The following is a 72,089-nucleotide window of genomic DNA, read 5'->3' on the forward strand; positions in this document are numbered from 1 at the left end:
CAACCAAACTATTCGTGGTGAGAGCAAAATAAAGATTTTTAAGACAAAGGCAAAACTAACATTTTTTAAGCAAAATTATTATTTTTTTTAAGGTGTATCTTTGAGGGAGAGAGAGCATGGGCATACTCATGAGCGGGGGGAGGGGCAGAGAGAGGGAGACGGAGGATCCTAAGTGGCTCCACACTGACAACAGAGAGACCAACGCCAGGCTCGAACTCACAATCCGTGAGATCATGACCTGAGCTGAAGTCAGAGGCTTAACCGACTGAGCCACCCAAAATTATTTTTTAAACAAGTATTTTTTTAAAAAGACTTTTAAACATGGAAAACACTCAGTTTTTGCCTAGTTAACAAATACGTACTGTGTACCTATTTTGGCATTCTCTTAGGCAGTAGGGATACAACAATAAACACGACAGATGCCTTGACCTCAAGACACTTATATTCTAAAGGAGGTAAGTTGCAAGCATCTTTTTGGAGAAAGTTATTTGGAGATGTACTCCAGTAATAGGCTAATAAAAAACAAGAAGTTAAAGAAGTGATGGCACTAAACTAAGCAGGCAAAGAAAAATCTAAGATGAGAGGGACGCCATAGTCCTAAAAAACACTGATCCGAATTAGAACAAGAAGTCATTGTGCTCCATGAGGAATCTCTTAAAAAAAAAAAAAAGAAAGAAAAAAGATTTCATGTAATAAATAAAATGAGAATCCACTGGAAGATAGAAGTGATAAGGTATGGTACTCTGATTGATAGTGTTCAGCAATATCCAGTTCAATCCTTCTTGGGTAGATTTTTCAGTGTTCCCTATAGTTAGGTAGGATTGTATAACTGAATTCTGGCCAATGTAATGTGAATTTGATTTTCAGGCCAGGGCAGTTGAGAAAGAGTGGATTTTCTGTTTGATCTTTCCCCCCACCCGTGTTAATTGGTGGATAGACTGGATCCAATGGAGAGCTCCAAAGATCTCAGGATTGTTAGAGCCACAGCATGGAAGAAAAATTTCTCTTGAGCCACAGTGGACTGTGATCTGATTAAGAAATAAACTTTTATAATGTCAAGCCACTGACCAACTGAGATTTCAGGGTTTTATTTGTTACTGCAGCATTTCTTAATCTACCCTAACTACAAATACAGTAAAAGAGAAAGAGAGGGAGTAAGAGAGAGAGAGAGAGAGAGAGAGAGAGAGCAAGAGAGTGAGAGAGGCACCCTCTTCTCTCAATAAGAAATAAATATACTTAGGACTCAACAAAATAAAATGAAGAACAACAAAGTCATGATCCAATATAAAGGCAAGCTAAATGTGGCCATCTGTCAGGGCAGAAGAAGCTGGGTTTGCAGGAGCAAATAAATCTGTGAAGAATTAAGAAGAAGGAATTGGCAGTGACGGGAAGGGGGCAGGCAGCAGCTTGAGGAGAAGGCAGAGTGCAAGAACAACTGTGCTAGGTTCATTTATTCTTAGAGCCACTGGCATCATACCAACTACCACCAGAGTCATCTGCTGGTGTTAGAGTGGAATTAACCTACTTTGGATCTGGAGCAAAGCTACATAATATATGAAAGTTTGAAAGTCAAGAAGCATCTGTATATGTATACGTATAGAGGATAAAGACTCTCAAGGGAACAGGTGGGGAAGTACAAGTAGTGATAGTAAATGAACCATGGCTCAGAAAGATTAGCTTGGTCAGCCACATTTCTGTACATCGGGTCGTCCCCAAGTTCTGATAATTCTCTACAAACTGCACACAAGTTTAGAGCATTTGAGACATCCAAGTCATCTGCCTTAGGAAACACTTACGGAGCAGCAGAGCTTATCCAGCTAAGAAGAGTGCAGTATGGGACCGGGGCTATTTGTTCCTTCCCTGAAGGAGTTTACAGTCTCACCAGGCCCACGTAAGATAGAGCAATAAGAAACCCAAGGCAGCACCTAAAAAGGGCCAAGTGACTGGTGCAGAAAACCCAATACCCTAATGGGATTTAGAGGAGGGAGATTTTTTTTTTTTTTTTTTTTTTTTAAGAGAAGGAAGAAAATCTAAGGGTTTAGAGAGCCAGGGCCAGTGGTGGCCTTGAGCTGCTGAGTCTCGAGGGTTAGACAGAGCTTAAAAGGAAGGAGGGCCTTCCAAGTGGAGAAATGGTGCCGGCAAAGGCAAGAAGGTAGGAATTGGGGACCAATGGAGGAAGAGTCCAGCTACGAGATGGCAAATGTAAGTTGGGTCCAAATTGTATAGGGCCTTGAACAGCAGGTGGGATTTGAGATTTCTTTTGTAGAAAATAAGTAGCATCAAAAATTTTCAAGGTAAATGTGCTGGTACAAAACCTTAGACCGTATTTATTTTCCTTGTATTGGTTTCTGAGCCTTCATTGGTGTGAGAATATTCTCCCAAGTTAGTTTGGTTCTGGCGTAGCTGTAAAGGTCAATTAGCCTTGGCTTATTGAAAGTTAAGAATGAAAAGTTCTGCTCCAGAAGATGATACACCCACATCTGTTGTTGCCAAGATTTTTCTTTCCTTGTTACTTAATGTTAAAAACAAGGAAACCTCCCACGAGTTCTCAGAATTAAGTAGCATCTCCCCAGGGATTTTCTTATGTCTGTTGTTATTTATGCAGTTTATTAAAGGAAAGATGTCTTTTTTACAAACATTACCTTGTTAATCTTGGTTGAATTCACCTCACACACGCAGGAAAGATGGCGGGGGCCATGAGAAGGGGGTGCGGAGACCCAAGTGTAGCAGGAAGTCTGCCTATAGGTGTTAAGTAGGATTCTGGGACTGTGAGGGTTCTAAAAACCTGTTGTCTTATGGCACAACTTTCGTCTTTCCTTTCTCTAAGAAATGGAAAAACCATGTGTTTTTTTTCCCCCAACATACTTGTCCTTGAACAGAGAATACAGAAAATGTCTTTTATATCTTTAGCCACAGACGTAAGTAAAAATGGGACTACATAAAAGCAACACAGAGAGTGGGTTAAGCATTTGTTTATAGGTTTGGTTTAGTTTGTAGAGGCCTATTCAAGTTACTTCAGGCAATGGGAGTTGACAGAAGAATATAGAGGGCAATACTTAAAACAGGAATCTTCTCTTTGTATCCAAGCCTCATAAAGACCCAAGAGCACCACAGAATCAGACTCAAAAAGATAGGAATGGAGGTTGGGAAATGATCTGACTAGTGAGTTACCAGCCCCACAGTGGGTTTGCAGCTCCCTCTTTTTGTGCATGGTGATTATGTTGTTTGAAAAGGTAAGTTGAGGCACATTACAATTTTCGATAGTTGATTTGTTCATGCATTGACTTGAATTGGTCAGTGCCAAACTGAAGGTTGTTAGGAGCACTCCACTCACAGGGGCAAGGATTTTACATAAAATATGCTTAAACAAAGTAAATTATTTGATCGGCTATAGGTTACATCATTGCCTTGTTTAGGAAAGCCTACTTGGCTCTTTGTTATTGGTTGTTCTTAAATTTCCCTTTCTTGGGATTCAAGTGCATTGACTCTGGCTTAGGCTTGAAATCTCCAAACATCATCCTGAAGAATGTATACCATTTTGCATTCCCGTCAACAATGTGTGAGTTCCAGTTGCTCTATGACCTTGTCAACATTTGGGTTTGTCAGTCCTTTACATTTAGTCATTCTAGCAGGCATGTGATAGTGTCTCATTGTGATTTTAATTTGATTTCCTGATGACTAACAATGTTAGTCACTTTTTCATATGTTTATTGATAATTTGTATATTTTCTTTTATGAAATGTCTATTCTTTTTGGTGAGTTTTTTTCTTAAAAATCAAATTGCTTCTTATTTTTATTAAGGTCAAGGTGTTCTTTATAAATCCTGGATACAAGGTCTTTGTCAGATATATGTTATGATTTCTCCCAGCCTGTGGCTTGCATATTTATTTTCTGATTGGTATTGTGTGTGATAAGCACAAAATGTTAATTTTGGTGAAGTCCAATTTGTCAGAGTTGGTTTTTGGTTGTTTGGTGGCTGTTGCTTTGTATGTCTAAGAAATCTTTGTCTGCCTGAAGATATTCTCCCATGTTTTGCTCTGAGATTTTTATGATTTCAGGTTTTACATTTAGGTCTATCCTCTGTCTCAGATTAAATTTTGTATATGGTGTGAGGTAGGGTGTTAAAGTTCTTTTTTTTCTTTTTCATATGGATACAGAATTATTCCAACACCATTTTGTTGAAAAGACTTTCTTTTCTCCATTTCTTTGGCATCTTTGCCAAAAGTCGAATGACCATATAGGTGTGGTCTATGTCTGGGCTCTCTATTCAGTTACACTAGTGTTCGTCAATCCTGAAGCCAGTAAGTAACACACCGTGTTATGATTGCTATAACTTTATAGTAAGTTTTGAAATCAAGTAGCATAAATTCCTGAAACCTCACTCTTCTTTTTCAAAATTGTTCTGTGTACCCTTGTGTTTAATTATAGAGTCATCTTGCCAGTTTCTCCCCAAACTTTTTTTGGGAGTTTGACTGAAATTGTGTTGAATCTATAAACACATTTGGGGAGAACTGACATCTCAACAATAATGACTCTACCAACCTATGCCCATAGTATATTTCTACCAACTGTTTTAGGTCTTTTAAATTTCTTTCAACAATGTTTTGATGTTTTCAGAGGAAAGGTCTTACGTATCTTTTGCTAAACTTATAAAGTTTTAAAAAATTGAGATGAAATTCCCATAACATAAAATTAACCATTTCAAAGTGATATTTCAATGGTATTTAATACAGTCACAATTTTGTGAAACCACTACATCTATTTAGTTCCAAAACATCTTCATCACTCAAAAGAAAACCTTGTGCCCATTAAGCAGCTTCTACCAGATTCTGCCTTCTCTCTCATCCCTGAAACCCACCAGTCTTATTTCTGTCCCTATGGATTTGGCATTCTAGGTATTCCATGTAAATGGAATCATGCATTATGTGACCTTTTATATCTAGCTTCTTTCACTTAGCGTAATGTTTTTAAAGTTCATCCATGTTGTAGCATGTGTCAATTTTTCATTTCTTCTCATGGCTGAAAAATAGTATACACCATATTTTATCCATTCATCCATTGATGGACCCATGATTTGTTCCACCTTTGGACCATTGCAAATAGTGCGGCTATGATCGTAAGTATTTGAGTACCCGTTTCCAACACCTTTGAGTATATAGCTAGCACTGGAATTGCATAGAAAAAAATTCTATGTTTAATTTTTTTAAGAATTGCCAAACTGTTTTCCACAATGGCTGCACTACTTTACATTCCCGCCAGCCCAAGGTCATAAAGATTTACTCTTATGTTTTCTTCTATGAGTTTTATTGTTTTAGCTTTGATAGACCACACTTCAGGTAACACTGTGTTAGAGCACTTGTAATTCTGAGAACATATAATACCTTAGTCAAAGGAATCATGCTAATGGAGGAATTTCAGCTTCAAGGGAGTTTGGTGAGAGATATTTTTGTTTAAGAGAGGTCTCCAGCATCCTTCAAATTACGTCAATAATTGGACTTCCAATTCACCCATGTGTACAAAGGGTCTGGCTTGGCTCCCTTGGCAGCGTGCACCGGAGTTTAGTGGTTAAGAGCAGAGGTTTGGGGGTCACCTGGGTAGCTCAGTCGGTTGAGTGTCCAACGTCAGCTCAGGGCATGATCTCACGGTGTGTGAGCTCGAATCCCAGAAAAGGCAGAGATTTTGAAGTCATAATAACCAAAGGTTCAAATTCCTAATTTTCCACTCACCTACCACGTGACTTAACACCTTTAAATAGTTAAATAGTCTCTGCCTCATTAGGGTTGTGGAGAGAATTAAGTGAAATAATGTGTTAAGACACTTAGCACAATGTTCAGCTTATTGTAATCACTCAATGAAAGTTGGCTGCTGCTATTATTATTGGCTGCCAAGTAATTGGATGATAGTGCCATATAAGCAGAGGGATGAGAAAGAAACGACATATAAAATCACAGTTTCACCAATGATGGTTTAGTACTGAATCCAAACAGTATTTAACCATGTTTTAAAGCACACAATTTGGGGTAAATGTTGATTCTTTAAAAAGTCAATCTCCAGAGGGCCATAAAAGCTATTTTAATCACTACAACTAATTACAAGGAAGTATAAATCAATAAACTTTGCTAAATGGTCTAAAATATAATAAAGAAAACCATCATTAACAATCATCCAGGAAGCCACTGTCCTTAATAGTGAGATGATGTAAAAGTTGGATGAGAAGAACGAATTTTTTTATTTGAAAACTCCAGACGTTAACAATGCTCTCAGGGAAGTTCTTAATTTGCTACAGAGTCGTGGCATTTCAGCATGATTATTTACTTTAGGTAACTTGAGTTCATTACTTCTAAACTATATGTATAGGAGGCCCGGTTTGGAAATAAGGGGCCATTTGCAGCAAGGTATTTTCAGCTCTTAGCATTTTTTTGGATCCTTTCTCAGCTCAAAACCAGCTATCTTTCCATTGTTCCTCTTGAAGCTACAACATTGTTTCAGAGCCCACAGCGAGATTGGAGTCCAGAGGCCTTTAGAAAGCCTTAGCTCTCTTTTAGTCTTGTGTGGTGGTTACTGGCCCAAGTCTAGGGGGTCCCAGGGTTATCACCCGATTCCCACGTGTACCCTGCTGCCCTCCAGCTAGGAGAGACAATGCCCACATGGGTTCCTGAGTCAAATTGCTCTCCACCCATCATATCCTTAAGTCAAGCACTGGGTTTGCTTCTTGCCAGCCTATTTATTCTCAGTGGTGTGTTTTCCCAAGGCTGGAATGTGCCCACGAATGCCAAGTGAACAGCAGGCACCCCTTATCAAGGATGATGATGATTGACAACCTCCTGTTCCTGAGATGTCTGTGCTGCTGGGCTCTGTTCCCTTTGCGGTCCCGGCTACGCCCCTGGTCACAGCTTTGCTTGCGTCCCACAAGAACCCGTGAGGCTTTTTGGACAGTGTCCCTTTCCAGCCTAGTTCCTGACCTACCCTGGGGAGCAGATCAAGTCCATATCTAGCCCCTTTCGCCATCTTCACCTATCTATATTGCAATGGGGGATATCAGAGATACGGACTTGTTCAGCTCTGATGATGAGGCCAAGGCATTGAGCAGAAAAAGCTCGTCACGGCAGTAGAAGAACTGGATTTGAGCCTTGACTCTGCAACTAACTAGCCTTCATATCCACTGACCTCCCTTAGCTAAATCAAAGGGCTAATGACAGCATAAGAATACAAAGATGGCCTAAGTATGCATTGGAAAATTGTTACACTAACAAGAGGGGTGTTACCGTCGGCTGATCACTGAGCCCCAAACGGAGAGAAGGGTTTTGCAATCAGAAATTTTGTTAACAGAAAATCTAAAATAATAGTGGTTGAGGCAAGACAGAATTTCATTTCTCTCCAATACAAAAAACAACCTTGCAAGTGGGAAGTCCAGAATTAGAATGTTGGTTCAGTAGTTGTTGGGGACCCAGGCTTCTATTTATTATCTTTCTGTGCCCATACTAGCATACGGCTTTTATCTTCAAAGTCACCTCATGGCCCAAGATGGCTTCTGGGGCTCCATCCATATTACAGACATCAGAAAAGAAGGAAAGGGAAGGGAAAAGGGAAACATTGCCTAAGTCAAACTCTTTTGAAGTGACCTTCCTGAAAATTCCACATATTTCTACCTACATCTTATTCACCAGAACACAGTCACACGGCCGCATCTAACCGTGAGTAAGCCTGGGAAAGGTGGCCTTTTATTTAGGTGTATTGCCACCAAGAATGGATACTGTTGGATGGTAACTAACATTTGCCATATACGGTCATTTGAAACCAAATGACATGTCAACATTCTACGAGAGAGAGTTTGAAGTGATAACCATGCAGCAATCTGCTTTTGTGACTGGCTTAAATAAAATAAACAAGATCCACTTAATCAACAAACATATGTTGGGTAGCGACTACATGTGCTCAGCAGTAGAGGGACGGTAGTGAGCTGAAATGGACGTCTCCTGCCTCCGGCAAGATTATGGTGCACATCTTCTTACAAAAGGAAGAGAGTGTAATTGTAAACTGTGGTGTGGGTTGTGTATGGTGGATCGTGGCAGGTGGTCAGACTTGAATTTTGTGCCCTCAACTGTATAGAGAGACAAAGGACCTCTGTCACTGAGCGCGGGGTCACCTGGAAGCACCCCATTGAATGATGTGGTTACACATTCTTAGCACGCTGATGATACTCCTCTTCTCTGACCTTCCTCACTGCTGACCAAGGCTGTTTTAACTCTTACCCTTAAGTGAAAGGGATCCTATCTGCTTAGAGATAGGAGAGAATTCTCCTCTATTTTCCACAGAGCTGACGCTACACTCATTGCTCAATCTCAGGAAATTGGGGTGTGATGTCCCATTCTCCTTGCCTGTGGCAAATAGATGAGCAATTACTCAGGCGTCCTGAGTATCAAAAGCATCCGTCTGAAATGCCTGTCCCAACAGGAAATGCTTTATTGTGTGGGTCTGGCTTTCTGCTTTAACTTGCTATGGCCATTTCTGATCTTATTATTTCATTTGGGATAAAAACAGAGAATTTTATTTGTATTGCCCTTACTCTTCATTAGCTAATAGTTGGCTTCACCTTGGAATTTTAACATGACAAAACACTCAAAGAAAAGAGCACATCATTTTCCTGCTGTCACTTTGTGGGGCCAAGAATTTTTATTTGTCCTTCTGAAGAGTGGCTTTATTTTTAGCCCCATGCAGAGCTTTAGATGGATGTCCTGTCTGTTTCCACAAGGCAGCTCAGATAACCCAATCATATCCAGTTTTAGGGACAACTTCTTTTTGTTCCAACTTAGAACCATCAAGCATTGCTAGAAGAAAGAAGAGGTATTCACTCTCCTTAATGAGAAAATATGTGGATTAATGACATTTCCATATCATATGCTGGATCATGACTCTTGTTCTCTGAAGGTTTTGGGCTTGGGTGTATAACTTCATGGTTGGCACGGAGGACTGTTAGGCTCTACTGCTTGTAAGAAATAGATAGAGTCTGATAAAATACCTAACAAGCGGGGAGACTCTGAGGTCATGAGTATAAAGACAGCTGCAGTTTCCAAGTGCTTGGGGAAAGATGCACAGCCGGGCTTTGACAGAGCCTGGAGTTTAGGAGGAGAACGGAAAGGCACAACCTATTTCCAGCATCCTCAGCAGGAGAGGCCAATGGTCTTCCACAAGAGCTTGGCCATTAATTCAGTTCAGAGCTATGCCACAGTTACGAACTCCAGCCTCTCAGACATACTGGTGAAATTCTCTGGCTCTAATTTCCTCTTTGCTTCAAAATTATTTGCTGATATTTTAGCACTAGTAACTCTGAGATGCTTCAAGCTGCAGTTAGAAAGGAAAAGAATGACATTTCAGGCTCGTTTATACAGCCAGTTGACGCAGCTGTAGGACAAAGGCCTTGAGTTCATCTGCAAATCTGCTAGTTGACTCCAGCCTGCCCAGTCACTGCTCTTGCTATCTGGTCCTGGAGTTTACACTGGGCTCGGCAGAAAACGACCACTGCTGTCCCCTGGCGGCTGGTCATAAAGCCAGGTCTGCGTTCTCCCAGAGAATTTTCTTGTATTGGCTTAAAGTACAAAGCTAAGGGTGCTGGGCTTCCATCCCCACATACAATATAAAGCCTACATGGAGAAAAAGGTCCACCAACTTGACTGTCCAGTTACCCCCCTGAGCACAGCCGCCAGTTTCAGAAACGTGTGCCACGTCTGAAAGGCTGTGTGAGCCCTATGCTCAGACCCAGGCCAGAACACCTCAGAGAGGGCAGAATGCCTCTCTGGTCAGTCCCAGCATCCTCATATTATCTTCCAGTAGTCGTCACTGGGAACCTGTCCTCGGAGTCCAGAACCCGGTTAGATCCTTCTCTGACTGGCTTCCTATCCTTCACGGGCTAGGAACAAAACCACTAATGAGTGAGCCCTCCTTTGGTTTCTCTCTCTGTTTTTTAAAGTTTATTTATTTATTTATTTATTTGGGAGGGGGAGGGGCAGAGAGAGAGAGAGGGAGAGAGAGAACCCCACGCAGACTCCACACTGTCAGCGCAGAGCCTGATGAGGGGTTTGAACTTACGAACTGTGAGATCACGATCTGAGCTGAAATCAAGAGTTGAACGCTTAACCGACTGAGCCACCCGGAGCAACCCCCTTTTGGTTTCCTAATGTGGCAGCAGAAGGTAAGAACATCTATCTCAAAGGTAAATTGTGAAATTTTTCTGATAGTTCGTGATAACGAAGATGGTGGGGGGAAAGTGTCAAATATCATGGTAATACATTCGAAACCTCTTTTGAAATCTGTCAAGGGATGCCTGCCACTGGTGTGGAACCTCTTCAGTTAGGATGCTCTTTGGCAACTTCACGGTAAGAGGTCTTCCACGGTAGATTGCTGTGTAACCCAGCAAGACCTTAGAAATCCTGGCCCCAAAGGAGTTATGATTTTGGCCCTTCTACCTCATCTGAGAGGCAGAATTTTTGGCATAAAAGGACCTCAGACTTTGATTCAACATCACAGTAAGGAGGAAGGTACGATATCAACTCCATCACCAACACTGTCAAAAGAACTAGCGGGAATACAGAGGCTTCCTTTACCCATACAAAGATCCTAACATGATGGAAAGGACTCCAGTCACTAACAATGGCCAAAGGAGGCTCACCTAGACTTTAATAATCATTTTTGAAGGAATTCCATTTTCAAAAATAAATTTATTCAAATATTTTATGTCAAAATAATACTAAAAAGTATTCATTGCTATTAGTTGCCCCCAATCAAATGTGCACTTAACTACATGAACACAACTATTACTTCATAGTCTTTTTATTATAGACTTTTTTTTTATCCACATGAATGTTAAAGAAACTACAACAGAGTTAAATACCATTTTTGATAACATGATTATATTCTTAATTACACTCAATATTAAACTGTAAAATATTTCCAGAGGAATACAATCTTCATTCATACAGCAGGCAAAGTACCAGAGAGGAAGGGGCCACGTCTAAGTCTGTCCAGTTTGTTGTGAAAAGCAGGTTTGTGCGGCTGATGCCGTCCCAGCTGTCGAAATGTGATCCCCACTCCTAGGACAGGTCTTGTGTTTCCACCAAGAATCACGTCTTCCAGCGTAAAAGACAGTCTTGCAGAGCCACCCTCTCCGAGTGTGCAGCACTGAGTTCACTTGGGACCGTCCACGGATTTCCCACCCCGGTTGGCTAACAGCACTCCCACGCTCTGGGTTCAGTTGGCCTTGAAAAACACAAAGACTCAAACTTTGGTTCCACCAAAAGATGCGACAAGCATTGACTGCTCTGGTTGGCTCCCCCCTCCCCCCCCCACTAATGAATGGCCGCTACAGTCTATTTTACATGGTTGTCCATGCTGCTTTGAGGTCACTTGTCCTTGGGTTCTCCCGAACCTGATTTTGTATTTGATTCCCAAGCCCTTTCAATTCGCAGTCTTTATGTGGGTCCGAAGTGCTCAGTGACAGGCTGTATCTTACAAGAGAACAAGAGTAAGTGATTCTGTGCACCTGGGATAGAACAAGAAATGCAGAATGACAACTTCAGCCCCATATAGTCAGATAGTTTAAAAACACATCAAGTGACATTTAGTGTATCCTGAAAGAAGACATTTTTGGTACAGTTTGGATGAAATATTGAAATGGGAACCTGAAAGCATCTTCCCTTGTGCATATATTTGCCTGCTCTCTTCGTTTATGCATCTCTGCTGACACTGAGCCAAAGTAGAGCTATTAGTTCAGAGTATGCTGGCTTGCGATGCCTCCTTTACAGGAAAGTCATGTTCGCTAGGTTCTAGAAGCTCCAGTTTGCTTAAGACAGCCTGTGGTGAAAGGGGCAGACAGAATTTCATGCGCCAGTGCCCTGCTTTGGCTTTGGCTGGATTGCCCAAGTTAACATCTGTATTTCTTGTCCTGGGGGGTCAGGGCAACCGTAGAAGCATGGCTGGAGTTTTTGTGACTCAACAGCAACAAAACCATCGGATTGGCTATTAACTGCGCGTTTACGACTGACGATAGAGGATGCGGGTCAGGCCACAGTCTCCCGGTACGAATCACAGGAGAGCAGATGAGTGTGGGGTGGCAGAGCCAGGCAGCCTGGCTCGGATCCTGCCACTTGCTCACAGCAAGACCACAGACAACATACTCAGCTCTCTGCATGTCAGTTTTCTCAGCTGTAGCATATGGTGAGAGCAGTGGACCTTCTCTCAATGGGTTGTTTTAGAGATTAAATAAAAGAATTGACACAAAGCCTTGAGCAGACTAGGAGCACATTGTCAATCTCGATGGAGACTCTTGAAAGAACCTGGTCCTGTAGGTCTGACTACAGAGGAGAGAAATGGATATGCTATTCCCTCCCTTTGCCTTTGATCTATATAAAAGGAAGACACAGAGTGTTCCGTTACAATCCCTCTATGTCATTTTAAGACCTTTTTCTTGTAGTGATTTTTGTAGCAATTATTCCAGAAATGAAGAAAACTAACAATTAGTTACGAGACACAAATCAAAGAGGTAGATGTTGTCAGTATAGGAAAAAAAAATCCTCAAACTCTCCAGAAGGTAGAAGGAAGGAGTAATCTGTGATGAAGAAAACGCAGACATAAGGCAAAAGTAGGCTGGTCATGCCCTTGGGTGTTATATACGGTCTTGAGCATACTTTAATAAAAGCAGCCCCTTTGTGGGAAAGGAGAGAGAGTATGGCAGATGTCTGGTATGCAAGAGTGGTGGTCAACATTTTAGAACTGGCAGAGACTTTGATCAGGTTTGGCCACCTACATTTTATTGATGAGAGTGAGCCTCAAAGAGATTGTATGATATTATCCAAGATAATATGGGGCAGCAGTGTCAGATTTAGAAGCCAGACTCCCTCCAAACAAACCCAATGATCCTTGGGAGACAGAGAAGTGGAATAGAGTCACATGGGCCTGAATTGAGTCCTGGTTCTGCCACGTGCTAGCTGAGTGGTCCCACTGAACCTCGGGGTTCCCATGTATGAATGGGGATGACAATAGGATCTACCTTCTAGAGTTGGAATGTTCAAAAGAGATAGATAATGTGGCAAAGAATTTAGCCCAATGTCTGGCATAATCAGTGCTCAACAGATGATAGTTACTATTATTTCTGGCTTGGTCACGAGTTTCTGTATGACTACGAACAAGCCATTTCCCAGGAACCACTTTCCACTTCTGTAGAATGACTGAAAGACCTGGGTGCTTCATCTAGCTACACGGATGACATCTGTATAATGTCAAAAGATGCTCGGAAGAAAAAGAACGTAATGATTAAATTACTGCTGACATCATGGCACTTTTTTGGTGGTGCAGATTTCACAAAGATCACACTGGGTGTCTGGGCAGGACATGGGGCATGGAAACAACCACAGGTAAGAGAGACTATCAGGAATAATTCTGGTGTGAAAAACAGTCCTTGATGCAAGGACAAATGCACATAACATTTTGAAATTTTTTTCAAATCATTTTCGTTGGACTGTGAGCTTACAATGAAACAAATACGCAAAGCAGCCCAACGGCTAGTCTACTAGGGCTTGTTTTAGGAGGTGGTTTGAAGATAAAGAAAGAAAGCAAACTACACTTAACACAGCTGGTAGCTAAACAAATAGAATTCATTGCCCCAAAGGGGACTATGCCTAGGTTGAAGAAAGGTTTAGATAAATCCATGGGTAATGGGTCTTTAAGGAGTTATCAAGGGAAAACTAAGAGTATTCAGTGCACGTGCTTAAATTTTAGGGTTGGTGTTGTTAAGAACAACAATTTGGCTCTTCTAATGGAATTATGCAGTTAGTAACCTGGTCTGGGTGGAACCTTATTGTGACTCAACATGGAATCTCTTACATCCTAAGGTAGGGCAAAAAAGATTTGTAGAGCAGTGATATGTGGCGATACTTGCTCAGCTTATTAAGTGGATTGCCTGTGGTTTTGAAAAGCTTCCTCCTCTTAATAGTCATATTGGAATCCACTGGGTGGCAAGAACACAGCACACTACCTTAAGGGTCACTCTTGCATAAGACATTAATGCATCAGTCCCTAATTTGGAAACCTGTGGTCACTCAGCAAGGCAGAATTTGTCTCTCTCCCTTGGTGTAATGATTTTTATTTTGTAATCTCTCTTGGGGTAATTCCTTGCAGGCTTGGCATGTTGAGAATCAAATACTGCCTCTAACAATATGGTCGTGATTCTCTGCTTGGCTGATTTAGCTCAGCATTTAAGTAACCACTAATCTTCTGAAAGCACCAGGGTCTACTTAGAGAAATCCCTGTTGTCTGCAAGGATGGAAACAAAATCAGCATGAAGGAAGCATTAGTTACTAAACACAAATCAATCTTTTTTTTTTTTTCCACCTAGCTGTATGCGATGTCACCATCAGAGGCATGGTTTCTGGGCAGTCTTCATTTTGTAGGTACAAGAGCAGTCGTCATAAGCAAAGGAGATGAGTTGGGGAATAAGAAGGAGTAAAAAGAGTTTATTGAAGTTCCTAAGTGGAGATCAAACTACATTATAATGGATGAATATCATAAATGAGGAGTAAAAGAAGCCAGATACAAAACAATGTTCTGTACAAGGTCCTTTGCTAAAGTTCAAAACCAGGCAAAGCTGATCTTTGTTGGGTGGAGGAATAACTGGACAGGGGTGCAAGGTGGCTCTCTGGGTTCTGGAAGCCTAAGTAGGTTCATCTTGTGAAAATCCATTGAGTTTTGATTTGTTGACTTCATGACTTGATTTTTGAACTTTGATGAATATGTATCATACTTCAATAAAAATGTTATTTAAAAACACCTCCTAATATATTCTCTTTGACTTGAAAGAGAATTTGACATTTTCAAATTATTATACCTATGAGTTTATCAGCATTAATTTGGGTGATTCTTGCCTTGATTGCCTTGGTATTCTGAGTTAAGATTTAGTGAGGTCTGACTGTTGTAAAATTATTCATTTCACACAACTGGTGCAAACCTGTCTGCTCTAATGAGAAGGAAACTGTCCAACGTCAACTTCAGACTTAAGAACACTTGAATATATAGACCAGAGCCAACTCACAGGCCCACTTGGTAGAACTTCATGGATATGGAAACACAATGACTTATTATTTGACTGTCTTTCTTGCAGAAACATCTGCTTACAGAGGACAGAAAGTGCATGCATTAGGGGCAAGTGGGCACTGAATCTAAAGTCAGGAGCCCTGGGATCTCTTCGCAGCTTTGCAACGTGAACATAAAATGTCACATCTCTCTTCTCCGTACCTCAGTTCCTTGTGTGTAAAATGAAGGGAAAGCATATGAATGAGAGACTGTCTTGGAAATAGTTTTGATCTTCTGATGAAATATGAGTGACATAATCATCATTATTTAAGACAAATTCTGAAGATTATCACTAATAAAGATGACAAGACGTGGGATTGTCATTTGTACAAGGACAGAGGAGGCTTGTGATATGCAGAAAAGAGGCATGAAGGGAAGAACAGGAACCACACACCCGCGTTGTACAGAATTCTTTTTGCCAATAGATTCTATTAAGTTGGAAATATTCCAGAGGGAAGTTCCAGAGGGAAGGATGGGGAAGAATGATTCTGATAGGAATGGGTCACACTGATAAATGACCACAATCCTAGTTGGCCATGAGCACTTACAAATGCTCCCTCTGACATCTGAGTTTTTCCCTGATTTAGCAATTCCAGTTGTAGGTCATCCTAATGTATTGTCACAGAAACAGCAAGCCTTAGTTTCGACATCCCTTCAATTCTAACAATTATATATGTCTTCTGCATAAGCAAAAAGTTGCTTTTGAAATGTTTAGGTATGTTCTGAATACAGTCAATGAATTTTTACTGTCTTCCTTAGAAGCCTGGAATATTTGTTTTTCAAATTGTTGCCAGGGATGTGACCTCGAACTTGGCTTCAACTCTAGAGAAACAGTGATTGGTTTAGGGAAGGAATGAATGACTCTTCCTACAGAAGACGTTCTCCAAGGTCTGTGTTGCCTGCAATTGTTCACATCACCGTCTGTCAGTAGCTCACTGAAAGCCAGATTTCGGGAAGGCTTTTACAAGCAAAGGAGAGGCAAAGAAGATGAGACACAGTAAGCATGATTGAGGACACTCCACTTTCCTGCAGAGGGGCAATACTCAGGCTGTTAGGGAGAACTGCAGAGAGCAGAACACCTCAAAACAGAACAAAGATCGCTTCTGCAGACTGAGTACAGACTTTTGTTACTTTTAGGAATTTTCCAAGGAATCTACAAAATGTACATAGCCACTGGCTTAGGAAGTCCCATGCCCGGGCGTAATGAAGTTCATCAGTATATTGGCTGAAACACAGGATGCAACTTTACTAATCCCTTGGGCTATGTCGAAAACATCAATAAAGAACATAGCTGAGTAATAATTCAGAATTCAGGAAAATCTCTTTCTTCTGGTAAGCTTACCTTTTAGCTTTTGCTGAGATGGGCACCAAGCTTTTCTTTCCTGATCAAGCTTGCTGCATAGGGGATCTGTAAGATAAAAACAGGCAAAGCTGTCCAGATGAGCTCAATTAAAAAAAATTTTTTTTTAAATGTTTATTCTCGAGAAAGAGAGAGCATGAGTGGGGGAGGGGCAGAGAGAGAGAGATGGAAACGCAGAATCTGAAGTGGGCTCCGGGCTCCGAGGTGTCAGCACAGAGTCCCATGTGGGGCTCACACTCTCGAACTGTGAGATCATGACCTGAACTGAAGTCGGACGCTGAACCTACTGAGCCACCCATGTGTCTCCAGAGAAACTAAATTCGAAGACAGGTGCATAGTGGAGACCTTTCATCATGCCTAGAAATTTGAATGCCAGTAAATCCCCCCCTAAGGAGAAAAGATCTCCATCCGATCGGCAATAGCATGGAGCTTCTGGGATATAGCAATTCCTAAGGCCTGTTAAAAAGCATATCAAGGACAACCAGTGATCACAGTAGACTCTTGCTAGAGCTAGTCTCTGAGGTCAGTATATGACATTTCACCTTAAGAAGTTTTTTTTTTTTTAATTTTCATTTAATAATATGGTACTGCTATTTTTTTATTTAGGTATGAAAACTAAGTTATGACGTTATAATGTATGTCCAAAGTAAAGAGACAAGGATGTGATTACAAACTAGTTCAATGCCATCTTTCATTTAATTACAGTGACCGACTATGCTATCATTATAAATCACAAAAATAAGATGAACTAACTAAACACAAATTATTACTCTGGGTAATTTCCCAATAACTACTAAGAAGCATCAGAAATAATTGCACTGAGTGGAAAATACAACCCTTGAGAATACTACCTGGATAAACTTGAAAAGTACTTTTCAGTACTGGGACTTCAAATGAAAGCCTATCCCATTTGATACGTTACTTTTCATTAGAAAATCTGAATGGCTAAAATTGGACTGCATGTCTTATTTAGATTTACCTTTCCATTAACCCCAGTTAAGGTAGTCTATCATTATGTTACTTACCTTCATCATTATAAGACTCAGGACTCTAGAGATTTGCATCTATCATGCATTTAAAGAAATACATATTCAGCTTTCCAGAATATAACATGAAATATGGCTGTGATGTAAAGCAGTGAGGGAAATAAAACTATTTTCATCCGATTCAGCAATGTTTTTGAATACTGGTACATATGCTCTCCATGTTTCCGGCATATCTGTGTTTTGTTCTCCGGATCCCCCATCCACAAATATAAGCCTTTTCTAGTGGGAAGAGACTATGAATCTGTGAGTGACTAATATGGTCCCAATCATACTGGGACCACTATGCCATAATAACTGGTCAGCTGAATAGCCTTTCTAATGGCAAAAAAGAGAGAGGACTAACATAACCATCTCACTCTTTTGATACACAGGCACAACATGGATGATTCCGATAGCCACATATCTGATCAAGAGCACAGACAGCATGAATGAAGTGCCCTTATGGCCTTCATACTTGAGTACCAACCTCATATTTGAGGACATGAGCTGCGATGAGCCGGATGACGACAAGAGCAGTCACATGGGGACCTACTCTAGTTACCTCTTCTTCTCACTGGACATCATACTACATCTGCTCTCAACAGAGATGCACGTTTCCCATCACAGCGTTTGCTGAGACATGCCAAACACAGGGATTGCCTCTCTCTTTCTGTGCATGATATAACGGGGCCTTGAATGGAATTCTATTAGTTAGGATAACAAGTAGAAATGATGCAAACCTCGGGGCAAGAGGAATTACCTAATACAATGTGCTTGTGTCACGCTCACATTTAGAGACAGTCCTCGACATCAAGACTCCGGTACCACAGTGACTGAGAAAGTGATCCGTCCTGTTCCATCCCAGGCCCTACTGCAAGTTAACATCACCAGCGGCCCACCGCCTCATCAAAGCCGATAAACTACTCATCCTAACCCTAAGAAAACTGTGGGAAGGACACTGCTTTCATATCTAAGTCAGAATGCCTTTTTCCTTCCTTCCTTTTACCCCAGAAACAATGTAGCATTTCATTAAGGTGGGACGCTGAGGGGAAAAAAAAAAGCTTAGGAAAAAAAGGATGTTTCCGTATAAGCACATTTGATTCCCAAATCTACAGACTGGAATTTAAATCCGTTTGAAGAATTACCCACACTCAAACATTGTTGCATTTATGTCGTTAAAACAAAGTGAAATAAAAGCCAAACAAAAACAAAGGCAAAAAGTGCATAAGGTTGTGAGCTGAAAATCATGTATTTTTAATGGTAGGTCCTAAGTCATGAATGACAAAGAATATACTGACATGTGGCCCAACTGTTCGTGGGAATTACCCTATTTCATCAATTCTAAAATGTACTTTTCCCCCCCTCACGTTTTAATGTCTCTGAAATTAGGTGTCTTATAATTGATGGTATCTTGGAATAATAGTTGAAAGTTTCTTTTCTTGTGATACATCAAGTAATGGTGTCTCTTACAACTGACAGTGCTTTGGATTCCAAGAAATGCAATACTTGATTCACAGAGAGCTCTGCAAACACTCCCCAATTTGGGAGCTCATGCTCCTGGAGGCTCCATTTGAGCTAATTATTCCATTACATTTCCTGTTCTGGAAGTTACAAAAACTTTCTTTCCATTTTGACCAGCTTACTACTTTTTTTAATGTTTATTGATTTTTGAGAGACAGAGAGAAAGAGAGGACAAGTAGGGGTGGGACAGAGAGAGAGGGAGTCACAGAATCTGAAGCAGACTCCAGGCCCTGAGCTGTCAGCACAGAGCCTGACTCGGGGCTTGGAACTCGTGAACCGTGAGATCATGACTGAAGTCAGATGCTTAACTAACTGAGCCATCCAGGCGGGCCATCCATTTTGACCAGCTTAGAAATCACCAAGATTTGCATGGAAAAAAAAAAAAAATCTCTCAAAGCTATATAATAAGTTCTAAATTAGTCACCTAGTTGGCACGAGTCTATCAAAAGTCTGGGGTCTTACCAAAAAAGATAACTTCCTAGTTTGTGCCGAGAAAGAATTAGCCTGAGCTCAGACATTCAGGTGGGTTAACATGTCAAAAGGAGAACGAGGAGAAGGCCACATAACCAAGGAACAAGTGATTGCCTGGTCAGGATGCATGGCAATCGATCAGTAATGGGGAAAGGACGCACTGTAGTCAAAGTCTGGTCTGCTGCTGGAGAATGTTAAGGCAGCATCCAGTCCTCTGACTTGCAGGGACCTCCTTTTCTTGCATATTTAGCCACAAAACCAAAATCCTCTAGTGGCCTAGGGATCTTTTCCTAAGAATATAGTGCCAAACAGTAACTGTACTACCTACCTTTAAAAAAAAAATACATAGGACATATTTTTAAAAACTCTCTGGGTTGAAACGTTAGAAGTCTGGACAAGTTCCCATCCTAATGAATCCTGGACAACCTCCAAGGAAAGACTGTATCACTGAAGAGCTGTGCCCTTGCCAAGGAGGGAGGGCCCCTCCAGCAGCAGTCAAGACCTCGCTCCTTTCCCTGCAAGGAAGCTCTGTGCTCCCAGCAACAGGAAGTTGTAAACTGCTTTTTTACAAGTCCACAGTGAACGAAACATTAGTACTAAATCTATCGATTGAGCATTATTTTAATTGAGGCTTTTAATGAAGAACTTTGAGACCAAGTTTCCCCTGCTGTGTGTGAGTGCAGCATTCTGGATAAAACAGCAGAGGGCACTTCGAGACTAGCACATTTTCTCCATCTACGCGCCTCTTGGTAGCAATCTAGCAAGTCCAAAGGATGTGAATCTGGATCTAGCCGTTTATCACAGGCTCTCTTCTGCAGCTGCACAAGGTCCTTCGAGAACTCTGACTAAAGAAGAGTATGTCTTCAACAAACTTACAGTCGTAGTAACTTCTATACAGATGCACTGGCTTGAAAGAAAATTGTTGCCAAATTATCAATGAAAAAAAAAGTTATCAAGGCATCATAATGTGTAAATTATATTATACTCCAGTCCTTGAAAAACCTTAATCAAAAGGTGATACACTGAGTAAAACACCTTCAGCTTCTTTTTTTAATTTTTAAAAATTGAGATATAATTGATATACAACATTGTCTTAGCTTTTTCATCTTCTTCTTAACTGTACAGCACGATGGGTTTTGTTTTCAAAATTGAACCAACTTTTCCTTGAGTCACAATCCATTTGTGAATGAGATTTTTTTTCCTTTGTGCTATAATACAAACTAAGATTTTCACGAGCTTGTTAAGTTTTAGAACTTTTGTATTTGGTTCATAGTGAGAAGAATCTATTTCTTTGCTTGTACAACTAACTCTGGCTTAGTAAGGAAAACACTTTAAACATTTGAAAACCCAGGGCAGGGGTGGAAGACTTTACTACAAACTGTGTGAAGTACTTATAGACTCTAATTTTAAGCAATTAAAAAAAAATTTAGCGTGTTGCCCATGTATAAATGTTAAACAAACTGTGTAGGCTTTAAATCTCACATTGAGATAAACACACGTTCATTTATACGTGTACAAAGAGAGTCAATTATTTGACTCCATAGTCATTACACCTTTGCATTTAACAAACTGAAAAAGGAAGCAATGGTGCAGAAATTGCAGTCAGCAGAGAATCTAAAAATGCAGGAGCCAAAGAAATTCATAAGTTTTCTTTCTACAGCAATGATACCCAAGATGCTTTCGATAAAATCTTTTGAATAAGAACACTGCGTAACAGCATAGAATAAATGCACTGTGGGTCTATGGGAATTGTTACAAAATATGATGGTTTTAATATATTTGAATTCTCCATGATTGCAGGATAGGATGGGTTTTTATGTCATCTAAAGGAAAAAAAAAAGCCTATTCTGCAGGCAAATGACTATTCTGTCATATATGCTCAGTAAGCTTTAAATATAAAATAGTTTAAATGTAAAATAATAATTTTGAGTGAAATGCTCTATTCTCAGGAAGCAAAGCATGTAACCATATTTACTGATGAATTAGATCATTCAACTAAAACTACTGAGAAAGTCAATAATTATGATATCTAGCAACTTCTTGAAAATCTTTAGATCGAAGTCTCTCAGGACATTACCCCCCCACGTACTTTAGCAAATAAAACAAGCTGAATAAGGGATTTGATAAATTTCTGTTCGGGTGAACTGGAGTCTGCTGCCTCAATTCCAAAGCAGATGGTATAATGTGAACCCAGGTCCTTCTTGCACAAAAATATATCTAGGCATCAGTACTTGAATAGTCCCACTATTAGAGGTACTGCTTTGAGAAGAGGCATGCTATGAAATTTATTACTCATACTGGCAGAGCATTTGATAACTTGCACGGGCATTTCATGTTTATTAGGCACCTGTGCCTTACTTACTATATTCCTATCAGGGCACAGGTTAGAGCTTCCGAATTCCTTTGGCTGAGGAGCTGACACTTAATGGACTATATGGGAGTAGTCTTGAATTGAAGTTTGCAGACCTGCCAGCCTGTGTCTGTTAGTCACAAGGACAGTGCAGTAATAGGGGAACACCTCATAATTCACCACTATGGCTTTCTTTAGTCGTTTTAGTGGTAGTTTCTTAGCACAAAAGACAGTTTGGGGAAATCAGGAACGAGCCAGGGAAATTTGGAAAAGAATTAAGAGGACCACTCTATGGGAGTATCAGAGTTGAGTCAGGGGTCACCCCTGGGTGGTGATTCATTCAGCAAATGTTTATGATAGCCATCGGATGATAGGTACTGGAGGCTGCATGAAGACCCTCCCCATATTAAGGCAGGGGACCCAAGAGAAGAAGTGGGAGGGACAAATCACGTCTATTTCACCTGTTTCATGTTGTCAGCCTGGATGTGGTTTTGCGGATTTCAGAAATTATATGGTACCTACAGGGCTGGGGGGAAAAATGTCTAGCTTCTCCCAAGGAATTTAATTTGTGACCAGGAATAATTTACTATCTAGAGAAATGTGAATTAATAACACTTGTCTACATAAATGAATATATGATGATAAAATATTTTGCAATATAGTGTAATAAAAACGCATAGTAATACCAATTTATCCCTTCCATGAACCAAATATCTCAAAAGACACGAGACATTTTTTCTGCTATCAATACTGTTTACTACATGGACGCAGTATCATTTCCTCTTTTACTAAGGAAACCTAATGTCAAAGAAAATTAAGACATTCAAGCTATATAACTGACCTTAAATAGGGGCACTGAAATAAATACCTACTCCCTCTTCTAAAGCCTATATTGCTATACGCAACTACTCTAAAATCACAAATTTTTGGTTGTATGCATGGCAGTTTTTGTTTTAAGAGTCGGAAAGTGATATGTAGAATCAGTAAGGCCTGAAAATTTTATATCCTTCTGTCTCCAATTATTTATTTAAATTCTTCCTTTATATAGGGGTGCCTGGCTGGTTTGGTTGGTCGAGTGTGAGATTCTTGATCTTGGGGTTGGGAGTTCGAGTCCCACGTTGGGTATAGAGATTACTTAAAAACAAAATATTAAAAAAATTCTTCCTTTGGACAAAGAAAACAATTAGAATAGTCACAGCAAGTAATCAATAGCTCTTATTATCTAGGTATCAAAAGCTAAGAACAGTAGATACATTTTTTTTAACCCTTTGGGGGCTTAGTAATCAATCAATTGAGAAAAAGCCTTCTGCACTCCCCCCCTCCCATGACTTTAAGTGCAAACAAACCAAACACAAACAAAAACAAAAACCAGAAGAAAAGTCCTGTTTAAGAGGCATCTTACATTGAGGTGACTTTCAGAACAGAGAAATGTTAACCGGCCATTGAGGTCAATGAAGACCAGTGGGAATGGTCTAGGAGTACAAACAGCACTTTTTAACAAAGCCCCAGAATGGAGGCACTACAAGGTGGCTTTAAAAATGACTCCGAGGGGCACCTGGGTGGCTCAGTGGGTTGAATGTCTGACTTGGGCTCAGGTCATGATCTTATAGTTCTTGAGTTCGAGCCCTGCATCAGGCTCTGTGCTGACAGTCTGTTTCAGATTCTGTCTCCCTCTCTCTCTGCCCCTCCCCTGCTCGTGCTCCATCTCTCTCTCTCTCTCGAAAATAAGTAAACATTAAACAAATTAAAAATAAATAAATAAAAAATAAAAAACGACTCCAAGCAATCTCCATTAACACAAGCATGATTTCTCTGATGCAGAAGGAAAATGTTAATACTTATCTTCCTTGAGTTATCCTGACAGAGAGCTAGATACCTGGCTGTCTAGACAAGACAGGTGGATATATGTAGATACATGCTTAATAAAATACAGGTAACAGGGACCAGCTCGGAAACGTCCAGCAACCAGGGCACCTGGGTGGGTCAGTCGGTTAAGCATCCGACTTCGGCTCAGGTTGTGATCTCGCGGTCCGTGAGTTCGAGCCCTGCATCGGGCTCTGTGCTGACAGCTCAGAGCCTGGAGCCTGTTTCAGATTCTGTGTCTCCCTCTCTCTGACCCTCCCCCATTCATGCTCTGTCCCTCTCTGTCTCAAACATAAATAAACATTAAAAAAAATTAAAAAAAAAAAAAAAAGGAAACGTCCAGCAACCCCAATTATAATAGTCATGCTGGGAATACCACTAAGGATCAGTGTATGTCTCCATCCAGGTGATTAAAAAATATCTTACAAATATGGAGCAGAAATTATCGTCCCCACTGTACTCAGGAAAATGAGAGAGTATGAGAGACTGTTTTAAAAGCCCTAATGATTAATACCAGATCTGTCTGCGTGGGGATGAAGGGTGGTGAATTCAGAATGAAAAAAACCCAAAAAACCCCACTACGTTTATTCACCAGGCACCTTCCTGCTTCCCTGTTTCCACATAAATACAACTGAGTGTCCACTTTTTGGTATGATTAGGAGAGGGTGAATAACACACTTCATTTGGAAATAATCATTTCTTTGAATCACCCTTCAAGTGACTTTATTTTTTTTTGTTATTTTTTTTCTTTTTTCTTTTAATATTAAATTTGTTGTCAAATTGGTTTCCATACAACACCCAGTGCTCATCCCAACAGGTGCCCTCCTCAATGCCCATCCCCACCCTCTCCTCCCTCCCACTCCCCCATCAACCTTCAGTTTATTCTCAGTTTCTAAGAGTCTCTTATGGTTTGGCTCCCTCCCTCTCTAACTTTTTTTTTTCCTTCCCCTCCCCCATGGTCTTCTGTTAAGTTTCTCAGGATCCACATAAGAGTGAAAACATACGGTATCTGTCTTTCTCTGTATTACTTATTTCACTTAGCATAACACTCTTCAGTTCCATCCACGAAAACCTCTCTGACCTCAGCCGCAGCAATTTCTTACTTGACACATCTCCAAAGGCAAGGGAATTAAAAGCAAAAATGAACTATTGGGACCTCATGAAGATGAAAAGCTTCTACAAGCTTCTACAAGCAAAGCAAACAATTAACAAAACTAAAAGGCAACCAATGGAATGGGAAAAGATAGTTGCAAATGACATATCAGACAAAGGGCTAGTATCCAAAATCTATAAAGAACTCACCAAACTCCACACCCGAAAAACAAATAATCCAGTGAAGAAATGGGCAGAAAACATGAATAGACACTTCCCTTCAAGTGACTTTAATTGATTAAGTGTATTTATACCAAGTTCTCTTGGCAGCAAAGGGTGTGGCTTAGGTCTGGGTAAGGGAAGGAGAGGAAGAGAGAAGACAGGAGCTTCTCGGGCATCCCAGTGCCCCGTGCTCACAAGTTTGCACAGTGGGAGGCGGTGCAGGTACCTCTGGTTCACCCACAGAGACAATTTACACATCTGTCTATTAACACATGGTAGGTAGTTACATCTCGAGGAAACGAACTGACACATCTGTTTATCCTGTGTCTAAGTAAATCTTTTGTTAATTAGCATCTAAACCAGCTGAGAAGTAAGTGGTAAGTGGACCAAAGGGTTTCACGGCAAAAAAACGTGAATAGTTTCTTACACGCTGGGTGGTCTGCAAACAAACCCATCAAGTCAGGTTGATTTTTAAGTAGAAATCATCTTACGATTTGTAATTGCTGCACCATTTCTTCTCGGTAGGCTAGTTCCCTTTTCATCTGATCCTGGAAATTATCTGGTAGGAGAGAGAAATAGAGAAAGATATCAATCAAAGTTGCAAAATCTTATTTTAGTAATTTTAGGAACAATGCTCCTGATGGTGCCAGAGAAGCCCCTCTCCCTTTTCAGTATTTTTAGAAAGTATTGTGTGTGTGTTGTTTTTTTTTTTAAAGTATGTCACATGGCTTTTTGAAGGGATGTTTTTAAGGCTCTCTAATGAGAACAGAGAAAATTTTGAGGGGGTAGGGTCTCTATCTCATAGTTCACAGTATCCCATGGCCCATCTAGGTGATCCCTCGCATATAATAGAATGTCTGTGCGGTCATGTTCTCCAGCTTTGTGCACTCGAGCCAGTCACAGGTTATCGACAGCTTCCACTGTCTACAGAAGGCTAGTGTGAGTGAGGGGGTGAACCTCAGATCTAGGTGGGTCACAGGAAAGGCAGACCCTTGTCTGCTAAGACAAAGGCCCGTGAGCCACGCCTGCCTCACCTCAATCCCAAGCGAGTGATAAACATACTCTGACTCTGCCAACCTGCAAACTCTCTCACCCTGCATCAGCCTTATTTGTCCTCCGTGGGCCGGGAGCAGTTCTACAGACCTTGCCTGCATCTGAGAAAGGGATCAGGGAGGAGCTTTCAGAGATACCGTTATGCAAAGTATCTTTGCCAGTCTTCATATTGATCATTTTTATTGGGAAAGGACTTTCCAACATGTATCATGTTGCAACGTCTCCATGTGATCTTTTCATTTATTAAAAAATTTTTTTTTTAATTTTTTAATGTTTATTTTTGAGAGAGACACACACAGAGCAGGAGCATGGGAGGGGCAGAGAGAGGGGGAGACACAGAATCCGAAGCAGGCCCTGGGCTCCTCACTGACCACTCAGAGCCCAACGCGGGGCTGAACCCACGATCCGCAAGATCATGCCCTGAGCCGAAGTCAGATGCTCAACTGACTGCGCCACCCAGGCGCCCCTCCATGTGATCCTTTTAAAAGCGTGGGCCCAGCTAACTTTAGCATTTTCTGCCTTCAATGAGAACGTCACACGATTTCCTATTGAATCTGTTGTGGATAGTCAGGGTAACAGTTTGGGGAAACCAGAAACTTTGTCACATCTTTTCCTCTGCTCTTCCCTTCACCTCTGCAGCCACTGGTGTGTGAGTCCTTTACGGTCTGATGTCATCCTCGCTTCCCTTTGCCATTGTCACCTCCCCAACACAGACACCTCTTCCCTGGGTAGCTTCCCAACTGACCACTTGGCCTCCGGTCCCCCCGCTCTGCAAATCCCCTTTCCTTCTGCTGAAAACTCTATGATGGCTTCCCAATGCTTACAAGATGATGAATCTTTTACCTCTTGTGAGGTTCTGGGGACTTGGAAATTAAAAACACCATCCTTTTAATTTTTTTGACTTCTACTTTTCTTTTTTTAAAAAAAAAATTTTTTTTTAACGTTTATTTACTTTTGAGACAGAGAGAGACACAGCATGAACGGGGGAGGGGCAGAGAGAGACGGAAACACAGAATCAGAAGCAGGCTCCAGGCTCCGAGCCATCAGCCCAGAGCCCGATGCGGGGCTCGAACTCGCAGACCGCGAGATCGTGACCTGAGCCGAAGTCGGACGCTTAACCGACTGAGCCACCCAGGCGCCCCTTGACTTCTACTTTTCTATATTATTTGAATTCCTTCCCTATCCCATGCATGTTTTTTAAATTAGTTAATTAATTCATCAATTAATTAATACTTGGGGTTTTCTTTAGAGTAGTTTTAGGTTCACCACAAAATCAAGGGGAAGGTACAGAGACTTCCCATTTACCCACTGCCCCCACACCTGCATATCCTCCCTCATTATCAACAACCCTCACCAGAGAGGGACATTTGTTACAATGGATGGACCCACACTGACACATCATCATCATCCAAAGTCCGTAGTTTGTCTTAGGGTTCACTTTTGGTATTGTACCTTTTATGGCTCTGGACAAATATATAATGACATATATCTACCAGCATAATATCAGAGAAAATACAGAATATTTTCAGTGTCCTAAAATCCTCTGTGCTCTCCCGATTCATCCCTCTCCTCCACCCTACCCCTGGCAACCACTGACCTTTTATTGTCTCCACAGTTTTGCCTTTTATATTTTTTAAAAAGACTCTTTCCCTACTCTCAATTTAATGTGAAAGGTATTGTAATAGGGGCAAGTTTGTGGCACAATGCAAGGGGCAAGGGAGAAGCCCTTATCCTCTTGGGGAGTAAAGGCGGAGGAAATGCTTGAGCAGAGATGTGAAGAACAGTATTTTATAGAAAGACAAGGGAGGAGGAGTGGGGAATAGCAGGTGGCTTAGTTGGTTGCAGCACAGAGGGTAGAGGTTTGAAACCCCTGCACCCCATCACCCACCAAACCTGACCAGGGTACCTCCCTGGGATCCCAGAAGATGATAAGGACAACTCAGAGTGGAATGGTCATACTTAGTCCTTACTTAACTCATGCTCATTGCTCTGGGAGGGTACCCTTAATACAATTCTTTAAGATAAAATGAAAAAAGGGGCACCTGGGTGGCTCAGTCAGTTAAGCATCCAACTTCGGCTCAGGTCATGATCTCACAGTTTGTGGGTTCAAGCCTTGCATCAGGCTCTGTGCTGACGGCTCAGAGCTCAGAGCCTGCTTCGGATTCTGTGTCTCCCTCTCTCTCTCTGCCCCTCTCCCACTTGTGTTCTGTCTGTCTGTCTCTCTCTCTCAAAAACAAATAAACATTAAAAAAAAAGATAAAATGAAAAAAAAAGCCATTAAAGTATCAGAAAAAATGGTGAATATTTTTATAAAACTTGGGTGGGGAAGGGTATCAAAGATAGAAAAACTGAAAAAGGAAAAGATTGATAGATTTGATTAGACAAACATTTAAAACTTCAGTATGACGATAAACTACAAAAAAATTGAACCCTCAAAACATAGAAGATCAGAGTCAACATCCAAAGCTAATTGACACAAATAAAAGAATATGTGTGATGTGGCAAAGAATATTTTAGTATATAAAGGGTTCATGGAGATCAATAAGAATACTGAGAAGAGAATATGATGGGCATTCACAAAACCTACAAATGGAAAGCAGACATGAAAAATGTTCACCATGCCGAGCAATGAAAGAAAACAGTATGAGCTACTATTTTTTTCATTTAAGTTAGCAGAGATTGAAAGAAAAGGTGTTCCTTTTAGTACAGCCTTTCTGGAGAGCAAATAGACATTACGTATCAAGCGCCTGAAAAAGTGCATATTCTTTAACACAGGAAGCCTTTCAAGAGTTTATCCTGAGGGAATCGCCATAGATGTGGGTACGGATTTAGCTACGGCGAAACCCATCACCTAAAGCTTTGATAACTTTAACGTCCAACATGGAGTACATTTATAAACTCAAAATGTATTAAAGACCTAAATGTGAGGTCCAAAACCATAAGGACAAGAACACAGGCAGTAGTTTCTTCGACATCAGTCATAGCAACATTTTTCTAGATATGTCTCCTCAGGCAAGGGAAACTAAAGCAAAAATAAACTACTCGGATGACATCAAAATAAAAAGCTTTTGTACAGTGAAGGAAATCATCCACAAAACAAAAAGGCCACATGCTGGATGGGAAAAATATTTGCAAATGACATGTCCGATAAGGGGTTAATATCCAAAACACATAAAGAACTTCTATAACTCCATAACAAAAGAAACGAATCTGATGAAAAATGGGCAGAGAATCTAAAGAGACCTTTCGGTTGTCCATCCAGATGGCCAACAAACACATGAAAAGATGCTCAGTATCACCCATCGTGAGGGAAATGCATATCAAAACCACCATGAGATGTGGTTACACCTCACTCCGGTCAGAATGGCTAGCATCAAAAACACGAGGAACAACAAGTGTTGGCGAGGACGTGGAGAAAAAGGAACCCTTGTGCACTGCTGATGGAAACGCAAATTGGCACGGCCACGGTGGAAAACAGCGTGGAGGTTCCTCCAAAAATTAAAAATAGAAATACCATAGGATCCAATAATTCCACGACTGGGTATGTACCCAAAGGAAACAAAAACACAAATTCAAAGAGACACGTACCTCCATGTTTACTGCGGCGTTATTTATAATAGCCAATGTATGAAAGCAAACTAAGACGAATCCATAAAGAAGATGTGCTGTATATACACAAAATGGAATGTTACGCAGCCATAAAAAAATGATGAGCGTTTGTTTTTTTTTTTTACTTTTTAATTTAATTTTAATTTTTTTGTCACTCGCGACAACACGGATAGACCTCGGGGGTGTTATGCTAAGTGAACAAAATCAGACGACGAAAGACAAATGCCACATGATTCCACTCATATGCGGAATCTGAAAAACAAAACAAACGAATGGACAAACAAACAAAAAGCAGAATCAGACCCGTGAGTGCAGAGAACGAACTGAAGGTGGCAGGAAGGGAAGGGGTGGGGGATGGGCAAAATGGGTGAAGGAGAGTAGGAGGCACAGGCTTCCACTCATGGAATGAATAAGTCACGGGGACAAAGGTACAGCATGGGGAATATCGTCAACGATACTGTAATGGCATCATGCGGTGACTGGTGGTAGCTATGCTTGTGGTAAGCATAGCATGACGTACAGAGATGTTGAATCACGAGTGTACATCTGAAATGAATGTAACTTTGTGTATCAACTATACTCAAACAAGCAAAGGTTTAAAAAAAAAAGTACATTTACTTGTAGTAATGGAAAGAGGCTCATGTTACGTGAAAAACGGGAGGGTAAAAGATGGAGTGCTGAATATTTCATTTTGTTTAAAAAAAAAAAGGATTGGGGCGCCTGGGTAGCTCAGTCGGTTAAGTGTCTGACTTCAGCTCAGGTCATGGTCTCGCGGTCCGTGAGTTCGAGGCCCGCGTCGGGCTCTGTGCTGACCGCTCAGAGCCTGGAGCCTGTTTCAGACTCTGTGTCTCCCTCTCTCTCTGACCCTCCCCCATTCATGCTCTGTCTCAAAAATAAATAAACGTTTAAAAAAAATTAAAAAACAAAAAAAAGGATTCAATATGCATTAAAAACTGAAACTCCAAAATGTTAACATTGGTTATCTCCAGGTGACAAGACTACAAGCGATTTTTCTTTCCTTCTCTTTGAGTTTCCGTATGTTTAAGGTTTTCTACAACAAGCCATGTGTGTGGCTTTGGGGATATAAAAATTGCTAATCGGCAAATGGGAAAAAAAAAAACCCTAAAATTTCTTCTGTGTTCTAAAGGGTGATGAAGGCACAATTTAGGAGAGAGAGAGAAGAAATCATTAAGTTGATTTCTCTAATGAGACGCACTTAAAACCCAACTATTTCTGGAAAATGATAGTAGAAAAGGAGGTAGCAGAGGAAAGCACTGAGGACAACGTGCGTGCAGCCAACGCAGCAGCGAAGGCTGTGCTCTGCAAATGTGGACAGTCTGAAAAGCCAGTGTTTTACAAACAGCCTACCTTCCTCAGACCGGAAATAAGAAAACCCATATGGAATATCTGGTCTACCCAGGAGATTCCCACTCATGAACCAATAGGTTTCGGGGCTTATTTTGTTTGCATCATGTTCATTTTGCTATCACTACTTAAAAAATTTTTTTTTAAGTGTTTATTTATTTTTGAGAGAGAGAGACAGAGCATGAGCAGGGGAGGGGCAGAGAGAGAGGGAGACACAAAATCTGAAGCAGGCTCCAAGCTGTCAGCACAGAGCCCGGCATGGGGCTTAAATCTCACAAACCGTGAGACTGTGACCTGAGCCAAGTCCTACGCTTAACCGGCCGAGCCACCCAGGTGCCCATTGTTAGCACTACTTTTAACAGCTATCAGGCCTTTCCTTCTGTATCATGTTCCAGAATTCCCCCATCGCTCCCTCTCTGGAGGATGCTACAGAAAGAGAGAGGAAACCACTCAACACAGAATGACTGCAGTAACAGCCAGGGGTGAAAGTTGGGATCGCCGTATTCAAGTAGATGAAATGTAGTTTAAAAAAAAAATTTTTTTTAACGTTTATTTATTTTTGAGAGTGGGAGAGAGAGAGCGAGAGAGAGCGAGAGCGAGCATGGGCAGGAGAGGGGCAGAGAGAGAGGGAGACAGAATCTGAAGCAGGCTACAGGCTCCTAGCTGTCAGCACAGAGCACGACTCGGGACTCAAACCCACGAACCGTGAGATCATGACCTAAGCCAAAGTCAGATGCTTAACCTACTGAGCCACCCAGGTGCCCCTCTAGTTTGTTTTTAATAAAAGTAACCTTAAAGTAACATGGAAGAGTAGTTCTTTATAAAAATCTAAAATGATGACGTAGTCAAAATCTACTACTGAAATATTTCATGAAGCCCCAGTCACTGGGCCTTCCCTGTCATAACTCACTGGCCTTTCCATCAGTTCTCTTAAGTGCCATGAATTTGTCACATGCAAATCCAAGGACTCAACTTATGAGCCCTCACTAATCTCCTTTATACAACAGTTTTCAGTTTCCCAATCTCATCCTTCATTGTCAGTTTTAATCTCTTTGAATATAACACCAAACTGTGTATCAGTCGTTTACTGAGAGTATATCGTGTGCCCACAATATGTCAGGTGCTGCGCGGCCAGCAACAGAACATTTTCCTGAACCTATTGACAATGCCATGGGGTAGAAGGTGGCAGCAGGTGTGAAACAATCAAAAAGAAATCAACAAAAACACCCATAGGGCTAGAAATAAACATAGTAGGATGTCAGCAAAGAGTGCCTACTGTAAGACTATGAAGGCTTCCTGGAGGTGGTGCCTTGAAGTGAGTCCTAAATGATTAGGAATGTTTAGGCGAGGGGAGGCATTCCAGACTAGAGAAACATAGTCCGCAGAGGTCGAAAGCAAGAGGGCAGAGTGATCTGTAGGGTAACTGGAGCTCAGCAAGGAGGAGAGTGGGGGTGAGACTGGAGAGGCTTGGTGGGCCAATTACGGAGCGTTTTAAGGGTCAGTCAGGAGTTAAATTAGATACAACATGATCAACAGTAGGGAATCACTATAGCTTCTTGGGTGGAAGATTTGGAGCCAGAGGCACAATTTGGGCAAGACTGGGCTAATGGCAGCGACCAGAAAGGGCTGGAGAGAGGAAGGGAGGAGACGCCCCAGGGCACCCTGCTGCGGGGGCACAGAGGGAGAGAGGTGTGAGGGCCCTTGTCCATCAGTTGCCTCATCCAGCAACTTTTTAGCTGGTCCTCAGTTCAGGCCTGGGCTCCTCCTCCTCCTCATTCCCTCCTCCTCCTGATCTTTACCTTTATCCTCTCCAAGCCCTGGATCCATTCCCGTGGTCCTTGTTAGCCCTCAGAACCACAACAAGAAGGCTAAGAGAAACTCAGCAATTTGGACCGATGCATATGTGTTGAGCTGGTTGTGACAGCCCTTCACACTGGTCCTCTCATTTACTCCTTGCATCCTCCTACAAGACAGGAATTACCTAGCCCATTTGACAGTTTCCAAGGTCCTACAACCAGGAAGTGGCCGAGCCCCACAGTGAACTCATGCCTGACAGCTTAGCCTAGGTCTGCAGTGTTCTAAGTGAACCAGGCTTTAAGTGTCACGACTGAGGGTCCACTTCCTAGGAAAAGGGTCTGCGAAATTCTGGCTGGGATTCCTCTCTGCTTCCTCCTGATGTGGCTTCACAAAGTTCCATTTTCCCCTTTCCATCTCAGCAAATCTAAATCTGCCTGCCAGCCTCATGGCCTCTCACATTTAGTTAACGAGCACATAATGTGCATTTGCTATTTTCATCCGTGTGAAATTAACTGCCTCTTTGCGGTATGTCTAAACCACGCATCATTCACACTTGGGCACATGCATGCCACTTCCTTGGTCAGTGGAGTACGCTGCAGACAAAAAACAGGAAAAAAGTTTTGTTGTTGTTTAATTGAAGTGTTTCATACGTGTGGCAATTACAAAGGATTGACTTTAATTCAAAAGGATGAATGACAGATCTGAATGAAAATGGGCCAGTTATACTATAACATTCTAACCTTTTTTTTTTAATGTTCATTTATTTTTGAGAGAGAGTGGGGAGGGGGTAGAGAGAGGGGGGACAGAGGATCCAAAGCAGGCACTGTGTTGACAATAGCAGGCCGGATGTCAGGGTCAAACTCACAAACCATGAGATCACCACCTGAGCCGAAGTCGAACACTTAACCAACTGGGCCACCTAGGCACCCTTTCTAACTTCTTTTTAGCAGAAACATGTGCATATTGTATGGGAGATCAGTTAAGAAGGAAAATGTATCAATTATTATCGATTACTCAATTCCCTAAAATGATTAATTAACTTTTATTAAGGAGATTAATTAGGGAGTTAGGTAGGTACTTTATAGGGAGTTAGGTGGGTACTTTAGGGGTTCAATGAAACTTTGACCCACCCTGCTGGATCTAAATTTAAGATTTCAGAGATATGTTTTCAACGTTTCTCTTTTTTTCAAAGCTATAATGTCACGATGATCCCAACACACTGTCAAAAGCTATGGGCCAGTTTGCTAGTATACAGAGAGGGAGACAAACCGTAAGAGACTTCTGAATACAGAGAACAAACTGAAGGTTGTTGTTGGGGTGTTGGGTAGGGGGATGGGCATTAAGGAGGGCCCTTGAAACCCCGTGGCACTGTTGGTGGGAATGCAAACTGGTACAGCCACTCTGGAAGACAGTATGGAGGTTCCTCAAAAAATTAAAAATAGATCTACCCTATGACCCAGGAATAGCACTGCTAGGAATTTACCCAAGGGATACAGGAGTGCTGATGCAGAGGGGCACTTGTACCCCAATGTTTATAGCGGCACTTTCAACAATAGCCAAATTATGGAAAGAGCCTAAATGTCCATCAACTGATGAATGGATAAAGAAATTGTGGTTTATATACACAATGGAATACTACGTGGCAATGAGAAAGAATGAAATCTGGCCTTTTGTAGCAACGTGGGTGGAACTGGAGAGAGAGTGTTATGCTAAGTGAAATAAGTCACACAGAGAAAGGCAGATACCATATGGTTTCACTCTTATGTGGATCCTGAGAAACTTAACAGAAGACCATGGGGGAGGGGAAGGAAAAAAAAATGGTTAGAGAGGGAGGGAGACAAACCATAAAAGACTCTTAAAAACCGAGAATAACTGAGGGTTGATGGGGAGTGGGAGGGAGGGGGGTGGGTGATGGGTATTGAACAGGGCATCTTTTGGGATGAGCACTGGGTGTTGTACGGAAACCAATTGGACAATAAATTTCATATTAAAAAAAAAAAAGGAGGGCCCTTGATGGGATGAGCACTGGGTGTTATATGTAAGTGATGAATCACTAAATTCTACTCCTGAAATCATTATTACACTATGTTAACTAAACATGGATTTAAATAATAATTTTTAAAAAGCTATCTGCCATTCTCGTCCCTTCCGTCTTACTTGAGGCCTCAGCAAACATTCCTGAAATTGAAAACACTAAAGCGCCTGAGCTCCTCCCCTCTGGGTACCGAGAGATCACAAACTTGACACGCCCTATTTCTCCTCCTGGTTAGAGCTCTCTTCCATCACACATCTTCCTTGTTTGTATCCCTGCTAGAGGTGTGGGGCAACCCAGTCTGACGTGTGTAGGAACCCAGTACTCTGCAAAGCTGCTACCCGAGAAGGCACGTCTTTTAGTTGTGCTGACGATTACATTTGAGAAACCCTGGGGAATGCAGACCTTCATGCTCGTATTATTAAAATTGTCACAAGGACCGAAAAAGCTTCTCCCGGAGGCTGGTCTGTGGCCCTAGCACAGGAATTGCCAACGTTGAGTTTTGTGATTACCAGGTTAATAACAAGGGGCAAGCCGACATTTTAAAAAAGAGTCCCAGAAATAACTAATCGTAAATTTACAGAATTCAAAATACAAACTTAACACACTATTTTCTTTCCCACTTTTCTTTCTCTGGAGAGAGGAATATGACTAAATGAAACTCTAAAATGCTTGAAACAACACCGCTGTGATGTATTTGTCCGAACGTAACCCAGGCCAAGGCTGGTGAGTTTTAGAAATCTGGACACCTAGCATTAAGTCTTTCTGAAATTCTAGGCCTCTGGGAACAGAACTGATAGTTTTTATGCTACATTATCTGCCACCAAATTTGGAATAGAATTTTAACATTAAATGTGGATGGAGAACCCAAAACTACTAAAATTATACTAATCTGAATCAATAAAATAAATATGTGTACGTTGAATTGTTAAATCGTAAATCTTCATATTTATATATATTTCAAGCACCAGAAAGCACTCCAGCTCTGAAAATAAAAATTCTTTTGTTTTTCCTACCTTGGAGAATAAAAATACCTGGTATCTTTTGTTCTAAGATATATAACCTAAAATATCAAAGTATTTAAATACGTCTACGTATTTAATGATATATTTGCATATATATTTTAAAATATACATAACACATACAGATACACACTTATCGATACAATAAACACCAAAGGATTCTCGTAAGAAATTTTATCTGCGAGCTGATTCAAAGCATAAATAACAGGCTACAATTTCCAAATATTTGGACAGAGGCCACAGGAAGAGCCTGTGGCACTTTATATAAGCATGTCAGACTCAGAAGCCTATTTTTAAGCATAATAATAGAAACATCATCAACTATCATAATGTAATAAAATAAAAGCGATTTCTTACTGAATACTGGGAAAGACGTATTTCCTTTTAACACTTGGAATTCTTGTTCTAGTCGTCTCCGTAAATCTATTTGTTCAAATAAAACCTTCTGAAGTTCTTCTAATAAAGAAAAACAGAAGAGTCATTTTACTAATCTTTACAAATAACTCTCCAGAGAACTGTTACACATGGCAATTTATTATTAGAAGACAAAATATTTTACCAGTTTAAAAAGTGTTGCATAGACATAGGATAGATTTTGTGCAGAAATCCATGAATATAAATCAATGTAATATATTATTTTAAAGTATTATATTACAGTGTCATGTATTGATTGATATGTATGCATTAATCTCAATTATATCCACCCAATGGTCCATATATTATTCATATGTTGCTTGTCAAGCTTAAAATATGGTGTAGAACAAAAATATCCTCCTATTATCTCCATGGTCTTTTGAAGCTAAGAGAAGTTCTACAGAATTAAAACTTTTCTTTACCTTTCCCCATATTTTCGACATCCTTTTTGAGTGAATGAGGTGAATTTGTTTCTTGTGTGTGTTCACCTTTAAAAAGAGGAGAACAAATATTGGTTTTGTGTAGGCTATTTTCTGAAAGTTTTTCTTTTCATTTTCTTTTCACATCTACGAAGAAGCGTAGTTGGTATGACTGGAAGGTGGAAGTCCTCAGAACCAAATGTTGTCCTCATTTACTCACGTACACTTCCCCTGAGGCACAGCGGCAGCTACAGGAAGCAAGGGCGCAGTCAACCTAGCCTGAAATGGCAGCCCCGTGAAAGCAGATTCCGGAAGTTAGCCCCCTCCCAGGCCCCACCACTATCCATCTTCTACAACAAAGGTACTTGTTAAATGGGCAAAAGAGGAGGTTGAACAGTTAACATATCCAGAAGAATTCAGATCAGTTCCTCTCCTTCCAGAAGTGAAGGAGCCTAGGGTCAACCAGAAGGCTGAGGCTGAGGAAGCAGAAACCTCCTACCTTCTTGGGTCACCAAAATTTGGGATAGTTAGAAAGAAACAGGAGGAGACTTTTGTTGCCCTTGGGAGCGAATTTATAAGCCTGGAATAATTTCTTGATAACTGATAGGTATTTTTTTTAAATCAACCTAAAACAGAGGTGTGAAATGTTATCTTATGTTGCTTTGTAATATTCACATGCTTGCTGATAGTTTCAGAACTACTTGTCTTCAACCAATAAAAACTAGATTGTAGATAAAGGTTAGGTGTTATTCTCTCCTATTTTGTTTATGTGCTAACTAGAATGATGGCAAGCTAGGAAAACGTCCTTCTCTACAGTCATAAATTGAGTCTATGTAATCTAGAAAACATAAATAAACCAAAGAAATCCAATCACTTAGCTAACCAGAATCTATTGTTCCAATTTCAACTTGCTATCTGCAACTATCCACATAATGTAACTAAGCTTTCCATTTTCATGTACAGACAGTATAGACAAAGGTGCTCTCAGGTTTCATGGATCCCCTCACCCCTTGACCCCCTTCTGGGTTAGCTCCTTCCTCTGCACCCATGGTGCTGTTTGCTTACTCACTTTCCACACTCACCAGGCAGCGTGCTACTTGGAGGTAGGGGCTCTGTGTTTCCTGCACGGCCAGTGATTAGCAGAATGCTGGATACATAATAGGTATTCAATAAAGTGTTTTCAGTTGTCACTGAAAGGAACTCCAGGAGCTCATAAATCCTAAACTATAGCGTGGGCCCGAATGCAGCATTTCAATTCTCTCCTCACTATTTATTCATTTCCCTTCTTCAGCAAGAAATAGAATATAATGGCCCTAGGCACTTGTAGGAATACTGGGAGATTTCATCGTCAAGGTAAAAGTTCCCACAAAGAGGGAAACAATTTCTCCACAAAGCAGTGGCCAACAGTATCAAGGACAGACAGGAAAATACTTAGCATGATATTATAAATGGATGGGGATTCTGCATTCTACCCGATGACCATTGGGAGTAAGTATTTGCAGGAATGAGTGGATGTATATATGTGTGCATATATATGCAAATATTCCTGCACATGTGCATAGTGATGAAAAGATGCTTGCCCTGGATCCCCATCATAAGGACAATAATATCTTAGGCATCCCTGAGTTCCTTAACGACAGGTATTTTCTCTACTGTCTAGATCATATCTGCACAACCTCATTCCCACTTTCATCTTGGACATGACCTCTCTCCATAGGCTTTCAACATTAAGACCTTGGCTTTCTTCAGGGGCGCCTGGGTGGCTCAGTCGGTTGGGCATCCGACTTTGGCTCAGGTCATGATCTCACGGTTGCTGGGTTCAAGCCCCGCATCGGGCTCTGTGCTGACGGCTCAGAGCCTGGAGCCTGCTTCCGATTCTGTGTGTCCCCCTCTCTCTCTCTCTGCCCCTCCCCAACTCGTGCTCTGTTTCTGTCTCCAAAATAAATAAATCTAAAAAAAATTTTTTTTAAAGACCTTGGCTTTCTTCATACAGAATAATGAAAATATCTGCGAAGCATTTTAAATATGCACCTTAATCTAATTCCTGCAAAATACTACTATCTAAAAGAAGAGTAACATGAAAGCTGATGAGAAATCATAAATATAGAAACCAAGAGTAATGGTATTTTGAAATGAAACAAAATGCATATTACATGCAGTGTTACCTCTGTCTCCTCCAGTCTCAATCAGTCAAATGCATAGCTGTTTCACACTCACATACAATGTTGAGTCTGAACAAGAGAAGAAACAAGCACGCCCGTCCCTCTGTATCCATCTGCAGGGCAGAGTGACATTTCACCATCCTGCCACTGTCCCAACTACTAGGGAGCATGGTTTAATGGAGATTGTTCGTGTCTGAACAGGCAACTCTAGAAGTCATGTCCTTATCACACTATAGACCTTTTTGATTCATTAGTGTATTGTGCGGCCCGTTTGTCTTGCATTACGTTTCAGTGAGATAATTAAATTGAAAAATTACAATGGGATATGTAAAAATGCAGGTCTTGCAACTTCATAATTTGGAGGTTTACATAGGAGTGAAACCATTAAACAAATGGCTAGCAAATAGGAAGTACGTCAACAACAAACAAATGTGATAATATTAATAATAAGCTTTTCTTTTCATTAGCTTTGTGCAGGTTTTATCAATACTTTACATGGGGGTCTATTTCAGATAGATGCGTTGCTGCAACTTCTCGGTAAAACCTGCCAATTTGGAGCTTGGATGATTCAAATGTCTCACTTATAAAGGTTTTGTTTTTGGTTTTTTTTTTTAAATGGTTAAATGTTAGGTAAATAAAGAGCACAGACGTTTCAGCTGCCTTTTGTGTATCTTTTACTGGACCGTTGCCTTTTGTATATTACTAATCTGTGAAACCAGATTGTTAATGGTGGTTAAAAATGACCTCTGGGAGCCTGGATATGTTTGTTCACTATTACTGCTAATGTTTTCCATCTGGTTTAAAAAAAAAAAAGGCAGTCTAATACTAGATTAAATAAATGAGATTTAGTTGACAATAAGCTTCCGATTTTTATAAATATTCCATTAGGTTAGATGCATTTTACTTTTCCAAAATTAATGAATAGGTTTGGAGACATCCAAAAATTAAAATGTTTACTTTCCTTCCCACTGTATTTCCCCCTAAAAAAAAAAAAAGTTACAAAAAGGCAGAGGGAGACCTTAATTTTCCTTTGGAGTTATAGGAAGGAAAATTATAATATGGAAGGAACATCTTTCTTGGAGGCCAGGCCTAAAATATATCTTAAATCAGACTGTAAAAGAAAACAGGTGGCTTAAAGTTGGAGAGTAATGGATAATCGGGATATAAAATGCATCCAGTGAACTGATGTGACCAGAAGCTGCTGCTCAGGGACATGTCTACACCAGGATTCCACAAGTACATGTTCAAGGAGCCAGTTTGCTGTGACCTGCCTCGCTGCCCATGAATCCTGCCTGCCCTGGAGGGGAGGGGCAGCATAGAGCCACATCAGCGAAACTACATCCCTGAGGGCAGTGAAGCCCAGAGAGCCTGGGGCTATTTGGTTCCTGCTCCCGTGGTCTCTCCAGGGTCCTCCGGCACCAGGCGGACCCACATTCCAGGTGAAAGTTCCATTCATAGCACCTCCTTTCACGGCACAAGGGTAATTACTTTCTCTTAAATATCATGGCACACCTCTGCTCAAGAACCGCGCCATGGCTCCTGATGTCTACATTGCACAATCCACTCTAAGTTCCTCCCCCGTCACCTCCAGGTTCTCCCACTCAGCTGAGCCAAGCTTTCTCTGTCGGTAAGCACAAACCTTTTACTCTAATCGGGCCCTTATTCCTCATGTTGGCTGGCTTTGCCTTATGTTTTCGCTCTTGCTTCAGGTGCCCCTGCCCATCCACCCACAATGATAATGCCACCAAGTCCCTACTCTTCCGTAACGCCTTTCCTGACCTCTGCCAATGCTGCTGATCCAAGGGCTGAAGTTCCAAGTCCCTACTGTCTTCACTCTGCCACCTGACGTCCTGGGGTTTCAACTCTGCAAGTCTGGTCTTCCCCAGCTAGAAAATCTGCTTTCTGAGGGGAGAGAGACCCTACCCAACAGGTAACCCCATCACCTCTACCTTCAGGGGGTGAAATACATCCCGCAAACACCGTTTGCTTTTAATTTAATTCAATCTGGTTTGTGAAAGAAATACAAAGTAATGTCACTTTAAATCCTCAATCATCATCATTTTAAGCACTAACTCATTCCTATGAATGAAAAAGCACATGTTGATCCATTTGGACATCTGAAGACGTACTCTATATTTTCAGTTTACTGGGGAAGTTTGCGATATTTCAATTTTTGTTCCTATCTGACATTTTGAAAATTTCTTGCGGAGCTAAAACCATAGCAGTGAGTTTTAACCGGGACATGAAAATATTAATGTAAAAGTCTTCCATGATCTCCAAGAGCCAAAATACCTTACATTTTTAGAGCTCATTTAATTTTAGGAGTCAAATGAGTAGGTCAGATGACCTGTTCTGTTGGTGGTCACGGGATGATAGGACAAAAAGCTGATTAAATAGGTAATTACTCTTCTCAAGCTAAACTTGAATCCAAAAAACAAGATCATTCAAATATTTTGTACAAATATGTACAAAGGTGTGTACATACAGGTACAAAATGAAATGCCTGACCTTTGGATGAAGAGTGAAAACGCTGACATTCACATCCCTTCTACGGAAATATATTCTCTCTCTTTTCATTCTCCCCTCAGTGTTATACTCCCTGCAGCCTGCAACCAGTATTCGGAGGCTCTGCCCCACGAAGCAGCCCCAGGGGCTGGCAAGTTGCTTATCGCTAAAAGGGCCTCTCTGTTCCTTTGGGACTGTTGACAACACTTGATGAAAAACATTTGGAGAAAATGCTTCCATTATGGAAAGAAAGAATGTTATTTAATTGCACACTCAAGGATGAATGTGGTCGAAACTATTTTGGTTTGTGGCTGTGCCTCAACATAAGACACGCGTGCCTTTTAACGTCTGGATAAAGAGTGAAGATTTCAGTCAAATGCCCAGATGCTTCTATAGTTGTCGGGTGGGGGTCTCAAGGAGCAGACCTTGGAAGAGAAGTAGTGACTGCAGATTACAGTTGCACTGTATTCTCACACCCACGGGGCCGGCCTGACGGTCTGCTCTCTGCCTCCCGACAGCCTCAGCCCAGGGCCTAGACTTCTGTTGAACAGACTCCATTTATACATGTTTAACTCTGAATTGTAATAATTAACCTTAGTTTTACAACCTGGTTTTGATTTAGATTTCCAGGGATTTTTTATTTTCTCTTTCTCTAACAACTTGTCTTAGAGGTACAATTCGGATGGGGTCAAAGACAGTCGACATAAGCGAACATAAGTAGTACCTTTAATAATTACCAAAAGGTAGCACAACATATGGTTTAGAGAAGTTTTTAAGAACACTTTGCATTAGGGCATTAAAAACTCAATTACACAGAAAACAAGGTTAAATAATTTTCTCCTCTGTCAGTAGTACACGGACTTCTGCTAATTTCTTGGTGTTAAATTCTACATTTAATTCTTCCCCTGTGACGTGTGGCACTTTAGTGAGGTCACAGAACAGAAGAGAGAACAAAATCAATACCACTGGAGAGGGTGTGCTACAGAATGAACTAACTAAATGTTAACTCCATTAGTGAAAGAAAAAAAAAGAAGGAGTAAAGGCAAGATTAATACAGGGGAAATTACAGCAAACTAAGAGTTACAGCAAACTTTATACTGCATGATCAAAACGTATTGTGAGTTTGCATACGCATTGCTTCTCGAATGAGTATATCTTGAGTTCATTTAGAATTCTCTGGAGTTTTAGAACTTGTGCTTTCAATTAATGCTATTTGTTTTCTGGAGAATTTTTCACTGTCTTCCTTTATCTCTTAAATTTCATAGAAATTTTAAAAAATCATTCATAAGAAGGGACATTTTTTAGAAATAAAAAGAAACGGACAGCTGAAATATGGGAATAATTTAATTTTGAATACATACATTGAAAGATCCCCAAATTCATTGTTTGTAAAAATTGCAGCAGTAATTTAGAGGTGGGAGGTTTTGTCAAATTTTACAGGTGGATAAACCGAGGCACAAAGCAGTTAAAGTGTTTACCTAAAGTCACCTAGTGAGAGAATTAAAACTCAGATCTACTGGTTGTGGATTTTAGAATACTTCCTCTTCTTCTTTTCCTTTTTTTTTTTTTTTTAAATCATAAGCATGTTCTAAGATTGAATGGAATAATAAATCAGAGTGCCTCATTCGCTATATATTCATGAGAAGTGTAACTGCTTCTTACTATTCTCAGAAATCTGTCCATAGCATATTAAGTACACTAGAGAATCATACCAGTGAAAATCAAATTGATTTTAAAACTCCTATACATATAACAAGATGCAGCCACGCTCAGACTCCAATGGTGCCGGCGTTTCCACAATGAAATGTATTGAAATCAGGGATGACTCTACTTGCGTGATTTCCTTGACCTGCCATAGCTTTGAGCTGTCTCACCAGCTTGCCCCACTGCATTCAATTTCAAATCACTTAACTTCACTAAAGTTATTCAAAACGGATATGCAAAACCTCACTCTGGGATTGCAAGCAAAATGCTGTCATTTATATTTTTCAGTAGGTGATATTTTGACCAAACTACCAACCCCCTAAACTATATTGCTGGGCTTTAAGCCATGGGTCTAATTTAAAAGATACCTATGGATAAAAGGCTTCCGAGGAATTTTGGCTGCTTAAAAACTTCATGTTTGGTCCTTCGAATTACATAGAAGTACAAGATCTGCTGTGTGTAAGCTTAAAGATCATTAGCAGGGAGGTTCTTTAAAAAATCACTTAAAGATACCATCTTTAAAATTCCTAAAAAGAAACAGTTACTAATAAGGCTGAAAGGTTGAAGGAAAGCTGCATTTAATTAAAGTGATAACCTAAAAAAATAAACTGGAACTAAGTAGGTTGCTAAACTGAATTTGCATCCGGGAACAGTTGAAGCAAGTATCCAGATTTTAAAGATATGGCTATCTCCTTACTTGTTTTGAGAAAGGACATAGAAATCTGTGATAAACTACATTCGTAATTGCCACAGGAGTGAAAAATTCACATCGAAATCAAAAATCGCATCCTGACTTATTCGGTAGTTTGAAGAGACATTTTATTCTTCTATGTTCTACTGCGTACGTGCTGAAATAAAATACCGGTACTTTCCAATGATAACGATTGAATTAAATACTGGCTAACGGAACACCTGGCTCCATACACCTTATCCGACGGTATGTGGTGCAGACCGCTGTTACAGTATTCATATGCTTTACAGTTTACCTATCCCTTCCTCTTGATTGGAAGCAACTTGAGGGCACAGACTGGTATGGATTCCATCTCCGAATCCCCAGAGCCTAGCAAAGTATCTAGCACACAGTAGGCATTTGAAAATATTTGTGGCGTAATCGAGTAAATAAGCAATGAAAATCAACAGTGGTTAGAGGCGTAGATGTGGAAGTTAACAGTTGTTCCACGGGAAGAAATATCTCCAGTACCAGTCAGGGTGTACTGGGTAAAGCTTTCTACTGCTGTCACTCCAAAGCGGTTAATCACAGGCCTTCATCATCTCATTGGCTCTTCCGGATTTTTGACACTTTGCTAAACGAAGGGATTCTTGGAGTCTGACCATAAGTAAGTACGTTAATACCAAAACAAACATAGGACAACTGGATGCCCACTCTAGGATTTTCTCGAATGTGCATTTCAACACAAAGACCATGAGCTAATAATCTTCCCTGCAAGACAGGATAGCTGAAGATCCACCAAGTCCCAAAACAACCCAAGGAGATGTAACGCCTTAACATCTTTAGGGTTTAAAACATCATCTCCACATACTCAGCAAAGCAACCACAAGGATGAAGTTCTTGTGACCCAAGATTCCAAGATAACTTTCACAAAATAAAATTCTTCACTGGAACATTTGTTCATTTCAATGATATTTTGCATCCCTCCCATGTCCTACCTATCTCCCATTCAATACAGAATAATAATAATATAATAAATATAACATACTACCTACAGACTCCTCTGAATAACGTGAGAATAAAATTGTAATATGGAAAATCAATGTAGAGCAAGTTTCTCTGGGAATCTGTATCAAATTAATTATTGTGAGGAAGGGACTAGTAATACATCAGTAGTATGGCTAGATATTATTACCAACATAACTATTGACTGTACTACCCTGAGATCCGGGCACTGTGGAATTTTTATGTGAACACTGATCCTGACTATACTTTCACCTATTTCCTTTGGCATTTGTATTTCTGTCTGAATATCAAACGAGAGTGGATTCTGTGGTTTTTATCCGTTCTGGCTACCATCCTTGGGGTTCTGATGGCTTTTCAGGGTTTACTGAACTTACTAAGCATGAGGGAACGAAACCACTCTCCAGAATAGGAGGAACGTATTTTCAAATGGAACCAGCCCAGCCATCCAAATCGGAGGAAGATGGAGAAATTCAGTTTTTAACAGATCTACGGAGACTATTAATATACATGAAGAGAACACAACTCTGTGAAGACATCAGTATGTTCTAATACCTTTAGATTTCTCGTGGGTATGCACATTTTGTCAAATGTTAACTTGAAAATTTTATAAAAAATATGAATACCAGCTATTAAGTGCAACGTAGGAAATTAAAATTCCTAAAAAGAAATTATTTCAGTTTGGGTAATTTGGGTTTTCTCATTGAATCTATGGAATCTCCTCTAAATTTAACAATGCACACAACAAACTACCTCATAGTTTTGTTCAAATCATTGCTACCTCTTGAAAAGCTACACGTTTTACATATTTCATAGAATATTTACAAAATTTTTATTTCCTTCAAAATTTGCACCCAAATAGAGTAACAGTTTAGCACAAGCAGCCTTATGATGATTTATGGTTTAGCTAAATGAAGGGTAAGGTCTGGCACGGATTATTCTCTAAATGTGTTATTTTATACTAAATACATGGACCCTATAGTGTTGAGCTTAAATATCACCAACAGCCAACTCCGAAATAAAAACTTCTGAATCCAAGCGATTAAAAACAACTTTCAAATTAATGCACGTAAACGACAGAGCACTAATTCTAACAGGCAACACTAAGTTAAAACCTGTTTTAACATTAGGAAACCAAGGATGGAGTCTACATCCTGCCTCTGAGTGAATTATAATTATTTAAAAACACACCGTCACTGCTACACGAAACTTTTCTTATTCATCAGACTTTGAGCTTCATGGGGCCTCCTCACAAAATGAGGTCATATGTAAAATAAAGTAAAACTAAATTAAATCCCCCTTCTCAGAGTAAGTTATTGATGGTGCCACCGGAATGTGACACAGCTTCTGAACTCTCCGAGCTTGCCATATTTTGGTACAGGGGTATGAGAATTCTCTAAGAGCTCATTGCTGGTACAACACAGACTTAGCACAGGTCTCCATCCACTGTGGCTGCTGAAACAGCCCGAGTTAATTTGCATTCACCAGAATACATACAGACTCCCATCTGCGGTTTCCAGGCATGGGAGAAATTGGGCTACTTTTAAATCTATTTTTAGCTCTTACAGAGCCGCTAAATAGCATTTGATCTGGGGCTGAGGAAGGTTTCTAGAATTGTTTTTTCATATTCATGAATGTGTTGTTTCCAGTGGCTATTAATTTCTATACATATCAAACAAACAAAAGCAATCGAGTATCTAGAAATGTCTGGGAAATGGCTAGATATTACAGAATCAATCGAATAGAATTAGAAACCTTTTCTTGGGTGTGTGTGCAAACCCATTAGAAATTCCTTGGTAGCAATCCTTTTCATTTCAGGCCTCAATTTGGTGAAGTATCATACTAGGAAGGTGGTCGTTTCTGGGCAAAGATCATTGCTTTTGTGACTTTACAAAGTACACTATAGACTATAACAGAAAAAAAAAAACTAAATCCACATTTAACAACAGTATCATATAGACACTTAAAAGTAAATTTGTGGAAGGTAATTTTATGAAAAGGTATAAGGCTTCAATTATTGAAGTGATGCTAATAAAAAATATTTTAAACGTGTTAACAAACAGGTCAAACCAGCTTGCACAAAAAGCCAACATTGTGTATTTCATGTAGCCTTCGTGTGGCCACTAACCGATGACATACCACAAGACAATTCTTAGTAACTCCTTAGCGCTGTCAACCAAACTTGGAGGTTGATCAATATTTATGGAATATATTCATGAAATAATTTGGAAATATCTGATGATATAGAAAGCTTTCTTCCCGTGATATAGAAAGCTGTGCTTTTCATTAAAACAAGTATTTGCCTGTCGCTATTTAAAATATTGAGGAGTTCCTCTAAGAGAAAATAAAAACAAAGGTTCGGAGACCTTTTTCATTGTACTTTGCTGTTATATAAGATTCCTTTAAGATCCTATTTTCTTTATTTCTGCTCCCCAAACCACTCTTTCTCCCTCTCCCTCACTTCCTAGCTGGCTCTCTCTGTCTCATTTGACAGGCAAATTTGCAGACATTGCCGCAGGATAACAACCTCGTTTGACAGTCAATTAACCGTGAATAGTCAAAGCCAAGGCAGTTTGCATTACATAAATGGAAAATTAGATTCCTTTTTCCCAAGAAACAAAACCCTCTCCTTAAGACACTGCAATAGACAACTTAGTATCAAAACTTCTAATCACGTCTTCCCCAAACCCCTTGGAGACATTTAGCAATCAGTAAAAGGTGGTTTCATTTAATTTGTATAATGTAATTTTTGTAAATGTATTATACATTTTGTGTAGAGATCATTATCATGGAGATAATATAAATGTTGGCATAGATGTCATAAAACACCTTTAATGTCTTTCTGACAGATATTAAAAGCAATAAGCTGTGATCCTTTTTAATGGAAGGTTTCTAAGAGAACATTTCAATTATTGTCATTTTATGCTTTTCCAGCCTGTTTCATTGTATAACCTGATATATTTCTGAATTTTCTTCTGAAATATGCCCAGCAATTAATAATCTTATTGCTATTAATGTCACTGCTTTCCCATTTGTGTTTTTCTTAGTTATATCTACTAGGAATTGTGTGTGTGTGTGTGTGTGTGTGTGTGTGTGTGTTATCTTTACCCTTGTACTAAATATTCAGTCTTTTGATTATGAATTTCAGCCCCTCTCTCTGGCATCTGACTCTTCATTCCTATCTATTTGTCCCCAGCATACCTGATCTTTCTCTCCAAAAATCTCCTCCGGAAGCATCAGAGTCTGTGATGAAAAAGCTATGATCCTTGTTCTTATCTAGAATCAAACAAAACACAAAATCTACAAGTGATCACACTGACAAGTGGCAAACAAAGACATCCAAGAATTTTAACATGTGTTTATGTATTTGTGTAGGTTTCTGATGGCCAAGAGTTATGTTGAGATTGGGGGCAATGGCATTGTTATTTGGGGAATCACCATTGCTTGGAAACTAAGGCAAAAACTAAAAAGTGCTGCCTTTTAAAATTCACACCTTACACACACACACACACACACACACACACACACACACACAGCATAAAATTCAATGGGTGAAAATCCCCAGAATGGTGGGGGGGGGGGGAGATGCTGGGTGTGTAAGTCTCACATAAACGATTAAATGCAGTAAAGAAAAACTGGTTTGTTTTTATTTTACCTGAAAAGTTGCTGTCATCCTTTGTAGGTAAAATAACTTGGTTATTTTCCTTAGTTTTCTGATTCTGTGTGGAGAAGAATTAGATACACAAATCAATGCCTGGATCAAACCATATGCTAATGTCAACAGTCAGCAGGAAGAAGCATCAATAAAAGTGAGTCCATGGAGCCTCAGGAGACATCATTTTTTGATGATGATCTTCTCTGAATAGTCGTGGTACTTAAACATGCACGTACCCCCCCCCACATACCTGTACTGTCCTTTAAGAAGTAATACATTAATTAAATACACACCTATGGTATGTTCTGTAAATAAACATACCATGTTATTTGTCAAACCTACATGACATTAGGACAGATTCACTTCACTCTGAAGTCCTTGAGTGTGTTTTCTGTGCACACTCGACTGAACACTGAATGCAGAGCCATTTAAATGTAACTTTGGTTTTTGGGGGGTACCAGCACCACTTGTATGTCTGTGGAGACTGGTTTGGGAGAAGCTGGTCTTGCTGGAGAGCCTGTCTTTTGTTTTACTGGGCACAATATTTTACAGCTGTGTCCATTTTGGCTAGAGAGCTCTGAGGTTCAAACCTTGACTAAAGCAGTTCAAACGAAACTGAATTTAACTTTTGAAGTCAATGAGTTTTCCATCTTTTTTGGGTCACGGTTGGGGGAGGCGCTGAACTATTGAGAAGAAAGGGAACAGCATTATTCAGACTGCTCCAGTTTTTGTGGTCTCACTGCTTTGGGGGGAAACAATTATGCTCCGCTGGGGTGGGGGGTGGGGGGGAACAAAGGAGATTGGTGAATTAGAGTTGGTCAATTAAAGAGTCTTTTCCAACTTCTATAAGCAGCCAACTCAAACGTAGGAAGGAATCGAGGCCCCAAAGCCTTTGAAAGGCTTTGTACAAGACCAGAAACCACATTTTTATGGAGGACCATTGGCAGAAAAGAAGCCCTCTCAAACACACTGAATATTTCATTTCTGTGGGGAAATCTGGTGATTCATCTTTCCTGCGCATATGTAACTGATTCAGCCTAAAGGTGCATTTAAATAATAATAATTAGCTTGAAGGAGCCTAAAGGGGATATTTACATCTTTGTAGGAGGGCTGCTCCTCCAGTGATGGATGGTGGACCGGGCTGCCCGGGCTGCTGCCACCGCCGCCGCCAGCTTTCTGGGAGGCCAGAGGCGGGGGCGGGGGCGGGGGCAGGTCTGAGCCGCTGGGGTCGCCCAGTTTCCCGTCCTCCTGCAGCAGCCTGGAGGAGTTCAGGGCGAGTGGGAAAGCGCCCGCCGCGGCCGGTGCGCGGTCCCGGCTGCTCGCCTTCTCTGACAGCCCTCGGCCCTGGAGGTAGCGGCCGCCCCCGACTAAGGGGTCCCCTAGCAGGATCCCCGTCTCCTCGTCTTCCTCCTCGTCGTCGTCGGGGTCTCGACCTTCTTCCTCCTCTTCTTCGCCCTCGGGGGGTTTGTGGCCCTCCACGTCCACCTCCTGCTCTTCTTCCTCGTCGTCCTCGTCCTCGGAGCTGTCCTCGCTGGGGTAGCTGCAGCTGGTGCCCCCGGGGGACAGAAGGCCTCGGTGGTGCGGCTGCAAGGCCAGCGGGGGCGGCGGGGGCGGGGGCGGCGGCGGGGCCGGGTGGTGGCGCTCAGAACCCGGCTCGTCGGGCTGCGGGGGCAGTAGCAGCAACGGTGACGGCGGCTGCGGGGGGTGATGATGATGGTGGTGGTGCGGGTGGTGATGGTGATGGTGGTGATGCGCTTGGGCCGAGTGTGGCGCTCCCGCTGACGCCCCGTGCAGCTTGGCCAGGCTCTCCGCGTCGTCCTTGCCGCCCACCGGCCGGAAGGCGCTCGAATGGTGGTAGCTGCCTCCGCCTGCCTTACGCCCCTCCAGAAGGTGCGGATGGTGGGGTGCCGGCACTCGGGCTCCCGCGGGGCCCGCGCCGGCGGCCGCGGCCCCTGCACCGGACACGGCGCCGGGGTCGGCTGGCGGCGTGGAGCCCGCGCTGCAGTCCCCGCCGCTGCCGCCCGGGGGCGACTCGAAGAGAGTGTCGCGAGCACCCGCGCCCCCAGCCGGAGGCGGAGGGCCGGAGCCCGGGCCATTGGCCACGACCGGAGGGGGCTGACCTGGCGGGGGAGCGGCATCAGCGCTCCCACCGGCGCCGCCGGGCTCGGCCAGGTCCAGGAAGGCCTGGCGCAGCAAGGCGGGGCTTTCTCCAAGCGCGCAGCCGAGAGCCGAGGGCGGCTGGGGCGGGGGCTGCAGGTAGGTGGGCACGGGAAGCCCGCCTGGGGTCCGCGGAGGCCAGAACATGCAGAAGGGCGGGTAGAAAGCGTCCTTGCGGCCCGCGGGCCAGAAGAGGCCGGACAGGCCGGCCTTGGGCGCCGCGCCCGCGCTGCCCGCGCCCCCCAGGGCCTCGGCCGCAGCGCCCGCGTCCTCCTTCTTATGGCACAAGCCGAAAGCGGCGGCTGCGGCCGGGAAGGTGTAAGGATGCGGGAAGAGCCCCCCGCAGCCGGGAAACTTCTGCAGCACGCCCCCGAACGAGCCCTTGCTGGGCACCGGGATGACCGGGTAGCTGCGCGGGCCTTTGGCGCCAGCCGCCGCGCCCGCGCCGGCGCCAACGCTGGTCACGCAGCCGCCCCCGGCGCCGCCCCCTCCCGCCCCGGCGCCGCCCGAGGCCGCGGCCACAGAGAGGCTGGCGGCGGCGGCCGAGAGACTGGCGGCGGCCACAACGGCCGCCTCCTGCAACGAGTCGTCGTCGTCGTCGAAGCGCGGCCGCTTGTGATGGGCGTGGGGCGCGCCCGCCAGCTCGGCCAGGGGTGGCGGCGGCGGCGGGGGCGGGGGCGCCCCCAGCAGGTGCGGACCCAGCAGTCCCCCGCCTCCAGCCACCGCAGCCGCCGCTGCCACGGCGGCCGCCTTGACCGAGCTGAGCGGGTGGCAGGCGGGGTGCGCGCCGGGCTGGGGCAGCGCGCGCTTTCGGCTACCGCCGTTGAACATGGCCTTGACGTCCTCCCAGGCGAAGACTAGCTCGTCCTGGGGACTCTTGTCGGTGAGCTTGAGATGACGGCGCCAAGAGTTGAAGTTGGCTGCGTCCGGCTGCGTGTACTTGGCGTCGGGCGTACGGTGGGAGTGGAAGATGAACTTGTTAGGTGAGAAGTACATGTTGCAGTAGCTGCATTTGATGCACTTGGCGCGGGAGCTGTTGTAGCGCGCGGGGATGAAGCTACCGCGGCAGCCCCAGGCGCACTCGTGAGACACGTCGAAGGCGAAGTTGTCGGGCAGCTTGGGCGGCCTGTTTTCGCCCAGGAACGACTTGCACAAGCGCTCGGCCTCACGCTTGGTGATCATGCCGCAGCGGCGCGATGAGATGGGCATGGCTCCGGCGCGCCGCAGGATCTCCAGCTGCACCGGCGTGCACTGCACGCACGTGATGCCCAGCGCCACACGACGGTTGTGGATCTCGTTGTAGCTGAAGTTCTTGAGGAGAGTGTTGGAGATCTGTGCCAGGCACAGGCGCTCCTGCCCGTCGATCACCAATGACACGATGGGAATGCCGTAGAGGATCACCTGGCCCACCTGGTTGGGTTTGAGGTTGGCGTGGCCCGGCCGCGGCTGGCTCAGCGCTTCGGGCTGGAAGGCGCTCGACGGCGATGCCAGCAGGATGTCGTTGGGCCCCGGCAGCGGGCTGGAAGCCATTTCCTCCGCCGCGGAATCCCGGGCCGAGCCCTCCGGGTCTGCCTTGGAGACTGGAACGGAAAGGAGAAAGCGTTGACTAGAGCTAAGACAGAGGGGTGGGTTGAATCGCTTAACTAAAGAATTATAAGAACTTCCTTGCTTTGGTTGAGACAAGGTTAGCGCTGGGCAAAGGAACCAAGTTTCAGACAGAGGAAGTCACTTCTCTTAATTTTCTTCAAGGTCACCCTTTGGAAATGCAGGGATTGGGAAGTACTTTTCTTCTGTTCTAAATATCCAAAGAAAGTTAACTGTTTAAAACAATGCAATCAATTCCTAAGAAACTCAAGACCTTGTCTGCGATTTCTAAAAGTTAGAAAAAAATGGCGTGCCCGCCAGAAATTAGAAAGTAATGATGACAGTTGTAACTCTTGCAGATTCTAAAAGTTCTGGAAAACTGGGGGTTGGCCATTGAAACCCAAATTTAAAAAGAGAGACCATTTACATTTGCTTAAAAATAGATTGATTTTGGTTAAACAGTAAATCCAACCCTTTACGAAAGTGATTTTTGTGGTATTTGTGGTTTCCTTGGGGGAAATACGCTACTGGTTGAGACACGACTTATTAAAGCAAAACGAAATCCCTTCTCCCCACCTTTGCCATTAGGTATTTTGGTACTGTAATTAGATTTGTTTTGAAAGATGGGGAAATGTACAAAGCCATATACATGATTGCACCAAAATAGGACGCCTCACTTTCAATCTCTCAAAAGCCACTTGCTGAACTCAGTGGTTCTGGTTCCATAGAGGTAGCTCAAAACGACGAACTTGTAGATTTGTAGGCATTTAGAAACAGTTTTCTGTCATTTCCGTGACAATGAGCAAGTAAGTACAGGCCAAGTTTGAGAAGCCCAGAAACAGTCTAAAGAAACTAACAATTCCTGGGGATCATTATTGGCGGGCTTTAAAAGGCCAAGTGAGTTTTGAGATGAACCTCTTTCTGTACGCTTCTTTTTCTGATCTATGTATTCATCTCTGTATCTTTAAGGGGGGAAAGATGACCCTGGGTTTAGAGATTTCGTGGACGAGGTAATCTGTAGGAATGTCAGAAGCGGAAGCCCAGCGTTGGGCCTGCGGTAAAATTTCTATCATCTTCGGTCATTGGGATACCGTAAGCGGGGAAAATTTCCAGTACGTTGAAAAATACACAAAAAGCAAGCGAAAGAAATCTTTGTGATAAATGCTGCTAAATCAAAACCAACAAAGTTGTCCATTCCCTAGGAAGACAGACAGTGACCTTTCCACGGCTACATGTCATGTGGGGTGCCATGGCTACCACTACTCTTTGCCCTGGAAAATCACCAGTGGCCACTAGCATCTCCGCTCTTGGCCAAGTACGCTGGAGTTTGCTATTACAGCGATTTCAGAGGATATACTGTCCTACCCTTTCACCCAAATTGCCACATCCTTGCCCTCTCTGAGCCCCTGAGACATCTATCCCGTCGGGTCCCTTTGCCCTGCTGCCCCCCCCCCCCCCCCCGGATCCTCAGCTCTCATTACCTTCTGCGGCCTCTAGGAAGGTTGAACAAACCTCCACACGATCAAACGAGAGGAGAGCCTGGCTTGTCACTTCGGATGGATCGGAGACAATATTTCCAGGGGACGGAGCGTTAAATGGCAGTTCAAGGCACAGTGATACCTGAGCCTAACATAACCAGCACTAATTTCTCCGAATGGTCCTTCAATGCTCATTTGCCCCCCAAACAGGATTCTTATGATCGTCATAAGACCCTGGGATTAACAGGAACTCTCGCTCAGGAGCAACGGCGCTCCCCCGGCCTGGCCCTGGCGGAGAGCTGACCTCACGTTCGAGACCCGAATTCTTAGCAGCCTTAAACTGGGTAAGGTGTCTCTTCCTGGGTGCCTTCCACTTTCACCCCAACCCCTCCCAGAAACTCCTATCAGAACAGAGACACAAATAAGAGGGTTGAGGTTGGGGGGGGGGGGGTTTAAAAGCGAGTGAGGGGAGAAGAGACAGAAGTTAGTTGACCTGAGAAAGGAAGCTGGCGAACTTCCCTGTCCGACTCGAGAGCCAGAGACCCCCAACTTGACTCCCCTTGTTCCCAAACCAATCGCCACCCTAGCCCGCCGCCGCCGGCGCCGCTCAACCTAACCCGGAAAATCGCACCGCTGAGAATCTCAACTCGTGAGTCGCGTGCTGTGTGCCCAGGCAGGGCCGGCAGGTTCCGCAGTACCTGGTAACCCCTAGGTGTCTTTACGCGCGTGGCTGCCGGCCCATCTTCCGAGGGCGCTCGGAGGCGAAGCATCCAAGCGGGTCCTCGAATCCAGCGGGCGGGACTCCGTAGGGCTCCGCGTGAAGATCCTGGCGCTCGTGGGCGCTAATGGAGCTCGAACCCGGGTCCGGGGAGAAAGACAGCCTGAATTGTGGCGGGGCGTCCCCTGGACCGCAGAAAGTGTGGGCGCGCAGAAACCCGCGGCAGGCGAGCCCCAGGTGGAGCGCAGTCTGACAGCGCCTTTCTCTGTCTCTGAACTCCTGTCGGACCGAGGGGACGCCACCCAGCGGGCAAGGTGACGTCACCGTCTCCCTGACACTCCACATTAAAGGGCTGGCATGTTACCGGGAGGGAGGGGGAGAGCGAAAGCGAGAGCGAGCAACACCGAGATCCTTTCTCAGCAGGCAAGAAAGCTAACACCTAACCATCCCGCAATTGACAACAACCTCTTCGACCCAGAGCAAAAAACATCAGTAGTGCTGTAGCTGTGGACCAGATTTAGGGGTGGATAGTCGAATAGTCTGCGTGCATCCCAGGGACCTGGATCCTAGAGGCCCCGGATAGGATAAGGACGTCTCTAAATTGACTGTATCCCTGCCGGTTGTTTGTCCCCTCCCCTTATGTCTCGGAGCCACCTCCTTCGTGAATGATCCCTCTGGTACAAGGTGCAAACCAGTAGCCTCACTGTGTCTCCGAAGGTATAGAAACCACAGTCAGCTGGAGAACAAATTAGCTTCAGCGCCTCGTTTGAAACACTGTGAAATGAGACAAAAAGGAGAAGTTTCTGCGTGGGGTTCCCAATCTAAAAACTAGGAAGGAAGCATGAAGAGTGTCCTTGCTTTCAAATATACATTTGCTTTTTAGGACAAGATACAGAAACTCATTGTAGCAATCTCTATTTTAGAAAGCATACAGTTAAGTAAGGACCCCAGTGAATGCACACAGGCATCCGTCAACTTCATTCAGAATAGTTCTCCAACCCATTTTATAAGACCCAGGCAGGCCACCTCAGCACAAGGAAAAGGTGAGTCAGGAAAGCAGGGAGGTCCCCAAACCTGACCCGCCACTGAGCCACTTGCCAATTCTCCCAGAAAACTAAATTCCTCAGGGAACTATGTAGGAGCATGCACAAAATAAAATACAAATAAAGGCAACTGGGATGAGAAAGAACCATTCCCCACAGCTTCCCCCAAGTGAGGCATACCCTAAGATACAGTGAAATGTCGGTGTATTGCCTCCTAATTGATCACCTGTCAGGAGTCAAAATGACTACCCTTAGTTCATCAGAAAGAGAAACAGCTATCTGTTGAGAGGACATTCTAAGAAGGATATCGGCAGGGGGTGAGATTGGGGGATCCTTTGAATTCTTCCTTTACTATCATAGCTGAATTTTTTTTATTGCCGCCTCATAAACACACAGGCTTAGAATTGGGCAGGCACATTGTGGAAGTGACCAAATGACCTCCACTAGCCGGGAGGCCCAACCAGCCTCCATCACAACATTAATAACAAACTACCACTAAGTACAAGAGTGAAAATGTGCAATCCTAACACTTCATCAAAAGTCAAGAAAACCAAGAAGAGTGGATTAAACAGAAAAGTGGGAGGTATAGGATTTGTGGCTGTTTTAAATCAAAATGCCAAAAACACAGTTTCAGAGCCATGAATATTGTGACTTTTTTTGGGGGGGAGATAAGTTTCAAAGGGCAATGAAATAACTTTTTGCCCATTTCCTAGTTTCTAAAGGCCTTAGTGGCACAAATTAGACTTTGTCCTAAGGTGCTGAAGTCAATGGACTGCTCCTTCTCCAGTGCCTTCCAAGCCTCCCATCCTTAAAAAGAAAAAAAAAAAAAAAAAAAAAAAAAAAGGAAAACTCACATTTTGTGTTTCCCCAGTCCGTTAGCCAAAAGAGCATCACTGTCATTCACAAATCCCTTCCCTCCTAAGGCTGAAAGGCATTTCGCTCTTCCGAAGGTTCCAGAGCCAGGCCTGGTTTTCCCTACCTTCCCTACCTCCTCTCTGGGGTCTGGAACTTTCAAAAAGCAAGGTCCCGGCTTGCTTACTGTTCCTAGAGCCCAGGCTGCTAGAAAGAAAGTGTAAGCTGCTTAGAAAGGAAGACTGACAATGGGCCAGATTTTAAGACTTGAAAACAGAAAAATACCCGAAAAGTCCTAGCAACTCATTAGCGTGCCCATTACGTCTCTGTTTGGTTGCTGCAGAGGAGGAAGCACCATGGGGTTTTCCCTTTTTAGGGAACTGTTCCCATCTTTGTCCCCTCTTCCCAACTCCTTTTCCCCTTACAGATCCCTATTTTGAAAAAAAAAAAAAAAAAAGTATCTTCAAAATTATCTTTCCTTGAAAAGAGAAACAGGATGAATCTTTATCTTCCCTCCCACCCCGGGTTACCCTGAGAAGTGAATCCACCCACACTCGATGTTACCTGTAGCCACCTCCCTCCTGATTGTTAAACACAAACATTTATACATTACTTTGGGGGCTTACTGCCGTACAAACCTGGGACTTTATTTTAATGCAAAAACGTTTCACTGGGAAGAGAAATATGTGGTGTTAGGCTAAGTTCCTTTGTACAAATAATTCTAAGGTAGCTCAGAATTTTATTTCCCTCAATGAGTCTGGGGTGCCTGGTTGGGCTGTCAGACAAATTATATTTTTGGAAGGTGCACCCGGGGGGAGAACAGTTGTTCAAAGCCAGACTCTCTATGCCAGAGAATCTGCAGCTGGACTGCAAAATTACATCTTGTTAATATGTTTTGAGCAACTTTTTGCCACCCACTCTCTCTCTGACTCTGCTTTTCTTCTCAGTTTGAAAAAGTCTCCTGGTGGTTCTCCCATTTTCCTCTCGTGGACCAGGGACGCCTGATTCTTGTCAGTCCCTGTCCTTGCCCCTGAGACCCTGGCAGGCTCAGGGAGGAGCCAGCAGTGGTGGGAGGCGGCAGGTCGGGCCGAGTTAATCAATGCTTTCCTATTCGAGCTGACATGCATTTTACACGTCGGGACTCTCCTCAGCCGGCTAATTGATTCAAATTGTTTTATTGGTTAAACTGGTGTCACCCGTTTGCATGATGTATCACCGCACGGAGGAGAGCATTTCCACTCGCATCTCCGTTCCGGGCGGCTGCGGTTCACCCAGGCCAGGGACAGGTAAAGGAGCCCAGACACCGGACCCAAAGGAAAACCGCAAACCGAGCTGGCCCCCGCGGAACTGGAGAGGCGACGCCTCGCTGCAGGCTCACGGGGCTGTACGGCAGGCTGGATGGAGGTTTCCGGCTACTGCTTTTAATAATTGGGTGAAGCGAACCCAAACCTGGCCGGGGAGTCCTCCACTTCGGACGCAGTCTGTTTCCGAGCTGCGGCGGAGGACCCTGCGGGTTTGAGCCCGAGGCCAAAGCAGAGGCAGGTTCTGTTCGCGGTGCTGACGCGAACGCACCGCTCAGAGGCGTAGCCGACCCTAATGCATTCAAGGCCCTCCCGGAAGAAGGCTCCCATCCTTGTAACCGTCAGAGCCCTAGATTCGTCTCTAGGCTCGAACATGGCTTTGTAGGCTTAAGAGGCAGGCAGAGTGGGGGCACAGAAACATACTCCCTACTTCTGCCACACCTGCCCCATTTCCATGGACGGTTTTTGCATGGGCCCACAAGGAAGATAAAGGCCTTAATATAAATTCATTACAATTACAAACACCAGGTATTTTCTCTTCTCCCACTCGGTATTGACTCGGTATTGAGTCTTGGTATTGGAGAACCCATGACAGTTGCAGAGAAAAGAAATACTCTCTATCCCTCTCGTTCATTCCTCTTTACCCCATTCTCAGCTCTTAGGCAGAAACATTATTTTTTCTGTGTCCCTGACTTTGATATTTCTGCATCAGGCAGGGCAAGAGTGTTAGCTCCAAGTCTGCTAAAGGAGACTCACATGGCCCAGAAGGAAACTGGAAGGCTGGCAGAACTGGAAGGGACACAAGAATTCGGGTATATCAGAAAGTACAGGAAATTCAGTCAGATGAAATGCTATAAATGTCTCCTTGATCACTTAGGAGCTGTGGATTTTTGCTTTTATAACCTAACCTCCCTAAACCCCAGTTTCTTCATCTGCAAAATGAGGAGATTGATATGTAGCTCACAGGGGTGTTTGAGAGTTAAATAAGATAATGTATGTAAAGTGTTTGGCACACAATAGTCATTTAATATCTGGTAGCACCTTCCTCAGAGAATGGGTACAAGAGCTAGGCCTGCACTGTTACAACATAACATTAGGAATGTTCAATAGTCCCAGAATAAAAGACATCAAAGGTAGTTTAGCTTAGTGGTGAGCAGAGAGGGAACCAAGTTCCCTGGAGGAATCTTAGTCCCTTTCCTTAGAGCTTCGTTATCCTGCCCGTAGCTGGTCTAGTGTTTATTTTGTATACAGGCAGCCAGAACCCCAGCAAGTGTTTGCTTATACCGTTTTAAATATGTTGACAATAGAAATTAGCGATGACAATGACCATAATGATAAGACTTACTGATAGTCCCTAGTTTTCACTTTCTATCCAAAGGAGCTTCCTGAAGCCTGGCAAGCCCAGCTCAGACTCCCTGGTTTTTCCTCCATTGCTCTAGCTGGAGTTACATGAAACAAACCAAGGACGAGAAGCAAGTCAAAGACTCATCCATGATGGAAGTCACGGAAGAAATGAGAAAAGCCTCTGCGCATTCTGAGGCTGTCTCTTTTTCTTTGACTCTTCTCCAAAATATTGTCTATAAACAAGGAAGGGCCTTTTTTCCTCGGGTAGAGAAGCCTGGGAGGATAAAATGGGAGCACAGACATATGTATCTAAGCCAGAATTGGGGAAAGGAAGGGGCAATGAACATATCTGCACCTGTATCCCTGCCTTGGTGATCCCTTGAGATCCTCATGCACCAATGGCTATGGAAATCTTCTTATCTTTCAAACAAACAACTGTCAGAAATGGACTGTGGGGGAAGGAATCAAGACTTAAATCCCCTTAATCAAAGGAAATCATTCTCACAAGAAGATTTGCCCTTGGGTATGTGGCAGGGAAGGCTCTTACCCCACCAGTTCCCAGAGGCCAGGGATGAATGGAAGCATTTGCTATGGAACTTTCTTTTTTATAACAAAGAATTCACCTTTCTTTACGAATCCTCACAAACGTGTAAACACGGCAAGGTATACACATGGGCACGTAGTTTACGTGACGTAATAAAATCCAGAATGGAACATATCCTTGGTGCGCTTGGTGGTTATTTAGCAAATATTACTTGACCAAGATAAAATTCAAAGTCACGCAAAATACCTGGGGACACACATATGCCCATGAATACATGCTCCTTGGACACACCTGTGAATGTGCATGGAAGAGGGACTCTGGCACAAGGAATAGCCCACTAGGCTCTCTCCCTTCCCTCTCTTCTTTCTCTCTTTCTGTGCATGCATACACATATGTACCCGCCCCTTCCACTTCCCTCCTCCTCATATTGGGAAGGAGGGGGTCCTTTGAAATGGAGGTGGTCCCAGCTGGAAAACCCCAGAGCTCATTTAGATCACATCACTTCAGGCTTTTGTCTCTGCTCCTGAATAACCTAGGTCGCTACAACAAAAGGATAGGCATCTACATGGAGTTTTCATTGGCAAAGATGTATCTCAAAGATGCTGCTATAATAATGAATAACGAGGCAAGATGCTTGCTTTTTTTGATTGCCACTCCTAAAGAAGGGAGAGGACAAAAAGGGAGAAAAAGAGGGGGAGAAAGTGGAGCAAGAAATACAGGTTGTGGGAGAGAAAACCAAGGCAAGTATTTGGGTGAATTTACGAAAAAGACTCTTTAATTGGAGGAAGACCAGCTATCACCAAGAATAAGAAACGTGGTTTGGGGTTTTTTTTGTTTGTTTGTTTTGTTTTTTGTTTTTTGTTTTTTTTTACAAACGAGCTCTTTTGTTTCAAGAAACCAATTTAAGAAGTAACTGAGGCTGAAGAAGCAGAAAGGGTGTGGAGCAGGACCTTTCAAAGCTTGGGGAGGGGAGGCAGAGAAGTGGGAATAGGGGGAGGGAGTATGTATTGTCTGTTGACATGTCACAAGAGAGAAAATGACATAGATATACATTTAACATCTTCCCAGCTGACACTGGTGGAAGGAACATTGGATTTTATTTCCTGGGGAAATGAGGGCATTTTTTCCTGTTCTCTTCCCTCCCACCCCTCCCTATTAGAAAATTTGCTACTTTGCCAGTGAGCTTGATCCCATTAGCTAATACACTATTAAACTATCATGTGCTCTCTGGCTACCCAGTGAACATCATGCTTTCAGCTTTTCTCCTGCCTGCAGTCGTTAACTCAGTGGTAGCAAAAGGTGAAATTAGATATTAGGAAAATAAATCCCAGGAAAGAGGGGGGTAGAAATCTGAGTCATTGATTTTTTTTTCCCTGAAACATAGCAACCAGTGAACATTGAGAAGAATTTTCTTTTTGTGTATTTAAAAGTTTTTTTTTTTAAACAAAAAAGGCTTTCCTCTGTGGGATTAGGGGTTCAAAGTGAAAACAGCTAACCAGACCAAAGGCAATACCAATCCCAAACTTTTTCAAGATGCATTATGATATCATTGACAAACTCTTAATGTTGGCAAATAATTAAATTTTCCATCTTTTAGAACTGTGTAACCTTGGGTGTCTTAGAAACAAATTGTACAAACAAACCGCGGAGATGAGCACTGAGGGTTTCAGAGGAGATATAATGAACCAACTTTAATTACTAACTTGAAATTAAAAATGTAATATACAGATTTAAATTTATTTTCACCTAAATTGTGTATAAAATTATATGGCTTTTGCAGGCTAAGAAATGCTTTGTAACCAGCCATGCTACTAAAAAGTCTGAAGTAGTTTCCAAAACCGAGTTCCCAGACTCACACAGTAATAATGATACATTTATCATTACTGATGACCACCTACTGGGTAATTATTGCTTTGTTACTACTATTACAATCAAGAGATTTCTTTATTTACTGTTAACATTCACTTAAAACTGAATGTTAATGACTGTTTTGAATTCACCAAAGAGAGTTTTCTGTTATATTTCAGAAGTACTTACGTTCTGGTTCAGAAATGGAAAACCATATTATAACAGAGTGGAAGGCTGGGTGAACACTTGGCTCTCACCCTCTCTTGAGAATGAAAATGGCATTCTGAGGAATTCTGGAGCAAAATTTTCCAGCTCAGAGTTGCAAAAGGTTAACATAATGCAACCACTTGACTTGTGCTAATTATGTAAGTATTTTATTACAGGAGATTCATTCATTATTGATTCTTGTTTGCAGTAACTTCCTGCTTGGGGGAGTTATATTTTATATGAGAAGTAAACAACCCATGGTTCCAGAGCTCCCCACCCCCCACCCCCTAGATCTGATTTCCTCCCACCCCTTTGTTTAGTTTCACAATCCTGCTAGGTTGTTATGTCCCTATTGAGGCAAGGAAACAATTCCCTAAAATCTTCTCATTCTCTCTTCATTTTCCATTCCTATCCAGAGTTTCCCAGTTGTTAAAAAGGTAGGAGCTCAGGGTTTGGAGAATGTTGGGTTGGGGATGAGGTAGGTGAGAAAATAAAACAGGTTTCAGTGTTTTCTTTCATATAACATAAACATAAACATATATAGGTTATATATAACATGTGAGCCTCAGCTCCCAGCCCAGAAAAGTCAGGATGACCTTTGGGATATCCAGAGGTCAGTAGGATTATTAAGGAAGTAGGTGTACTGGAAATTGTTAGCCAATGGAAAGGCTCAGAAAGAGGCTCCTGCCTGCCCCTAAGTCAAAACCCAACCTCATAGCCAGTGGTGGTTCATAGTCTCCAATATCTTTTTCCCAGGGCCTATGCCAAATTGCACTAGGAGAAGACATGCTTTGCTTGTGGGGTGGCCTCAGGGAGCCCTTGTGAAGAATTATGCTGGCTGCTAGGCTGAGGGGCCTTCAGTAGTTTCACTCTAAAAACATGCACTGGCCATTTGAGGCTGCCTGCCTGGTGAGAAGCCAGTGTTTCCTAGAAGGATCAAAAGGCCCTGGCTGGCATAGGCCTCCAACCTAGGAGCAAGGGTTTTCTTTCGGGCTTTCTTTCATGTTCTGAGACCTAAGAGCCTAAGAGCTCTGAGCCTAAGAGTCTCAGTTCAGATGGGATGGACACAAGGTACCAGAGGTCCATATGCTTGAGACTCTTAGAAGAAGTCAGTAATTGGAGATGGTGGAGGGGCAGTAGAAGAGCATGGAGGAGTGTGAGTGTGTGTGTGTGTGTGTGTGTGTATGTGTGTGTGCGCATGTGAGTAAATACCCTGTTCCTCCAGGTTCTGGTGTGAGCAGATGGGAAAGAATAGCTTGAAGCTGGAGTCCCAAAACTTTGGATCAGCTTGAAAAGAAAGACATGGTATGGTCTGGGATCAACGGGGTGATTTGGGGAGGTGCGTGCAAATTAGTTGGGATTGGGCAAGACCTGTCAAAGGCCTGGGTGGAACTGACAGAGTTCAAAGCCCAGGTTCATCCCTGGGTCTCTCCTACTTGGGCTAGAATTTTTGGACTTGGGCGTGGGCCCGGGACTGACAAGATGGGAGAATTTGAGGGGAGGGGTGGGTGGTGGGTGGGGCGGGGATGACGGATGACCAGAGGATGACTAGAGGTTCAGAGGGCTTTGGGAAGATAAGTCCTGGGTGGAGGAGAAGGGATGGGGAGAGTGCTGAAACCGGGTACTGAATGGGTGCTCCGGGCTTGGTCAGCACCACCTCCGCTCCCTTGGGTGCCTCCCCTCCCTGCTTTTACCCAGGCCTGGGTGGAACCGCTCTGCGTGATCTACGGAGGAATGCCGTTCCCAGCAAGGCTTCCTTAATGGTCCTTTAACAAACTCTTCGATCTCTCTTTGGCCGCCCTGGCTCTCTCGCCTGCCTCCTCCCTCTTCGCCTCTCCACTGCCTCCATCAGTTATTTATGACCAGCGTTAATTATTCATGAGAAGAGAAAACTCCAGCTTTGGGAACTTTTGTAGGAGGGTTTAGGGGTTTTCTCCTTTTCCTGACTCTATTCGGTCGGATCCTGCCGCGAAGTGGTGAAAGGGAAGCCCAGTGGTTGGGCCGAGGACAGAGCGGAAGAGGGGAGAACTGGGGGGAGTGGACCCTTCGTGCTGGTCAGCTCCTGCCTCTGCCTGCGCTGGGTAAACTCCTGGAAGCCGGAAGTTACCAGGCGCGCTCGCGGGAGTCGCTGTCCTGGGGTGGAGGTGCTGAAACCGCTCCGTCTGCTCTGGGCTGCGGGCTGCCGGGGTGTGGGCGCGAAAATGCGGCCGCAGGCCTAGAAGGGGTAGCCTCTTTCCACAGTTCTCCAAAAAGTCTCGTTCTTTTCTCTATCTCTATACCGCCCCCCACCCCCCGCACAAGTGACACTAGAACGCTGTAACCAAAGATTAATTGCCTTAATCAAATTGACCCACCCTCTGCAATTAATCTTTTAGCAACAAATTAGAGACAATTTACCTGAACCTCCCGGGTCAGGCAGAGAGAAGAGGTGGGATGGGGTGGGGGACCAACAGGATGGGAGAAATTGACAAAATCCACAAACGATGCGGGGTGGGGACTTGGGAATGGATGTGCGTTTAAGGTGGGAGGGGAGGGGTGGAGGTAGGGGTCAGCTGTGGGGCTGTACCGGGAGCCGGAAGTTCCTGGAGTCCCTTTCAACCCAGTTTTCTCCAAAGGAGGGGAGGCCGAGGGCGGAGGACGAGGCCACTTACCTGACTGCGCCGCCCTCGCGGTCTCCGACCCTCCGCGCTCGATCCTCCCTGCCTGCCTCTCGCTCTTCGGCTTCACCGCCGCTCTCGGCCTCCCGCGGCGCCTACCGCCTCCCAGCGCGGGATCCGCCTCCGCTGCCCGCTGCCCGCCGCCCGCGGTCCTCCGCACTCCTGCTCGCGGTCGGGTCTTCCGCTGCTACTCTGTCCCGTCCCGCCTCTCCCCTTTTCGGCGGTCCCCCGCAGCCACCCAGCTCTTCCCACTCCTCTCCTGGGCAAGTTCGTAAGTTTGGGGTGAGGGTCGCTCTCCTCGCGCCCAGCTTCTCGGCTTAGCTTGCTTAGATCCGCACCCCCCACTCCCCAGCTCAGACCTAGATCTCTGACGCCGCCTGTTGGTCAGGCAGGGCAGGGCAAGGCGAGGAGCGCCGCGCCAGCCCAGTCCCCCACCCCCACCTTTCCACGCCCAGTGGTCTAAACAGGAGAGAAAGGAGGCGAGGGTTGGAGGCCTGATAATTGGAGTGGGGCCAGGGGCAAGAAGGAGCAAATTGCCTTGGGGGCGTGCAGCCCGGGATGGCAGCTTGGGCTCCCTGCCAGGAGAAGGGTTATCCTGGGGCGCGCAGGTGCGCCTCTCCCTTGCCGCCCTTGGGCAGTTCACTACCAGCAGGCACCCCTCCCCCAGACCCCCGGAGAACGGCCACTGGAGGTGAGGTCCGACCTGGAGCGCAGAGTGCATAGGGAGTGCAGATTAAGATACTGTGTGTCTCCATTACGTGGAGATGTGTGCGTGGAGATGTGTGAGTGGATATCTAGGGGCTGTGAATGCTGGAGATGAGTGAGTTCTCAGCACAGCCACAGAGTAAGGCTGTAAGACTAAACTTTATGTTGCTTTAAAAAGAAAAGTTAGCCGAATCCATCACTGTGAAGTGTTAGACCTTTTGGCGGGGTGAGTGCCGGCCAGGGTTTCCAGTGGGAGTCCAGCGCTCCAGGGCGGTGATGGTGAGAATATGGGCTATGGGCCGAATTCGGGAGGACTGAGTGGTGTTACAAAGGCAGCCTTTCGGGTTCCGGCCTCGTCCCTCCCTTGGCAGCTTTCCAAACGCCGGCAGTGCTTACCGGGCCACTCTACGCTTGGAGCTTCTTGGGAAGCCTCGGTCTAGCCCTGGCTCCATCAAGACATCCGCGCGCAATGGAGGTCGTATCCCCCTCCCCACTCTCATCCTGTCTTTTTCATTGAAAGAATTGATGGACTGTTTCTCCCCTACCCCCTCCTTCTCTAATAAACGCTTCCCATAGATTATTCGACGCAGAGAAGGAAGGCGGCTGCTTAAAAAACAAAAAGCCATAGCCCTAATGAGTTCAATTACAATGTGGTAAACACATTGCCTCTACGCTTTAATTAAGCCTGCTGCCCAATTTTAACTCATTAGTAATTCATTAAGAGAACAGCCCGATGCTGCCGGGTGGAAGGCACCGCAGACCGACTGTGCGCCACGTAGTCCACACACGCTCCAGCCGCCGCCGACCCTGTCCCTAGTGGTGCAGGTGATCAGGTCAAGTTTGCGACCCAGTGACTTCGGTACCTACAGATACTTAGAGTTCTCTCCCTCAGATGAAAGGGGCTTTGCCACCCTGAGCCGGGAGATGACTTTTCCTGGCTCAAGTTCCTCGGACTTGAAATGGAGTTTGCAAACCTGTTGGGTAGGTGGTGGTGTGGACTGGCCCAGAGTAGGGAAGAAAGTCCCCGGATTAAACGTGTTTTTTACTCCAACGTCAAATCCAGTCTCGGAGTTCTGGGCACACTCCCTCCCACTTCCTTCACTTTGCACTAGTTTCAGGAGAAAAATCTAGGTCCAGCCTTAGAGACCTGCTCTGGCTACCTGCTGCAAGCCTCAGACACTGCCATCAGAAGCTTCCATGCAGAACAGATAGTGACTTGGGGGGTGGGGTGGGTGGATGGGTGTGAGGTTGGGAGAGAAGATTGTTAGGCTAGAGAAGTGGAGGTCTGATTGGGAGCTCAGACCTCTGCTTTCCCTTTTCACTTTCTACTCCGCTGCTTGGGAGCAAGCAGGGGTATGGCCACATTTGTAATTATGTCAGTTGAGAACCGTCCTCTTTCTGGAAAAGAAAGGGAGACAGTTGCGAAGTAAATCACGCCCCAGGCAAGGAGAAAACTGTATGGCTTTTCCCCTTAATAATCGAGAGGAGAGAAAAGAGTGAGTGCAAGCAGTTCACCCCTAACTGGGCGGGTTCTTGGAAGAAAGTGCCTGCGTGGTATGAGCGTCCCACGGTTTGGATGGAACTGAACTCAGAGGTCCCAGCCTCCAACGTGGAATTTCCAAAGAGAAAGGAAGAGTGAGTGTTAGTGGGTGAAGCTTCGGTTGAGAAAGGGACCTTTACCCTCCTTCGTTCCCCAGCCCTGGCGCTCTCTTCCGATAGGAGGAAGAAACCCGCAGCGCACCGCTGCGCTGGGCGCCCCCTACCTAGGAGAGACAGGAAACTTCTCCCTCGGGACTGCAGCTAGCCCGGCTCCCATAGGCGGCTGGGGACTCCCTGGAGAGTCAATGGAGAGCCCTCAGCCCTGCCCCTGGACCTCGAAGAAATGCCAGAAGCTGTTTGCCCTCCCTTCATCCTGGAGCTCTTTGTCAGGGTTGCCAGTTGCCTCTGCAGGCGCGGGGCCCTTTCTTTCCCTCGGGTGAGCGGCAACTCCTCCAGGAAGCCAGTGGACTGACGGGATTTCCTCTCCGCGAGGGTATTGGAACCTGCAGTCCAGCACCGTCGCCCTGGAGGAGCGCCGGGCGTGCGTAGGGGCTTCTTTGACGTGTGTGTGTGTGTGTGTGTGTGTGTGTGTGTGTGTGTGTGTTTGTGTGTGTGTGCCGTTCGTTCGGAACCATGAGAGGCAGGAGTAGGTCTTTAACTTTGGGTCTACCCCATCCCTTCTCTCTTTAAGTCCGGAGTCAAGAAATGGTGCGGGATCAGATTGGGTGCCCCGAGGACCAGACCAGGGTCAGGCTGGGCGTCTCCCTCCAGGTTCCGGGGAGTCGGCTGGCTGGGAGGAACCGTGGCCCAGCGTGGTCCCTGTGCCAGCTCCTTTTAGGAATTTGCGGGGGACCGACCGGAGGAGGGCGGATGCCCGGCGGTAGCTTCCAGAAGGGTTAGGCGCAGAGCCGAGTGGACCCGGGTCTTAGATGTGAGGCTCAGCCGAGGGTTTCGTGGGGATTTGTTGTTGTTTTCCACTGGATCTGCGGGGGCCTCGCCCTGCTGCCGCTTGCTGGACTCTGCCGCAGCGCCTTCTCATGCCCCGAAGATTGTCGCGCGGGACTTGCCTGGAGAAAGGTCACTCTCCGGCCCAGAGTGCTATGAAAGTATATTTAAAAAATAAATATAAATAAATAAATAAATAAATAAAATCCCTACCTCAGGCGATCAGGGTGCCTGAAATGAAGGAGGGCAGCGATGGGATCAGAAATGCTCGCAAGTTGACAGCTTTGCAGGAAACCCGCCTGGCATTTCCGAGTTTGGAATCCAGTTGGACGTCTGCGGGGAGCTCCGAGCTCTCACCCAACAGTGGCGTTCTTCGCTACTCTGGGGGAAAAGTGGCTGGGGCAAACGTTTCGGAAATGTCCCTCTTGCCCGATGTTAGTGACATCTGAAATAGATTCTCTTCCTTCATTTTTTTCCTGCTCTAATGCAAGGACGGGGAGGTACGATATCCTTTATTTCTGTCGACAGTGGGAGAAGTGAGCACATTTTTGGATTACTAAGACTTTCCCGGTGGAGGAGGGCCTCTTTCGGACAGCCTCAGACGGAGGCTTCAGAATTGACTCTGGGGCACGGAGGTAGCCGTGTTTGTCTAGTGCTTTTTTTCCGACCATTACCGCAAATAGTTCCTACCCTTTTCTTTCCTGACCTGGGATATGGAGAACTAGGGCAAAGGAGGCTAGTTTAGGGGGCACAGCTGTTAGAGATTTGCTGGGGTCAGCTTGAGCCAACCTTTAGGTTTGCCTTTCATTTATTTCTTTTGCCACTCTTCGGAGCACTGGCTGCTGTGAAAATACATCCTTAGATATCTGGCCACACCAGATATCAAGGGCAGATACCTGTTACTATGTCAAAGCATTTTTTTTAACTTTCTTGAGAGGTCACTACGGTGGCAAGGTGGTTACCCCTTAGTTTAGGTCTGTACATGGAGAGAGGTGTGGAGAGGGGAGGAAATGGAAGAGAATCGGCTCTTTGGAATTGCTCAGAAAGCAAAGATACCAGTTTATTAGTCCCAAGTAAGCAGCCTCCTTGTAGCTGTTTACAAGCCTGTCTTAATAGGCACTGAGAGAACCTGGGCACCTGCTTGTGAAGGCAGGACTTAAGCCCGAGCTGAGAAGGTCTGCAGGAAAAGTGTCCTGAGACTCAGTGTAGTACTAAAACAGGAAGTATGTGCTGACTGATGTTTGAGAAATTTTCTGAAGAGGAGGAGAAATGTGTCCATGCTTGAAGTATTTGCCATGTGCCAGGCATATGTGAAACATTTGACATGCATGTTTTATTTAGTTTAGTCCTCATGTGGTTTCCAGGAGCTAGGTATTATTATTGACATTTTACGGACTGTGGAATTTGATGCTTAGAAAGGATAGGTTTTCTCAAGGCTACGTAACAGGTAAGTGGCAACACCAGACATCAAGCACAGATCTGTTTGGATCTCAAATATGCCGCTAATCAATAAGCCAGACTATGGCTGGACACCATAATATTTCGATCCCTCTAACAATCTCATTAAGTGTATACGGCTTGCCTTAGTCCCATTTGCCAGGTAATAAACCCAGAGGCCTTGGACCATGGTTCTCAAATGTGAGTGTGGCCCCACCCCTAGAGACTGATTCTGTCATTCAGCCTGGACTGGAGCCTAGATCTGGAGCCAGTGATTCCGAATCTGGGATTCTGGGAGTGCATTTTGAGAAACACTGCCACAGAGGTTAGTAGTTTGCTCAAGGTCATAAGGATTGGGCCAGACTGGTAGCAGACCGCGTTCTCCTTTCCTCTTCATCAAGGTCTCAGTGGAAAGTGATGTCTCCTTTATTGAAATCCACATAGTCAGAAGCCAGAGGCTGGGTGGGGGTGGGGAAAGAAAGCTGTGGCTCTGACAGCAGAATGCGCCTCCGCCCTTCACTTCCCAGCAGCCACCAGCCCAAACTTCATGGAGGTCAGGAACCTGAAGTACCTTAATATCACACACATCCAGCTCACCTGGACAGGCAGACCCAGGCACTCCAAGCAGCCGGGAGTGCTTATAGCTGGGACTCAGCAACACCCTGCAAAAGAAATACCGAATAGAGAGAAATGAGCCACAAACATGGACTTGTCCTTCTCTACAGGGTGCAGCTTAGAAGGAGGTGGGAAACACTGTCAAAGAAGACAAATGTCTGGACCCAAATGGCATACAATTTAAGAAACACTACAAATCAAGGTCTGTAGGAATGTGAATGTAGGACCTGCTCCATCCCGAAAGGTTTGGGCTTTCTCTGGGTGCATCCTGAAATGTACCCAGGGTTCCATTCAGGGAAGCAGACAGGCTCTGCCCCACCGGACACCAGAGAACCTATTGGCTGATGACCCTTGTTTTTTCGGTCCCACGAGACCCTCAACATTTTCACAGGAAATTCCCAGGAGCAGTTCCCTTGTTGGTCTCCAGTTTTAGGCCCATGCAAATCTTTATTATCACGATTAAACCAAATCACTCTCTGAATCCTTGAAAAACGGCATCTGTGAAAGTGGACGGCAAGAGGTTCTTACCTGCCAAGTCATAACTGTGGGGTAGTGATAGGAACCAAACATTTAGACCCATAATCTAGCTTGGCTTTTAGGCATCGCAAGACTGTATTAGTCTGTTCAGGCTGCTGTAACAAAACACCACAAACCAGGTAGCTTATAAACAACAAAAATGTATTTTTTTTTTACAGTTCTGGAGGTTGGGAATTCCAAGATCAAGGTGCCGTCATGGTCAGATGAGGACCCTTTTCCTGACTTATAGCTGGCACCTTTTCCCTATGTCCCCACATGGTTGGAAGGGTCTCAGGATCTTTCTGGAACCTCTTTTATAAGGCACTAATCCCATTCATGAGGCTTTCACCCTCAAGACTTGACCACTGCCTAAAGGCCTCACCTACGAATACCATCACTTTAGGGGGTTAGTAGTACTTCAATATATGAACCTGGCAGGGACACAAACATGCAGACCATAGCTCTGTCTTAACTGTGATATATCATATATTTGCATTATGCATGAAATAACTTGACATATGCAGTTTTAGGAGCACATTATTAGCTCCAGATGGAGTGCTTATCTGCCCTGCCTTTTGGATGACACACATTCTGTATTTATCTGGCTAGCTGAGTAGCAGAAATGTATTTAATATAATGAAAGGGCCAGATTTGTCATTATTACATCATATGGTGTGAACTTATTTGATAGTCAAGCTATTTCACTGCAACAAATCACTTGATGGAGGGGCTGATAGAATTTCCATTGCTTTTTTCTTGCCCAGGAAAACAATAAATATCCCACAGTTGTTTTCTTTTTAATTTAAAAGGCTGACTATAGGGGCGCCTGGGTGGCTCAGTTGGTTAAGCATCTGACCCTTGATCTCAGGTCCAGTCATGATCTCAGGGTTCATGAGTTCAAGCGCTGCCTCGGGATTTTCTCTGACGGCACAGAGACTGCTTGGGATTCTCTTTCTCCCTCTCTCTCTGCCCCTCTTCTGCTTGCTCTCTGTCTCTCTCAAAATAAATAAATACACTTAAAAAAAAATGAAAAGACCAGCTATAAGCAAGAGGTAGGAAGTAGGAAAATAATTGATGGATAGGATTTTGTTTAGGCCCAAAGAGGTAGATGAAGAAGTCACTGGAAAGTCTGGAACCTCAGAGGCGCCAGCAAAGCCCTATGCCCCTCAAAATGATGTCATCGCCAATCTGCCAGTGCTTAAAATTCTAGTGGTATTTGTTTGTGTGGGCATTTCCTTAAACTCAAACGTCATTTATATGTTAGGATGAATTAGTTTACTAGATTTTCCCCAAGATCTTATTTTGATTCACTTGAAGGTTTCAAAAGTATGAAGATGCCAGGTACCTGGGATCAGAGAGGAAGTGGTGTAGTCCATAAGGGGAATCAGGAGCAAAAGAATAGGGCCCCAGAGGAAGAAACGCTTACTTTACAAACTTTACCAAGGGCTGGTGAGGCACTATGGGGCACTATGAGGGATTCAGGCATGGTGCCAACGAAGGTCCTTATATTCTACGTGGCGAGATAAGATTGACATTGACATTATGGAGGACAAGATAGGACAGCATGTAACCAAGGCTAACTTGCGTGATTCAGAATAAGAACAATACAGGGGTACAGAGAAGACAAACCCTTTTTTTGTGTTGAAGGTCTGGGGCAGAGATTTAGGGGACTTTTGTGGTGCCAACAGAACCGATGTGATTCTAAAAACACCAAAACCCAAGGGCGCCTGGGTGGCTCAGTCAGTAAAGCATCCAACTCTTGATTTCAGCTTGGGTCATGATCTTGTGGTTCATGAGTTCGAGCCCAGATCTAGCTCTGTGATGTCAGCGTGGAGCCTGCTTGGGATTCTCTGTCTTCTCTCTCCTCCTCCTCCTCCTCCTCCTCCTCCCCCACCTGTTCTCGCTCTCGCTCAAAAATAAGTAAACTTAAAAAAAACCCACCCAAACCCCAAACCAAATAAAAATTTTTTGGATCTACATTTTTCGTTACGGAAATCCCTGAAGAAATGAATCTTCCTATTGCGGTATAGAAAGTAAGAAACAAGAAAGAAACATGGAGAAGAGTCATATACCAGCCCGTGTCAAGATCAGCAATCGTTGCACCTGCAACCCAGAACCAGTAAAGGCAGAGATTCCTAAGTTCCT

At 43.7% G+C, this 72,089-nt stretch overlaps 1 protein-coding gene across 4 annotated transcripts; it reads right to left on the reverse strand.

The window, feature by feature from the left end:
* Positions 1–9,260: 9,260 nt before the first annotated feature.
* On the reverse strand, positions 9,261–52,388 carry SKOR2 (SKI family transcriptional corepressor 2). 4 transcript variants are annotated; one of them, XM_042910505.1, is made up of 8 exons: positions 49,550–52,388; positions 48,455–48,518; positions 48,001–48,075; positions 36,739–36,804; positions 36,260–36,358; positions 25,516–25,583; positions 16,463–16,528; positions 9,261–9,342 (listed from the first exon to the last, which is right to left on the reverse strand). In XM_042910505.1, the coding sequence occupies exons 1-7, from the start codon at positions 52,139–52,141 to the stop codon at positions 16,466–16,468; spliced, it is 3,027 nt and encodes a 1,008-aa protein (XP_042766439.1). In that variant the 5' UTR covers positions 52,142–52,388; the 3' UTR covers positions 9,261–9,342; positions 16,463–16,465. The 4 variants fall into 4 exon arrangements, with proteins under 4 accessions (XP_042766439.1, XP_042766437.1, XP_042766436.1 ...); XM_042910503.1 differs by lacking the exon at positions 9,261–9,342 and adding an exon at positions 10,812–11,501; XM_042910502.1 differs by lacking the exon at positions 9,261–9,342 and adding an exon at positions 10,812–11,536.
* Between the last annotated feature and the right edge of the window lie 19,701 nt (positions 52,389–72,089).

The sequence above is a fragment of the Panthera leo genome, chromosome D3 (assembly GCF_018350215.1).
Source record: "Panthera leo isolate Ple1 chromosome D3, P.leo_Ple1_pat1.1, whole genome shotgun sequence".
Lineage (NCBI taxonomy): Eukaryota > Metazoa > Chordata > Mammalia > Carnivora > Felidae > Panthera > Panthera leo.

Coding starts and splice junctions, on each gene's coding strand:
- SKOR2 (XM_042910505.1), bottom strand. CDS start 52,141: ATGGCTTCCAGCCCGCTGCCGGGGCCCAACGACATCCTGCTGGCATCG. Junction 48,519..49,549: donor AGCAGCCCTCCTACAAAGAT/GTAAATATCCCC, acceptor TTCTCCACACAG/AATCAGAAAACTAAGGAAAA. Junction 36,359..36,738: donor TGTCGAAAATATGGGGAAAG/GTAAAGAAAAGT, acceptor TTTCTTTATTAG/AAGAACTTCAGAAGGTTTTA.